At 42.6% G+C, this 72,089-nt stretch overlaps 1 protein-coding gene across 1 annotated transcript; it reads left to right on the top strand.

Annotated features, from left to right (window-relative positions):
* The first annotated feature begins 33,748 nt into the window (after positions 1 to 33,748).
* On the top strand, positions 33,749 to 66,060 carry UBE2R2 (ubiquitin conjugating enzyme E2 R2). The gene is made up of 6 exons (XM_063453821.1): positions 33,749 to 33,927; positions 34,598 to 35,726; positions 59,762 to 59,848; positions 61,423 to 61,520; positions 63,324 to 63,458; positions 64,657 to 66,060. The coding sequence occupies exons 2-6, from the start codon at positions 35,550 to 35,552 to the stop codon at positions 64,874 to 64,876; spliced, it is 717 nt and encodes a 238-aa protein (XP_063309891.1). The 5' UTR covers positions 33,749 to 33,927; positions 34,598 to 35,549; the 3' UTR covers positions 64,877 to 66,060.
* The last annotated feature ends 6,029 nt before the right edge of the window (positions 66,061 to 72,089 follow it).

Raw genomic sequence — 72,089 nt, 5'->3', positions numbered from 1 at the left:
GGTAAAGCTTATTTCAGGAGCTAAGTTACCAAGGAAACCACAATATCCATTAAAACCAGCACAGTCTGCTGCAATTTCTGTCCACATCAAGGCACTCTTGGAGAAGGGTGCCCTTGTCAAATGTAAATCTGAATGCAACACCCCGTTATTTCCTGTGAAAAAGAAAACTCCAAAGGGTGAGCCGGAAAAATACAGGATGGTCCAGGATCTCCGTGCCGTTAATGAAGCTACCGTCCTGGACACCCCTCTTGTACCAAATCCTCACACTCTGCTCTCTGGAGTCCCACCATCTGCAAAATTCTTCACAGTTATTGACCTGGCTAATGCCTTTTTCAGTGTCCCACTGGACCCATCCTGTCAATACCTGTTTGCTTTCACTCATGAGATGCAGCAGTATACCTGGACTGTCATGCCCCAAGGGGCACAAAATTCTCCAAGTCAATTTGCAAAGGCCATGGGCACCATCCTTGACCCATGGCAAGCTGAGCACCCAGAAGTTGTCCTGCTTCAGTATGTGGATGATCTACTGCTGTGTGGAGATGATATTCCCACTACTGAAAGGTGTTCAATCAGTCTTCTTTCCTATTTGGCAGAACAGGGATGCAAAGCTTCACTCATCAAGCTACAATTCTGTCAATCTTCAGTGATCTTCCTTGGACATTGCCTATCTCAAGGTACCAGACATCTTACTCGGGACCGGGTAAGAGCTGTTCTGGACATTCCACCTCCAAGGACTTCAAAGTCTCTTCATGCCTTCCTAGGCCTCATTTCCTACTGCAGAGCATGGATCCCAGAAGCCTCTCTGCTTATGCAACCTCTCTATGACGCTCTTAAGTCTGACCCGTTTTGTCTGACCAATGACGCCCTGGACAATTTCGATGCTTTAAAACGTGCCATTGCTTCAGCTCCTGCCTTGGGCCTACCTGACTACTCCAAACCTTTCAAATTATTCGTCTCTGAAAGACAAGGCCATGCTACAGGAGTCCTCACCCAAACTAATGACTCAAGAGGCCGCCAGAGGCCAATTGGATATTTCTCATGTCAACTGGACATTGTGGCCAGAGGGACTCCTTCCTGTCTCAGGGCTGTTTTTGCTGCGAGAGAACTCATAGAAAGAACCTCAGACCTGGTCCTAGGCCACCCTCTGGTTGTTTTGGCCCCTCATGACATTTCTGCCATCATCAACCAAGTCCAGCTCAAGCACGTGTCTCCAGCCAGACATCTGCGCTTACAGTGTCATCTTCTTTTGCCTGACAACATTTCCATACAAAGATGTCAAGTGCTTAATCCGTCCACTCTTCTTCCACTCCCTGAGGGGGGTATCTATTATGGATTTATCACGGATGAAACCTACATTCACCTGCTCTGTGGATGTATCAAGAAAGTCATGCATCCACATTTGACATTTTATGAAGGCGAAAAACCTCTCTGTGAGGGCCCAGATCACGCCTTCTGTACCATGTGGTACAAACCGAACATTACTCCTGAACCTTGCTATGAAGATGAGCTTTACCACCGGACCGATGTAAAGCTTACTGCACAAGACTTCTATTGTGACTCTGACGGCAATAGTATGGTCTTGATCCAGCTACCTCAACAACTTAACTACCTTTACCGTCATTGGGATACTGCTATCCCACATATTCCTGTTACCAAGTTGAAGACAAGGTCATGGAATGATCTTGGGCCCATGGCAAAACTATGGGCCACCATGAACGAAGAACAGCTACAGGAAAATGGTATTGTCAAATACCCAACAACTGACCTTCTAGAAGCATGGCCACGCCATTTCCTGGAAAAGGAATTCCAAGATCTGGTCATAAAGAATGATTATGACCCAGAAACACCTCATGACTGTTTTGAACAGATGAAAATGGAAACAGTGCACTTACCAACTGTGCATGAGAACCCATTACCAGATCCGGATTTTACCCTGTTTGTGGACGGATCGAGATATGCCGATGAAGGTGGAACATATCACACAGGATATGCCGTAACCACAACAGATGAAGTCATTAAATCATCATCCTTACCGCCAGCAATGTCTGCGCAAGAAGCTGAATTACAGGCTCTGACTTCAGCATGCAAAATTTCCGAAGGAAAACGTGCCAACATCTATACAGATTCAAGATATGCCCTGGGTGTGGCACATGACTTCGGCCTAATTTGGAAGACTAGAGGATTTCTTACCACCGCCGGTACACCAGTCAAACACAGCACTGCAATCAAGGAGCTAATGGATGCCCTCCTACTCCCCAAAGAAGTGGCCGTTTTGAAAGTTAAGGCCCATGGGAAATTGGATACAGATGAAGCAAAGGGCAACCATTTGGCTGATCAAGCTGCTAAGTTAGCGGCCAGGGATCTGCAGGAAGTGGATGAAGAAGTGTCCGGACAAGAAGAAGAAGAAGAAGAAGAAGTCCCTATTTTTGCTTTGCAAACTCTTCCTACTGATTTGCGAATTTTACAAGAACAGCAAGCTACAGTCACTCCTGAGGAAATCCAGAAATGGAAAAAGAAAGGAGCTGTCCAAAAGGACGGAATATATTACAACAACTTCAAATTTTGTCTTCCCAGAAATTTATACCCAGCAGTGGTCCAATGGGCACATGGGCCTGCACACCTGTCAAAAGAACTGATGGCCGCCCTCATACAGAAGTATTATGAAGCACCCGGAATCACAACATTGATCAATAGCTTCTGCAAAGCCTGTGTCATTTGTGCAAAATGCAATCCAGGAAGACCAATTAAGGTGCCTGCGAAACACCTGGCAAAGCCCATGTACCCCTTCCAACGAATTCAAATTGACCACATCCAAATGCCCAAGAGTGGGCCCCATGAATATGCACTAGTCATAGTGGACATGTTCTCAGGATGGCCAGAGGCATACCCAGTGGCCAATATCACTGCAAAAACAACCGCAAAGCGCCTACTTACAGATATTGTATGTAGATTCGGACTCCCAGAAGTCATTGAGAGTGATCAAGGCCCAGCCTTTACAGCAACTGTGACTAAAGAAATTTGGACTGCTCTAGGGGTGACTCTAGCCTTCCATACCCCTTACCACCCACAAAGTAGTGGTAAAGTGGAGCGCATGAATGGCACTCTAAAAACCAGAATGTTAAAAATGTCACAAGAAACAAAGATGCCCTGGCCAGAAAGCCTACCAATAGCTCTATTTAGTGTTAGACACACACCTAGAGGGAAGCATTCACTGTCCCCATATGAGGTTTTATTTGGGACAGCACCCAGACTAGGTTGTTATTATCCGCAGCAGTTGCAACTCCAATCAGATGTTTTAGTAGACTATGTAACTGAACTTGCAAATGTCCTAAACAAAATACATGCCCAAGTTTTCTCTTCAATTCCAGATCCCGAATTGGATACAGGTTCCCATAACCTACTCCCCGGAGATTGGGTCTTGGTTAAGAAGTTTGTGCGGAAAAATACCCTAGAACCGAGATTTGACGGTCCATTCCAAGTTCTCCTGATTACCGCAACCTCCGTCAAATTGGCCGGTAGGCCAAATTGGATCCACGCTTCCCACTGCAAGAAATCTCCTGCCCCAGAGGAAGCGAATATCGCACAAACATGTATCTCTGGTACATCTTCTCCTTAATTAGCCTTATGAAGGCCCAGCAAGTAGCCATTACCAAAGACATTAGTGGGTACACCTTCTGGTATAATTCATCATGCACCCAGGTGGCTACTTATACCTTTGACTACTGTGATATTGTAGAATGCCCATTTCCCACACCACAAATCCAGAGCATCTATAGAGATATCCCTCATTCGAAAGACCCATATGTTTGTGTAGTTGACAAACAATGGGGGCACAATTGTGATCACTGGGGGGCGGCGGGATGGAATGCCGGGCCTGCCTGGGGTTACAAACCAAAAAGTGCCGTAGCTAAAGTAGATGATCATGGTAGATCGCTTCTCCAGAGAATGACTTTAAGAAAGCCTGGAGGGAGTACACCAATGAAATTAATTCTTAATATTGAGCATCCAAGCCCAACAGATGCAGACCAATATGTGATGGGAATGTATTGGAAAAAGGGTTCCTATAAAAAGTTAGGGCATTTCTACCTAAAAGATATGTGCAACTCTTCTGAGTGGCAAGGGGCCACCCATATGGTCCCTAACCCATTAAAACCTCACATCCAGACCTTTCAGGACATGATGGCCATTGCTAACCCCACCTTTGAAGATACCATGGCCGCTGAAACAGGTTTTAATGATGTAAACTTATGGTTAGAATGGATGAAATATAATGCTAATAAGCATAATAGAACTGCATGTTACGTGTGTGGCGGTGCCCGGCCTCACCTGGGTACCGTACCTTTAATCCTACCCGTAGATATAGAAGAATGTGTTTTAAGCCTTTTTGCCTACCACTATAATTTTAACAGGTCTATATGTATTGCATGGACAAAGGAGTATCCTCTTCTAGCCAAAGATGTCAAACCCCCTGATGGTATTACCGTATATAAAGGTAATTACACTTGCTATGCCATGTACGATGGTATTGGTAAATTTGTAGGTAACTTTTCCAAAGGCTATTGTGCTACATACAGAACTGTCCCTGTACGCTTGCTGCAACATCACACTAGGTCACTAGGAGACATTTATTGGTTGTGTGGGGATTTACAGCTAAGATCCAGAATGGACACGGAATGGTGGGGAGAGTGTACGTTGACTAAGGCCATTATGCCTATACATATTATTTCTGACACACACCTCAACACCCATGAGTTCAGCCACACTAAGGTTAAACGTGACGTCCCAGTGAAAGGAAGTTTTGATCCTCATGTATATATTGATGCCATTGGAGTGCCCAGGGGGGTGCCCAATGAGTTTAAAGCTAGGGATGAAGTTGCTGCAGGATTTGAATCAATTTTTACCATAGTTACCGCAAACAAGAATCTAAATTGGATAAATTACATTTATTATAATCAACAGCGTTTTGTCAATTACACCAGAGACGCCCTCCAGGGGTTGGCCGAACAGTTGCAGGCCACATCCCAAATGACTTTCCAGAATAGAATGGCCCTAGATATGATCTTAGCCGAAAAAGGAGGGGTTTGTAAGATTTTGCCCGACACTATGACATGTTGTACCTACATCCCAGAAAACACAGGCCCTAATGGTAAAGTCACACTAGCTATAGAAAAATTAAATGACCTGTCTGAAGAGTTAAAAAGGAATTCTGGGATAAAGGATCCCTGGGAAAGATGGTTTGGTTGGATGACAGGATGGCAAAAGGCTTTAATGCAGATTGGTATGGCTATACTAATTTTTCTTTTTATTTTTGCTCTTCTCTTTTGTTGTGTCCTCCCATGTCTGAGAAAATCCCTCATGAAGACTGTTGACCAAGCAACACCCACTTTGACCCATCTCGAAGTTGATGACCAAGAATTCCAAGACATCAACTCACCCTGTCTGCCGCTGCAAACATTCCCTTTTGTCGATAAAGTGCAGGAATTCTAGGAAGGGACTAGCTCAGGGACAGCATCTGTCAGTGAATGGTAAAGGCCCCATGTGGAGAAGTGGTGGGTTAGCTGCCATGGGATACCCTTGGGTGTGAAGCGTTCGAGAGCCATACTGACGGATGGTTAGCCTATTAGGATCAGATCTAGGGACAGCCTTGCACTTTGCATTAACATCTAGCTAGCGGCCGCGGGGTTTCTGTGCCTTTGGGTTAACACGTCTTCTGATACTAATATAATAAAGTTTTATCTCTTAGAATCTAACATTTCATAGGGGGGACTGATGTGGAATTATTAAAAATCTTTATTGTACTTGTATTGAATTATTGTACTAACTCCATTTTAACTTTATACTGTGACTTCGTCCTCCATTTTGTCCTCCTAACCTGACTTCTTCAATCCTCCATTTTGTCCTCATGACTTAACTTGTTCATTTTAAAACTACATTACGTGACTGAACTTCTCAACCCAATTAATACAGTAGACAAAGACCGTGTTTCCTTCAAGGACAAGTACCAGGAGGTGCTGGCTACTCCTTAAGACTCGCTGGCTACTCCTTAAGAGCTTGTAAGATAGTATAGTTTGAAGGCCACAGAACACAGTAGTAATGAAATGTTCTATTCATAAGAGACCTTGCACCTGGACATAAAGCCTGATATCACTGACCGTGTAAAATGACGCTTAGGACCCCCTTGTCCCCCACCCGTGTCCAGAATAATCCCACCTCTGATGGGTGGGCACGGGACTAACCTCTTAATTTTACTAACCAATAGGTAAGACACTAACTCCGTCACTTAACAATTAATCCAATTGATGATGTTTATTTGCTGATATTCTAATAATCAATGATGACGCAAAATGCCTCTTAAAAGGGCCTGCGCGCCCGCTTTTTCTGCACTTGCCAATAAACTTTCTCGAAGTTATTTTAACCTGAACCTCGTGTGTCAGACTTAATTACTTCAGCGTATATACGCAATTTAATTTTATTGATTTGGACAGGAACAGATAGACTCTGAACATTTTGGTTTACTTTCAAAAAGTACCATAACACTAACAGACACACACAAACTAACACACTCAGTAACAGACACACACAGTAACACACACACACTCACTGACACACAAACTAACACACACACTGACACTCACTAACAGACACACAAACACACTCAGTGACACACACAGTAACACTCACAAACACACTTACTGACACTCACTAGCAGACACACTATCAGACACACACAGTAACACACTCACTGACACACACACGGTAACACACTCACACTAACACACATACACACTTTTTTTTTTTTTTTTTTTTTAATCCCCCAGCCTCCTTCCCTTTGGGAGTGCTAAGAGGATTCCCTGGGGTCCAGTGGGGCTGCCCGGCGGCCGGTCCTGCAGGCGGCTCCAGCATCAGTGCGGTGTGCGCGAGGGAGCTTGGCAGGGGAGCGCTCAGGGCAGAGTGCTCCCTCGCGCGCGCTTGCAAAGTGACACCACTGCCAGCCTTGGGGGGCCCTGGGGTGGCCAGCTCCTGGGCCCACAGGAGAAGAGGCTGTCAAAATGTGGCCACACAGGCGTACATACCGGGTTGCAGGGCGGTTTGATTAGAACGCTAAACGGTGGGAGCTGGTGGTGATAAGGGACCATTTCCTCGTTATTGGTTTAGTGACTGCTCACTGTTTCGTAGACATGCCTGTACTCGCGGCACAGCAAACCTCCCTTATTTAGTAATACTCAATATTTTTGGGTCTTTCAGATTTTTTGTAGATATCTCCCTAATACTTGTGGGGTTGCCATTATATGACAATCCCACATGGTACCACATTAGGGGGCTATATATACTAAACAGCTGCAAGATGCCGGCACGGATCGGAAATTCTTTCTAACCGGAAAATAATACCGAATTTCATCTGCACACGAATAGACAAACTGTTGACATTCTGTTTCAATGAAATCCGGCCTTTTTTCATTGGCACCCTTGTCTACAGGACAGGACGTTCGGAAATGGCGAAAGGAAGAAACGCGGAGGAGGGGTAAGTATTGAGGGAAATCTTTTGACGCAGGAAATGGAGCTTACTCCTCCTTTTGTCAAAGAAAGTCAAGCGTAGGAAAAAAAAAATACATAAGATAAAGTAGTCTTATGTTCTAAAGAAAACAAGATCAGAAATGAAGAAAAGAAGAACAGATTCTGAAAGAGGAAGAGAAAGCGATTGGAAAAGGTAAGTTTGGTGTGACAGTACCACTTGAAATGCACTCTGCAATGAGGGAAGATAAAAAATAATGTGAGCTCTTTTTCAGGAAGTGTGTAGGGAGTCTGTGTGAGTCACAGCCAGGGGAGGCGTGGGTAGGACTGCATAAACACAGTGACTTAACTCTCTGCAAAGGCAAAGAATTGAACAGTTAGACTGCAGAGGATTGATCTACATACCAAAACCACTTTATTAAGCAAAAAATAGTTTTGGTGCTTTGAGTGTCCCTTTAAAGGAATATAGTGTTAAAAATACAAATATATATTCCAAACACTGTAGCATTCCAGTAACTATTTAAATGTTCAGGCCTGCCCTTGTGTGCTTTTAAAAAAGCCGATTTACTTGCCTTACTTTTCTAACAGCATGCTGGTCTTGACACAGTCGTCCCACCTTTCCAGCTAAAATCATTAATCCTGTTGATTTTTAGCCTCCCCAATTCAATAGGGAAGCATTGGGAGTCATGCATTGGGTCATTGCATCTCCATCGGAGAACTTGGCATCTCCATGCAGATTGAACCTATGAAGTCTGTCTGGTGGCTGCCAGAGTGACATACACTAGAGGTGGCCTTAGGCAGCCATGTAAAGCATTTACACTCCGCCTGTAAGAACAGGCTCTATAGTGTCCCTTTACAAAGAGCTGGAATAATGCTTCAGTGCTGCTATTTTTCCAGTTCCGCCATCAGGGGCAATGCTAGTTCCAGAAACTCACGTGACTTGAGCCCATCGTAAAACTTGATAACTCCTACTCTACCACCACAAGTGAGAAATGAGCAGAATTCAAAATTAATTCATAATTTATTTAACATTTACGGCCAAATAAGCAGAAATGGAAACATTCTCCAAGTTATCTCTCCTTCCAGTTTGGTTATTTTGGCCTTGGATTGAAATTCACTTCAAATTCTACTAAATATTTACTAAATTTACTAGAATTTAGTAAATAACCCTGTAAAAGTCCATTGTAGGAGCCATATCCTTGTCTCTCTTTGCCAACGTTCTATCATTGACAGTTATTCAATGTAATCCTGCCCACACTAATTAAAGGAAATGTCCATGTTAAAATATAATATATTTAATGCACTTAAACAAGAGAGTTAAAATAAAAGTATACATGAATTAGTTTTTCAAAAATTATTTTCCAAAGTCTCTTTAAAAAGTCCTACCTTTTCTGCGAGTTCTGCAGCTACATTGATTCTTCGTCTTATTGCAAAGCACTAACCTTCCTTGTTAATTATGAGAAGTATCCAACTGAGAAGCATTGTTGGACACCTTGAGTACATATTGAAGCTAGACAAAACAGGAAACATGGAGTAATATTGTAAAGTGCTACGGAATCTGATGGTGCTATATAAATGGCAATAATAAAAAGAAGAAGAAGAAAATTAATTTACAGAAATGCCATCCAATTTAGACACCAGTTTACCGTTGTAATTTGTTTTACCACTTGGGGTCAGCAAATGACTTATTTACATTGTCCTATATTGTAATGCTGAAACCCCCTGGAGAATAAACAGCACTAACTCTGCCATCTCCTTCACTGTCTGTAACATCTCTGAATTTCTACCTATTTTATTGCTCTCTATCCTATCCTGCAACTCTCCCCATCTTCCCTCTCTCTTTTTCTCCATCCTACACATAACTCGCTCGCTATCCCCACACAGACACGCAGTCCCACTCAACTGATTTAATATTCTCTCAGTCCCAGTCACTGACTCAAATCCAGTCATTCTCAGACTTACTCTTTGAAAATAAAACAGATGAATATATGCCCTGTACAAAATAAAAATGTTTGCAAGTCCGTGTTTTTTCACAGTATTTGAGTTATATGCAAAAACATCTCTATCTTAACTAGTAAATATCCTGAGCAATTTGGACCCTTGGGCAAAATTAGGCCCTGGTACATACCTTATATATGTCAAGAAGAGGTGCCGGACCTAATTTGGTTAATCTAAATAACATTCACAGTTATTCCCAGTTGCTTCTCTTCAAAAAAAAAATCCCCAACTTAACCTTTTCACTTCTCCAGTTCTCCAGTTCCCCATGTGTTTCTATTTTGCACTTTACCTGCTCCCCTAACATATCCCATTTATGCCTCTTTTCCCTTTCTAATTCCTCCTCCCTAGTTCCCTACTTGTGTCTCTTAACCCCCTCCCTCTAATTACCCAGTTACACCTCTCTCCCCAATTCACCTCACCTTGTGCCCCTTGGCCAATCACTTGGGCTTTTTGTCTTGTGTTCCCTTGTCCCCAACTTGTGCTTTTACCATTGCACACTCCACTCACCCAAATTCTCTTATTTTGTGCTTCCTCAACTCATCCCCCCAGCTCACCCAAATCCCCTCTACTTATGCCCCCATCTCACTCAATTCCCTTTACACCATGTCTCTACCTCAACCTAACTCCCCTCATCATTCCCATTAGAACTTCCACACGGCCCACCAGGTGACTGGTTGGGATAGCTGATGTGTGGTAGTTTGCATGGATGGCTATTGAATTTGTGAGTTTAATGCCATGGTATAAACAGATAATGGATAATGTTACCACCTGTTTTATGTCAAAAGCCTAGTACCAGAAATAATGCATGTATGATGCTAACAACAGAAATTTGGTTATTCAGGTCAAGCCAGTTCACTTACAGTGTAAGGAATTGCTTCCTGTTGCTGAGATTGGTTTAATAAGCAGGTATTATGCTGCTCTGGGACGCTGGTATAATAATTAGAGATTACAGGCTATTACGGGGTCAACGACAGCATTTGAATTCTTTAATTGTGTAATATCCGAAAGCTTGATTTGTAATGATCGTTAACACTGGCATGTGACATACTAGTGAACATCTTCATCATGACGGAAGCAGAATATAATGTCCTTAATCAAACAGGGTTAAAAAAAAAATGTGTTGCAATTACAGGCATAAACGCTATAGCCACTTTTTAAGCATACCTTGGCAATAAGCAGAGGGTAGAAATTGTTTATAATGTACCCATCAAAATATCCTTAAGAGGATATTAAAGTACATTAGTGCTTTCTATGGTTCACAACCCATTAAAGGTCTAAAACCTTTCTGGCGGGGGGCGGGGCCGGACCGCTGAGCTGGACGGTCACGAAAATCAACAGCTCCTGCAACTTTCGAAATTATAAGCCTCTAAAAATACAAATTTCAACTTAAAAGCTGACCGACAGCAAAGATCATCGGCCCAAAGGAGGCACTGGATCCAGGGAGAGGCTGGCTCCCCGAGCTTCAGTCCCCTGGAGGAGGAATCTTTGAAGCCCCAGAGGGGTCTACTCCAGCGGTGAGTGGGGCAGACGGCCGCTGCCCCACTATCCCGCCTAACGATGCCTAACCTGGAGGCCCAGAGCAGAGTGGAACTGGCCCTGTTCCCCCCCCCCCCCCCCTCTGGACCGGGGGGGTGATCCCGGTCCTTGCCCTGGGACACCGACCGCTGCAGCACAATCAAGGCCCAGTATCGAGACCACCCGGACTGGCGCCTCGGCACCTCATCCAAAATGGTGGACGCCATGTGCATTGACGGCAGGGGAAAGGAATACTCTTCCCCCACACTCAAGCCTGACAGAACAGATCTAAGTACCGACCGACCAGAAACCAACAACAGATAGCCACCTGCAAGCATTGCAGCACCCCAGCAGGCCAGAAGCCGGCAAAGCGAAGGGAACACAACAAGCCAGCATTCACCCCGCGGAAAAGACATGCGACGCTCCACGGATAAAATCCTACCTTTTAACCAAGACGGGGAACTGGTCTCCAACATAAAGAGCCGCATACCCCTACCGCAATGCCTGACTACCTTCCCCAACCTGCCATAAAGGAGCCGTGATGCACATCTGACAGCCGGCATGCAGCAATGGCTTGAGAGGCACACGGGGGACACGTGTGGAGTGGAGACTCACGCGGACGTTTAGCCTAAGCGCCCAGCTGAACTAAAACCGCACAATATGGGGGCTACACAGGCGAGATCCAGCACCCATGATACACTGACCCCACCAACCGTACTAGAACTCGTCCGCAAGGGCCCTCGAGGTGACCAGTTCTGTCCTTAAACCCGTTACTCTTACCAGCCACCTGACAGGATAGAACTGTGGCCTGCTGTCTCTATTATTATAAAATGGTACAGCTGTACAAAGTTAGACACCTACAAAATGACGTGCCCTCAGTTTAACTCAACTCAACCAGTAAGCCTCTGTTAGCCAAATCACTTTAAATTGTTATACCTTATTTTATTGTGTGAAAGTGCCCCAACCATTTGTGCAGCGGGGCGTGGTCTCCCAGTGGTAATAACAGCCTGTACTTAATTAAGTTTTCTATAGCCTATTATTATAGCCAGTAATAATGTAAGTCCTTAGCAAGCCATGTCTCAGATCTTACCAAAGTGAAGTAACACGCTAGGCCATCTCGACATGGTATATTAAGCATGTATGTATACGCTGGCGCAGCAATTAATTCTTGTTTTACATTCTCAACCAAAACATTTGTGCAGTTCCTCTTGACATACTATGTTTATACCTGAAGCCTGTAATCATTTATAATGCAACTTAACTATGTCATTGTCACACAATATGTTACCGCTGCTCTCCAAAAATAAAGATTTAAAAAAATAAATAAAAGAAAAAAATAAATAAAAATAAAACCTTATGTGGCAACTGTTAGTCAAATAATTCTTCCATATACAGCACTACGGAATCTGATGGCACTATATAAATAATAAAATAATAATATATGATTTTTTTTTTTTTCCACCTTTTTCAGTGGTGCACCAAAATAATCCATCTTTTGGCCACTCTTTGTTCCATCTGACCATCTGATTGAATAGAGGATTTTAACTTAGTTGGGGTGAAAGTGCATCTAGTGAAGACAGGGCACAGACTAATTTCCCTTGGGGTACTAGAGAGGAATGTATTATTTTACAGTTAGGGAGAAGGGTGCCATGATATATTTATACTATTTATGTCATGTAACCTTAGTTACGCCTAAATGTGTGTAGGTACTACCGTACTTGTAATATTTGTAAGTTTGTGTATCTGTGTTTCTACCTTTTACAATCTGTCACAAATCATGCAATGTCCTTCTGAGTTTAGACTCCGGATTTGCCCCTGTCCACACGAGCTCTGTATTCTTTGAGTAATTGTAATGTCACATTTTTGGGCTGCGCACACAACATAAATCCTAGTGCACGGTATAGGCTGAGTACTAGGAAGCTATTCATAATTTTAAAAAATACAGTTATTTTACATAGGGATCATTTAAGGTGGAAACAGGAAATTTAGCATGCTAACATGGAATTAGGTTTACCGTAGCAGAATTATCCCATGTGTGCGACTTAGAAAATTCAGATCTGGTTTTATCCCTTTCATATTAATAGATTGAAATCTACAATACTAACTAGTATGCCTGACTCTGACACCTAAAAGATGCTCCACTCAGCTCTCCAGTGAAAGTTAATGTTTCATCTACATTAAGTTGGCTTCTTAAATTTCACAATAATAAGACAAATATTGATTCCATGTTTCGTGTTTGACTTTCTACATTAAATTCTGGCTGGAAAGTGGTTATCCCTGCTCAACATGCCTTTTCTTTTAGTTTTCCCTTTGAAACTGACTTGGCTCTCTGACAGATGTTGGGTACATTGTGTTCATGGTAATGCAGGCTTCGCCAGCATTTTGTCTACACGGTATTGTTTTTTAATTCATTGTGACCAAGTCCAGTTGGGTCTTTGGGTCAGTACTTTTAAGAATTGGGGCATTTTATTCTAGGGCCAAGGCAGCAACATGACTTGGGTCAGCCATAAGAGTGACCTGTAACATAGGATGAACAATGTGTAGGAGTGGGGCTGGAATAATTTTGTTTGGCATTGTGGTATAGGTACATTTACTGAATAAATGGCCTATAACAGGGGTAGGCAACCTACGGCACTAGTGCCGTGCACGGCACTCGAGGTGTCTTTCCACGGCACTCAAGGCTGCTAGAGCCAAACAGGCTCTGGCCTATAAGGAGTCTCAGTGAAACTTCAGATATCTGCTAATACGAAAAGGTGGTGAAGGAAAATCCTCAATTTATGCAATGCAGCACGTAGAGGAAGTGACCTCAGATCAGTTCCTCCCAGCACTTGTGAATGGGAATCCACACTGTAGTAGAGCAGCCTGCAGCTGCTGTTGCAGCTCCTGTCCTTGACCTGTACCTGGCCAGCCTGGTCTCCACTGGAACCCAGGGAAGCCACCCACACTGCTAGATATACACAGACCTGCAGAATAAGCCTCCCCTCATACAAATAATACAAACAGCCCACTCACAAACATACACACAATCCCCACTAACGCAACACCACTAACAATCCACATACATGCACACAATCCCACATGCAGCCTCTCACATGCAATACCCCAAACAGCCCCCACACACTACCAAAAACACAATGTGACATATCCATCTACACACAATTCCACAAGCAGCCCTCATACACAGCCCACATTCATATGTATCATACACGATACGATAAACTACTAATGCACATACAGGGCTGCCATCAGAAATTTTGGGGCCCCTGACAAAGCACAAGGTCTGCCCCCCTACCCCCCCACCTCCCGGGCCAGCTCACACCCTGCCTTGTCCGCTGACAATGATGCAGGACTGAATGTGGTGTGTATAGTGGAAGTGAATTAGAATGTGTGTAATGGATGTAGTGTTTGTGTTTGTGCAGTGAATGCAGAGTGTGTGTTTGTGTAGCGGATGAAGTGTATATAGTGAATGCAGAGTGTGTTTGAGTAGTGGGTGTAGTGTGTGTATAGTGATGTAGTGTGTGTGTAGTGGATGTAGTGTTTGTATGTACTAGATGAAATGTGTTTAGTGGATGCAGTGTCTGTAGTGTGTCTATTAGACGCAGTGTCTGTGTATAGTGAATGCAGAGTGTTTCAATGTGTGGTGGATGTAGTGTGTGTACTGTGAATACAGGATGTTTGTGTAGTGGATGCTGTGTGTATAGTTAATGCAGAGTGTATGTTAGTGTAGTGAATGCAGAGTGTGTGTCAGTATAGTGAATCCAGAGTGTGTGCATAGCTTAGTGAATGCAGAGTGTGTGTTAGTGTGTAATAAATGCAGAGTGTGTGTTAGGGTGTAGTGAATGCAGAGTGTGTCAGTGTAATGAATGTAGTGTGTGTGTAAATTTGTAGTGAATGCAGAGTGTGTGTTAATGTGTAGTGAATGCAGAGAGTGTGTTAGTGTAGTGAATGCAGAGTGTGTTAATGTGTAGTGAATGCAGAGAGTGTGTGTGTGTTGTGTCAGTGTATGTATGTGTGTGTGTCTGTGTTGTGTCAGTATATGTATGTGTGTGTGTTGTGTCAGTGTATGTAGTGTGTGTGTTGTGTCAGTGTATGTAGTGTGTGTGTGTGTGTGTGTTGTGTCAGTGTATGTATGTGTGTGTGTGTTGTGTCAGTGTATGTAGTGTGTGTGTGTTGTGTCAGTGTATGTATTGTGTGTGTGTAAATGCTCAATCTGGTGGGAGGGGGAGGGGGAGGCAGGGGCATTTTCACATACATTTTATTTATTTTTTTTAAATTTAATTAAATGTTTCTCCCCCCTCCCTGCTTACCTGGGTCCAGGGAGGGGGGAGATTCCATCCCTGGTGGTCCGGTGGGGGGACCCCGGCTCCCTGTTACCGCAGAGGGGGCCCAGGCAGCACACAGCTTCTTCTCTTCTCTCCTCTCTTCCAATAACTCTTGCGAGACCCGCGCAGCGTTGCCCTGGCAACCGGGTCTCACGAGAGTTATTAGAAGAGAAGAGGCTGTGTGCTGCCTGGGCCCCCTCTGCGGTAACAGGGAGCCGGGGGCCCGCGGCTGCACACATAGATAGCGATATTCGCTATCTATGTGTGCAGAGAAAGAAAGTGGGTTGTCACCCCCTGATGGCGGCCCTGTGCACATATACAATATAATAGCTCATATACGCACAAATACAACGATACAAAGCAATTACAGTAAAAAAAACACAAGCAGAATACAGCAGCATACACACCTCAATTTAAAAAAATAGGATCGGCACGCTACGGGACATCACAATCCTATATCGGCACAGTGCTGCTAAAAGGTTGCCTACCCCTGGCCTATAATATCTGGAAAACAAGTTAAAACATTCTGCCAAAATACTTAAATTTAAGCTACTTAATAGTTAGAGTTAATTGGGATGGTAAAAATCGTTACCACAAAAACTCATTGTAGTGGTTATGGTGCTATGATTATGTTATGGTGTATGGGTGCTATCCCCAGGTTCTCTGTGAAACCGTTTCGACCCCTAACCAGCAATTATAGCTCACCTTTTGCTGCAACTATACTGATAAAGCATAAATTACACGTCCACATTATCAAATGCAAATCTGTCAAGCTATGAATGATAGGCAAAGAGAACAGGGGTAGGGTTGGGGGATATTTATTATTCTAGGTATTCATCCAGTCACAATAATACAGATGTTGTTGAAAAAAAATGCCCTGTTGGTGTTGGTCAATTAGCCGGAGAAACAAAAAAACAACAGAATAATATAAAACCTCTATCAATCAAATAATTGAAGTTGGTTAGTGTGGTACTTGAACTTGGTTTGAACACTACACACCCCAAACTTGCCAAACAAGTTTATTATCTACGCTAGGGGTTGGAAACCTTCAACACTCCAAGTGTTGTAGACTACATCCCCACAACATCTGGAGTGGAGAAGATCACCTAGGCCCCTATACTACACATAGACAGTGTTAATTTCACAGTAGTTGTTACATCAGCCCGTCATTTTGAAGTCTATTTTGACGCAGATCGCGACTTGCCCCGTGTCATTCTGGCATCATTTTTTTTTTTTTTTTTAAATCTTTATTTTTGCAGTGCATAAAGAAACAGAGACACATGGGCCTGTAATGCCCCAAAATCAGAGACAAGCTCAACAAAATACACAGAATCTGGCATCAATTTTGATGCGAACCACTACGTCTCTCTCTATACTCACGTTGTTATGGCATAGTTTCTCTCTCTATACTCATGTTGTTATGGCATAGTTTCTCTCTCTACACTCACGTTGTTATGGCATAGTTTCTCTCTCTACACTCACGTTGTTATGGCATAGTTTGAGCACTTTACTAACTCTGGATTGACCTGGACAATTTTTGGGATGTTTTATTGTTATACAACTTTCTGTATTCCGAGACCTCAGCTACTACTGGACTCTGCTATTACCTTTTTATTCAATGTACTGCTTTTCTATATTAGCATTAAGCGTGGCTAATTCTATGAACCCATACTACGCCTTTGTCCATTTCTATTTCCCACCTTGGCTAGATATAGTTCCTGGTTTCATCATGACCTTTTTAGTCACTAAACCTGGCATTTATAAAATCAAATAAAAATCCAAAACTTCAAAACAGGCAGGGTAAAATAATCAAACGCTGACTATAGCAAAGCTGGTAGAATTTCAAGTTTAGTAAATAACACTGCTAGTTTGACTGGCTTCCCTCACCTACTCTACAAAAATAACCACTTCCCTTATTAGTGAGAGGTTTTCAGAACCTGGCACCTGATAATTATGTTTGCAGACATTTAAGCTGTGACATTATGGCTGATTGTTAAACGGAATGAGTAATGGCCCAAAAAACAATGACTTGTTGTTCACTAGAATGTTTCTTTCTCTTCTTCTTGCGCGGTTTATGTCCTCACCCAGCTTCCTGATTTAATTAAAATACAAGTTGGAAAGATTCTCATTCTGGTCATTGCTACCCATAGGATGTGACTCAAAACCTTAGCACATGGTTAATAAATGTCTTTACCAGGTTCTTCCTTTGGCATTTCTACAGATCATATAAAACGAGACAAAATATTCTGCTTAACATGTGTATGTATCATGGTACAGAGTTACTTGCCAACAAATCTCATTCCCAAGGTATATAATACACTGACAAGTCACTCAGGCATATTCTGTTAAGTGGTCAAAACAAGTATTCCCAGATCTTGTGAGAATATATAAATTATATATATAATATAGACCCTTCATGCTACCAAGCACAGTCATATTTAAAAATAACATCACTAATTTTTTTATACCTATGTTAAGGAGGCCAAGTAACTCAGTGCCATAGAAGATCTATCTCTGAACATTATTTGAGAAGCATAGTACAGCAAGGCTGGTACAATCTATGTAGATAACATAGGCTGGTAACACAAGACTCCAAGAAGATTGGGGTGCTGTGTTGATGTCACTTCTCCTATCCCCAGCTAAGTGAGGTTAAAGGGTGAGTATAAAATATCTTGGTGTTGTAGGCAGGGGCATGCCTAGAACATTTGGCACCTGCGGCAGATCCTGTGTTTGGCACACACATGTCCACACACACCCCTCCAAAAAAAAAAAAACTGCATTTTATTTATGTTTTCTTTTTCTTTTCTTTTTTTTATGTATTGTACAAATTTGTAAAACCCCTGTCAGTTCCTTCTACAAAACCTTGCACCCCATACCCACAATAAAGGCAGATATTCACACACACAGTTACAGGCATACAGTCACATACAGTTACATGCAGACAGTCACACATACAGTCACACACACAGTTACAGGCAGACAGTTACACACACAGTCAGTTACAAGCAGTCACACACAGTTGTAGCCAGACAGTCACGCACACAGTTACAGGCAGACAGTCACATCTACAGTCACACATAAACACACGGTCACAGGCAGACAGTCACACACACATAGTTACAGTCACACACACAGGCAGCATTACACAGTCACAGGCAGACAGTCACACGCACACAGTAACAGAAAGACAGCCACACACACGGTTACAGGCAAGATGACACAGTCACATGCAGACAGTCACACACAGTTACAGTCACACACACAGTTACAGGCAGCATCACACAATCACAGGCAGACAGTCACACACAGTCACAGGCAGACATAATATATAACAGCAATTATGTTGATCATCGCAATAATACAGCATGTTATGCCTTTTAAGCAGAATTATCTTATTTTAAAGTGTACCATTCTTAAATTCATAAGTCACCTAGCTCACATACTATTTTGGAATGAATTATTTTCTCCATATTTGCTTCTAAAATTCAAACCTTTACCCCTTATGAACTACAATCAGAGTTATTCATTAAACTAGGAATTGGCCAGGGAGTTGCAAATATTATTGCCAAAACGAGACCTACCAGGAAAAAAAAAAAGTTGAAATTTTTTCCAGTTTAGGTATGTCGGAAAATGTATATTATTATTAACATTATACATTATCTGGACATTTGTTAACAATTACTAATGAAATACATTTTTCTAAACATACAAAGTCAGCTTTTTTTTTTTTTTTAGTTCAATTGTTTTTTGCCTAAAATGTGCGACTCACTTTAAAATTCCCTGTGAATAACCTGTGAGAGTTAAATGAAGCACTCTAGCACCATAACCACTACATGTTGCCGTAGTGGTTATATTGCCAGCACATCTCTTGTGCTAAGCTCTGCACTTTGGAGTGTTCCATTAAAGAGGAAAGGACACTTTTCAGGAAATTACATCATATAATAAAACACTGGAAATCACCTTTTTTTATGTGAATTTTTGTTTTCTTTTAAATGTTTATTAAAGATGTGTGTCATTACAATCAGTTTCATTGTGATGACTTTAAAGGTACAGAAACATTGTTTCCCTTTCCCATCCTACGTTACTATGTGGATCGACGAAAAAAGGCAACTCTTATAATAGTGACTGGCAGGGGGCAAGATGGAGGAACTCCATTCCAGGATTTGTTTAGTTAGAAAGTGTTTAAAGGGACACTGTAGTTGTATTGTACATTGTATTGTTTATGCATCCATGGACATACTTGAAAATGAGACTATAGTCACCAAAACAACTTTTGCTTAATGAAGCAGTTTTGGTGTATATCATGCCCCTGCAGTCTCACTGCTCAATTCGCTGCCATTTATGAGTTAAATCACTTTGTTTGTGCAGCCCTAGTCACATCTTCCTGCATGTGACTTGCACAGCTTTTCTAAACACTTCCTGTAAAGAGTCATTTAATGTTTAAACTCTCTTAATTGCAGATTCTGTTTAATTTTAGAATTTCTTATCTCCTGCTCTGTTAATTGCTTGCTAGACCCTGCAGGAGTTTCTTGTATGTAATTAAGGTTCAATGCAGAGAGCAGGAGATAAAAACTTTTAAAGTAAGTTACATCTGATTGAAAATACAACAATTTTTTTTCATGCAGGTTGTGTCAGTCACGGTGAGGGGAGGTGTGGCTAAGGCTGCATAAACAGAAACAAGTGATTCAACTCCTAAATGGAAATACTGGGCCTTAGAATGACCAGACTTAAATGACCACTATAGGCACCCAGACCACTTTAGCTTAATGAAGTGGTCTGGGTGCCAGGTCCAACTAGTTTTAACCCTTTTTTCTATAAACATAGCAGTTTCAGAGAAACTGCTATGTTTATAATAGGGTTAATCCAGCCTCTAGTGGCTGTCTCATTGACAGCCGCTAGAGGCACTTCCGCGCTTCTCACTGTGATTTTCACCCTCAGGGCACTATAGTGCCAGGAAAACGAGTATGTTTTCCTGGCACTATAGTGGTCCTTTAATGTAATAGGTTTACAGAAAAGTTAGAGAATAGTAAGACAGGCCAAAGTCAAGGTTGGAGACAAAATGATGAACAGTAGTATAAAGCCAAGGGTCAAGGATACCAGAATCAAGGATAATCGAAATACAATGCCAAAGTCAGAATATCACAAAACCAACAATACAGAACGCATTCTCAGGCTGCAAAGACCATGACAGGGCAAGGAAGTGATGTCAAGGATAGGCATAAATAGGCCAAGGTGTGTGATGATAGGCTAGGAAACTAATTCGGTTAATTCGTGCAAAAAGTCTATAGGTTTTTTTCAGCGCTACTTTCGCTTTAAACATTTAGACAGATAGGCGTAGCGTCATTTGAGAAAGCGTACACCCTCCAGCGTGCATCTGCACATGTGCGTACCCGCGATGTTAGCCAAACATCAGGATGCAGCATGACAGGAGAGCCCATTTTGGCTGAAGCATGAGGATTGTAGCGGCACAGGCCGTTAGGATGTAAGTAAAGTAAAGTAAGTTAAAGGGACACTATAGTCAGCAGAACAACTACAGTTTATTGTATTTGATCTGGTGAATATAATCAGTCCCTGCAGGCCTTTTGCATTAAACACAGTTTTTTCGGAGAAAAAGGTAGTCTTTACATTACAGCCTAGAGATACCTCCCCTGGCCACTCCTCAGATGGCTGCTAGAGGTGCCTCCTGGGACAGTGCTGAATAGTGTGCAGCACTGACATTCAGTGCTGACAATAATGTGCAGCACTGACATTCACCCTTTGCATGGAGACACTAAATTGTCCTCATAGAGATGCATCGATTCAATACAATCTATGTGGAGATACTAATTGGCCAGGGCTGTGTTTGGCTTGTGCTGGCTCTGCCCCTGATCTGCCTCCTTGACAATCTAGAGCCAATGCAATGCTTTCCTATGGGAAAGCATTGTGATTGGCTCAGATCACCACTTCTGATGATGTCAGACAAACAGGCAGATCAGGACGAGAACAAGCAGATGCAGACTGGAATAAAAGTAAGATAAGATTTTACTATATTTAGGGAGGTGGGGGGGCAGGAGGGCTAGATAGTGGTTTTAATACTATATGGTTAGGAATACATGTTTGTGTTCCTGACCCTATAGTGTTCCTTTAAGATTGAAAAGGAAACCATTTTATTCATGCAGGCTGTGTGTGTCAAAGCCAGGGGAGATGTAGCTAGAGCTACATAAACAGAAACAAAAGTGTTTTAACTCCAAAATGGCAGAGAATTGAACAATGAACCTTAATGACAGGCGCACAGTCGGATTTGCCGGCATATGCGCTAACCTTACCCAAACCCCCATTAAAACACGGACACAGGTTATACTGTTGGAAATAATTAGTCCACAGCTTTATTAAATTATTAATAAAATAATTAAAGAATAACAAATGGGGTCATTGCCAACAAATCTTATTAAAGTTAATATCCCCCCATATACATAACATACCCCTAGCAATGACCCCACAATAATAACAATAGATAATCTAAATAACATGTTAATACAGAAACTGGCAGCCCAATATGACCACCAGGTTAAATTGTAGGGGTGTACCGAGACACCGCTACCCACCATATCGATTGTAGGGGTGTACCAAGACACCGCTACCCACCATATCCATTGTAGGGGTGTACCAAGACACCGCTACCCACCAGTTCCAGTGTAGGGTGTACCAAGACACCATCACACCACCAGGTTCGGAGCAACCGACGGGCTCGAACCACGTGCAACACTGCCCAATCCACACTAAACCTCAGGATGCCCACTTTCTCCTCCATCTACCCTCCGATTTAACCAGGCCATTCCCCGCCACAGCTCAGGACTTGACACCTAAAGCTCCTGAGCGACCCCCACCACACCGGAATAAGGCCTGTTGAATGCCTTCCTGAAGGCCCAATTTAAACAGATCACACCTTACATCTGAAAACGTACCCCATCCCCTCTGGAGAACCCAGGGAGCTTGCCTCCCAGTTCGTTGTGTCTCACTGTTACACCGCCCCCACATCTGATAAATACCGCCATACATTTTTTATTAATTCGTCCTCGACACCGAGCCACGGCGACCGGGCACCTAGTATGTCTCCAATGTAACCGAGGAACCATCTCGGACTGCACCACCTGTGGCCAGCTCCAATAGCCGGTCCACCTCAAGCTCCAATAGCCGGTCGGCCAGCTCCAATAGCCGGTCCACCTGTTCAATTCCTTTTCCGGGACCATGCCGATATCCTTCCCGCCCTTGCGGATTACCAGAATGTCCTGGACAGTACCCCTGGTTACCATCCGGAAAATTTTCTCCACTAATGCCTTGCCACCAAAACCCCCGAAAACCAAAACCACTCCAGCTCCACCAATTCCAAAGGAAAGTCCAGTTGCGCTTGACCCTAACTGCGGCTCCCTTCTGCGCCCCTTAGATGTAAGAGTGGCCCACCAACCATGTCACCAAACCTGAAACGAAGGTAATTAGCGACAAGGCATAGCCCCAAACACAAACCCATACGTCCATAGCCATTAAACCAAATAGACCGGCCGTAAACAGGACTTAAACCGTACTGACTACCACCTGCCTAAACGTTTCCCCAGGTGCTCACTTAAAACCAGACAGGACGCCTCTGTCGCTGCCATTATCCGGGAAGCATGGGCCCCAAAGTGCCCGGGATCCAAACCCAACATTGTCAAACGCCTCCGAACAAACCCCTGCGGGAATTGAATCGTGACAGCGCCGATCCGTCACCTTTTACCAGTAAGCCACCCAGGATGTCCGGGCGAAGCTCCAAGTAGCATGATGCGCTTGACGCCGGGCGTACCCCTGACCCCGGCTTTACCAAACCTCCTTTACCAGACACATCCGTTCTTGTATAACTCTACCGAATCGTTACCTTAACCGACTGAGGTTCGACAACCGAGTGTAGAACCCCCCAACACCCGCCTGAAAGGCACTCACCAGCTCCCCAATCCGAATTGCTCCAAGCCCCCGAGAAGGCCACCGCAAATAAACTCACCGCAAAAGTAGAGTAACACACCACCAGGCGTTGCGTTACCCAAGGAAACCAGCCGCTCGGCACCGACATATTTCATACCTCTCCGTAAGACCCGCGATGCCTGACGGACGTGACAACATTCCGTCACTTCCTCCCAATCGGTCAGTTTGAACCCTAACGCCAATGACGCGATGCTCCTGTCCATTGCCGATGGAGCTAACGCTGAAAGAACAAGCGGCTTAGGAACCATAGCAAGGTATCCTTCACCCCTCCTTTGACTGGGACCCCCCAGTGAAACCAACCGCCTCGTCCCACATATCCCAAACCTTCACATAGGCAGTCCCCGTGCCCGGTGCCATAGGATTCCGTATCGATCCTCCAAGCATTAGCGTCTCGAGCTGCCACATATCCTCCAGACCGGCCTGTCCCTCCTCCCGCGCCCCCTGGGGCCGCCATTCGCAGCTTGTCCCCTTGTGCATGAGCCAAGTAACCAGCCCCTACCTCCTGCCAACCAGGCACGTGGTGTGCCTGCACCCGATATTAAACGGCCTGCACAGTAATACGAATCGCCACCATCGGCGTACCTCCTGAACCGAGGACCCGGCTGGATGGTAAACCGCATGAACCCCGCCGTATTGTCCGTGAATTACGACTTTTCGTCCCTTAATCCTTCACCTTTTAGAGCCACGGCCACTCCCAATGGAAATAACTCAAAAGATGCCAACTTCAATTAAGAGGACTTACCTTTCATGCCTCCCGCCACCGCTCTGCACACCACCTGCCTTCCAGGTATGTTCTCAGAGGCATCCGTGAACAACTCGATACCACCCACAATGGCTCCACAAGTAGCCTTCGCCATGAAACGGCTACAGACCCATTCCTCGCGATTAACCTGACATGCGAACTTACAACTGTGATTTCTCAGCGTGACCTTCTTGGACCTGCGAACCTTCACCCTGAACTCCCGAAGTGCAGTCAACTGATCCCCAGGCAATTGACACTCTCCTACCACCGAAACAATTTCCAGCCTAAGCTAAGACGTGCGGTAGGATTCCCGCGACCGTAAGGTATGTCCACAACGGCCCGGCCCAGCCGAGCCCACACAGCAAGCTATCTTACAGATGATGTACTAAGGAACCCCTTCCTGATTCCTCTTTCACCACCCACTCCCAGACGGAACAAACTTCCCGAAGTAGGAACATGAAATGGAACTGCCCCTTGGCAAGCAGAGGTTACCAATAGGCACCTGCAAACATGCAACCCAAAAGATGGAAGGGTCGTCAATAATCGAACGTGTCCCGCTCCCCCGAACCAACTCGACGGCAAGGCCAAATGATGCCAAAGATACAGAACAGGTCCGCGTCGATGTCCTCATTTACCGATGCCCCTTTCGGGTGTGATAAGTTTTGTATCAGACGGAATTTGCCTGCCCCTTTCTAGGGGACCACCCCCCACGGAGACACCCACAGATCCGCTAATGGCGGGATGTAACGGACCCGCCTTCTCCCCAATTGGGCTTCCTCGCGTGACCACTCGACTTTTAATGGAATAGCGAAAAAAACCCAACAACAATCCCAGCCATAAAACTAGCGCCTGTAACAAGAATATACCCCAACACGCAGGATTCAGCTAAACAGAAGACAACACAGAGGGGAGATACGTCTACCGGACCTTAGAGTGGCCGGACTTGACGTATATAGGAGAAGTACAGAGTCAGGAACGATCCGAGGTCAAGGGCACAAAGAGACAGCGTAAACTAGGACTAGCCGGGGTCTGGTACACAGTAAACAGCAAGCCGGCAAACAGAACAGATAAGGATAAAGAGATAACGTAGTCAGAAAACAAAGCCAAGGTCAAGTATGAAGGAACACAACTAAACACAACAAGCGCTAAAGGGAACTGAAACAGAAACCACGATAGGGCAAGGAACCAATGGAAAAAGGTGAGTATAAATAACTAAACATCTATTTTGATTGGTCCCTGTCATCTCCACGCCCCCAAAAGGTAAGTGTATGGGGAGTGTGGCATGACAGGGACCAATGGGAGGCCTTTTCCAATTTAGGCTCCCACTGTCCCTTTAAGAGCGCGCCCGAGACCCGCAGCGCACTCTAAGAGTCAGGCGGGACACGTGACCGCTTCTCGCGGTCACTGCCCGCCTTCCTGTTCCTGCCTTTGGATGAGCCGCGCGCGGCTCGTGCAGCAGCAGGACCGTGCGCGGCTCGAATAGAGGACCCTGGCCGGCCCCTGGAAAGGGTAAGTAACGCTACAGCGCCTTCATGGGAGGCTTACTGCCTTAGCCACGGCATCAACGCACTGATCGTCACCGGTGCCGCTCCGAGCTGAAGCCCAGGCGAGTACCCCTCCTGCCTCAGGTTTTTCTTTCTTGATGCGTCAGTTGACACCGTGACTCCCACCGCCTCCGGAACACCCGTATCCAAGCCTACCTGATGGTCCCCAGTTGCATTGACCTTTCTTCTGTCCGGCCAGCACCGCACCTCCTGGGGGCGTGCCGGCAGCCCCCGGAAAAAACGCATTTCCTGGACCATCATTAGGAACTGGGCACCTTACCCCGACGGCCCCCTTTTTCCTTGATCATGACTCTAAAATGATTTTTGCAATTGAAAAAATGTGGTGTGTTTATTGACTCACCGCCCGAACCCCCGTCTGCGCTGTCCTTCCGTCCACCTTGCCAGGCTCTGGAGTATCCGGTGGACGCCGACTCCTGTCCGCGATGATCCTGCCTCAAACCCGTAGGAGTAACACTCCTCGACCTGCTGGGAGAAGATAACCTGGGTAGTCTGTTCTGATATAGCCTTACCAGCCCTTCCTCCCTGCGCTCTGTTCTGTCGTCCTAATCTCTGCTCCTTCTTGCTGCCTGACCTTCCTGGCCGCAGGCGTCACGCCTCTGCCCTAGTGAAATCCTGCCAGATGTAGCTGAAGCGCTGCACTGAGACCTCCTCCTCTCCCAGGAACTGGATCTCTTCCTACCACACTGACTTCTTTACGTGCTCCTCACCTGCTCCTCCATCCCTCATCCGACCTCCTGCTGCTGCTGTGCCTACCTCCTGGCTCTGTCAAGGCCTATTCCTCTTAGCTGCGCTGATCCATGGGCTACAGAAGCATGATCCATACAGCACAACTGCTTCCATAAACTAAAGTTGTTTTGGTGATCAGTTAACATGCATTAAACATAGAGAGCAATCAGCAATTATTACATGGTTGGGTGGAGATAGTATGAGGGAGTCCTTTTTGTACATTCTAGGCTTGTGAAGGTTTAGATGCTATTTGGGAGTTTATTTCACAGGTGCAATGCTTTGCATGATAAGACTGCACAATCATATAACTAAATATAGCATAATGGGCTTCTACGTATAATTTTGTTTTATTTTGGTTTTCAGCCCTTACATACACATATTTGTTAAATATAGAGAATACTAAAAATCCCCTTTAAGTGAACGTAATGATTGGCTGAGCCGCGTCCTGGTTTGTTGTGAGCTATGCTGACAAGAAAAAACGCATACAAATACTGATGACTGTGTTGACTGTAACTATGACATTACATTTCCAATTAGAGGCATAATAATGTTATTAGAAAAACAAATGAACTGTTTAAGGTTACTGATTTAAAAAAAATTGAGGAAAGACAGTCATATTAGGAAATACTGTAGTTTACAAATACATTTATTACACACTAAATGTTACCATGTTAAAATGAAATGTAAAGAAAAAAATGGCATTAAGATTTTTGTTTTACCTTGGCTATTCTGTGAATACATTTAGATATTTTTTTTTGTAAACTCACTTTTTAGTTTAGAGTGTGTACATTGTGTCTGCTCTTTCTCAACAGAATGCCTCCACAGAATGGCTTTGTCCTGGTTGCATGTACACAGCAGGTAAGGCAGGTTTGTGACTGATGCAGTGATTCATACTTCAGTCGACACACACACACACACACACACACATAGACACACACAAGTTGATTCATCTAATAAAAGTTGGATTTATGCTATAGGGAGGGTTTGTTTCTATTCAGTCTCTCGATCTATAATAATTGCAGTATCAGTTGGCGTGTTGTTTGGGCGGTTTGTTTATTTTTAGACTCTAAAAAGTGCTTGAAGTCTAAAGGCAGCAAACATGACTTTAACTTAATTCTGGAGCTCAGTTACTTGGCACCATCTTCCTTAAATGACCCCGGACACTGCAGCCGCAGCCTACACAAGCACACTCCTACACACATGCGCATGCACCCATTCAGATGCAGAAATACAAACACACACATGCATAGTCTCATACATACAGTGAACAAACCTAAACATCCATTTACACAGATACAGTACATGCTTACATTGAGTGCATCCACCAACATACTCTCATACACACACACACACACACACACATCTTCAGTGTATATATCTATAAACATTGAGATTTATGTAAAAACACTGAACTTCAGAGTCCTATAGTGATGCTGGATGCGGGTCGACAAAAAGCATAAAATATCCAAATGATAGCCCTCCCAGGGACTTCTTGCTGAGATAAAGTAAAACTTGCACAAAAGTATCAATGTTTCAGTTTTAACAAAAAACTTTAATCAGGACAATACACAAATGTATATAATGCATAATCGTTCAGTACTATATACAGTCTCACATATACACATACATACATATATAAATAATAATACAGTCCATGCATTCATGCAAACATATACATGCACACACAGAAACATATATACATATATAATGCACATTTGCACAACCACGCAACCTGAGTTCATCACCAAAGGATTCAACCAGCCCTCTTCCTCTTCATTTTTTTAAAGATGTAATCTACATTTGCTGTCAGTAATTTCTCACTTTATCATTGTACACCAAAACACCCCTTAACTTCCTCCTTCCAGCCATCAAACCCCACCTAACAATTTGTTCCTTTCAAGGCTACGTGCAGTCATGTGGCCTCTTACTTATAATCCTGGGGAAGATGTACTGACACATCACAATTCAGTGACACAGACTGACCTGTCGGAAAACACACACATTATATATACCATGTGCCATTTTACCTTACCCTCTCATTCCCCTCATTTTTCTACCTACTCTGACAATATTTTTTCTCTTTTATCCTGTCTTTTCCCTTTCTTCGACTTCTTTGTCCTTGAAGTGTCCAATTTCCCCTGTGTACCATATCTATGCAGCCTCTGTACGTTTCTAGACCATTTCATGGGAGCCTTATTTGTCGCAAAGTTTCTCGTTCCTCCTTCGCTTTGTGGTTTTTCTTTGACCTTTAAATCTTGTGGTCATGTTCCCCATTTTGTCTTTTCCTTGCCTGCTCTGTCATTCTTCTGACCCCATTTGCCCTCTGTCTCCTATCCTTGTACTATAGTACATACAATCTCCCTGTGATAGACTGAGTATATCAAATGACAGACACTCTTAGCCTATCCTTGGCCACTCAGCAAAACCTTTCTCATACACCAGTATCAACTTCAGGGTTAAACCGATGGAAAACAGTTTAAAGTCTGAAGGAAAGACTGCACCCATACATTTCAGGCACCATAACAACTTCAATGAACTGAAGTTATAATGGGGTGACAGTATTCTTTTAACCATATTAAAAAAAAAAAAACAACCCTATGTCCCACCCTATCCAATCCTTAACACTAATATGTTCTAGAAGTCATATTATGATATCAAACAACAGCTAGGTATAAAATCTGGAAGTAGGGTGTGTGGGCCTATGGGAGTATGACAGTAATGCCACTCACATAGTTGTCAATGGCCAGAATGTACTGTCCTGTCTAAAAGATGGTTGGGGCACCCAATAGAGGTCTTGGATAATTGCAGTGAAAGCAGAGTATCTGGGGCCAACTAGGCTGCTATACGATGAGGAGAACGTATAATGTGGCGGTGTTAGTAAGTAACTGCAGGATGAGATTAGATATTGATGTCTATGCAGTTATAGGAAGCAGAGTTTGAATGCCCCATCATGCTGTAGAGGTCATGCTGATGAAAGTTGCATGAATAAATTATATCATACCTTGCAACTCCAGCTGTATGCATCTGTCAAACTCATATATCATCGGTGTACTGTGAGTTGGATCTGTGAGATTTTTATGCAAAAAGGAGGCCACTCATTTATACTTTCCCTCAAGCCAAAAGTTGTCAGTCCTCTTCTCGGTAAGTTTAAAGGTAGAGGATTGGTTGCAAGTACACTTTAAGCACCATAACCACTGCAGGAGTGCCCTGGCGCCTCCCTCCTCCTCCTCATGTAAGTAGTCAAGCTGTTTTAGAACCGTTTGACTTCTTACTTGGGGTCCGCTTGGCAGCGCTCCCCACCACGACAACGTCCGACTGAGAGCAGAAAGCCCCAGGGGTAGCTCCTTGGCTGAGAGCATCAGCTGGGTTTAGTTTAGACAGAGAACTCTGCCAGAAATAAAGGAGGCAAAGATAAGAAGTCAAACTGTTCTAAAACATTTGACTACTTTACAATGGTGTGCTTAGACAACCCTGGTACCATAACCACTACTGCACTGTAGTGGTTTTGGTGCTTGAAGTATTCCATTGAAAGAACACTATAGCGTTAGGAATACAAGCATGTATTCCTAATGCTATAATGTCCTTCTCACTGTTTAGATTAGAGAGACCCCTAAATCAAGTTAATAAAAGGGGAGCACTGAGGATTAGAAGAGCACGCGCAGTGAGAGCTGCATTCCTCCAATTGAATGGTCCCTATGAGAAGCATTCAGAGGAGGTGATATGTGAGAACCAAGTGTGACTTGATTCTCACAATGGAAGCGTCTCTAGTGGCTGTCAGTAAGACATTCACTAGAGGTATGTTACCCCTGCAGTGTAAACATTGGCATATTTACTAAATGGCAGTGTTTCACATTGCAGGGCTAAAATGACAGGGGCACTGCAGCAAGACCACATCACTGAAGTGAAATGTTCTGGATAGCTATAGCGTCTGTTTAAGGTAAGGTTAGGGGGAGATTTGTAGCACATGGAGCAATTATTATTATCATTTCTATAGCGCCAACATATTCCACAGTGCTTTACAATTATAAAATGCGGATCTTTGACGACAAGTAATTTACATCTGGAATATAACAGAGACAAACTGTGAATTAAAGAGTTACTCCAAACAAAAACACTGCTTATTGGTATTGTTGCTGGGCTGGTCCAACCACTCCCATTTGGGAGAAAAAAGAAAGAAAATAAAGTTAAACTCACCCTAACCCACAGCCGACGTCACACTTATATGTGACTATAGATAGAATAGCACGCAGAATAAGACAATTTTATAAACCTTAGTGGCAGAATGTTCACTTCCCTGAGGGGGAGTATACAGCCTCAGGTATACACTGAATATAGCAGTGAGTGTCCACTCCCCTGAGAATGGGTATACAGCCTGAGCTATACACTGAATATAGCAGTGAGTGCTCACTCCCCTGAGGGTGGGTATACGGCCTGAGTGCTCACTCCCCTAAGGGTGGGTATACAGCCTGAGCTATACACTGAATATAGCAGTGAGTGCTCACTCCCCTGAGGGTGGGTATACGGCCTGAGTGCTCACTCCCCTAAGGGTGGGTATACAGCCTGAGCTATACACTGAATATAGCAGTGAGCGCTCACTTCCCTAAGGGTGGGTATACAGCCTGAGCTATACAATGAATATAGCAGTGAGTGCTCACTCCCCTGAGGGTGGGTATCCAGCCTGAGCTATACAGTTGATATATAGCAGTGAGTGCTCACTCCCCTGAGGGTGGGTATCCAGCCTGAGCTATACAGTTGATATATAGCAGTGAGTGCTCACTCCCCTGAGGGTGGGTATCCAGCCTGAGCTATACAGTTGATATATAGCAGTGAGTGCTCACTTCCCTAAGGGTGGGTATCCAGCCTGAGCTATACAGTTGATATATAGCAGTGAGTGCTCACTCCCCTGAGGGTGGGTATCCAGCCTGAGGCATACAGTTGATATATAGTAGTGAATGCTCACTCCCCTGAGGGTGGGTATCCAGCCTGAGCCATACAGTTGATATATAGCAGTGAGTGCTCACTCCCCTGAGGGTGGGTATCCAGCCTGAGCTATACAGTTGATATATAGCAGTGAGTGCTCACTCCCCTGAGGGTGGGTATCCAGCCTGAGCTATACAGTTGATATATAGCAGTGAGTGCTCACTCCCCTGAGGGTGGGTATCCAGCCTGAGCTATACAGTTGATATATAGCAGTGAGTGCTCACTTCCCTAAGGGTGGGTATCCAGCCTGAGCTATACAGTTGATATATAGCAGTGAGTGCTCACTCCCCTGAGGGTGGGTATCCAGCCTGAGGCATACAGTTGATATATAGTAGTGAATGCTCACTCCCCTGAGGGTGGGTATCCAGCCTGAGCCATACAGTTGATATATAGCAGTGAGTGCTCACTCCCCTGAGTGTGAGCAGAGTAGATCACAGATATAGATACCAGGTGAGTCTATAGTGACTGGCTCACACTGAGCATACTGAATATAGCAGCACAGTGTGAGCTCACTCCCCTGAGGGTGAGCAGAGTAGATCACAGATATAGATACCAGGTGAGTCTATAGTGACTGGCTCACACTGAGCATACTGAATATAGCAGCACAGTGTGAGCTCACTCCCCTGAGGGTGAGTGTAAACAGATTGAATCGCACTGAGCCTCCCCCTCCCTCCCTGACTGGGCGGGGCCGTGATGTCACCGCGCTCGTGACGTCACAAAAGGAACTGGCAGGTCCCCGCTCAGGTCCAGCTGGGAGCGAAGACACGGAGCCAGCGAGTCCCCACCGACCCCCCCACAGCCCCCCCACACAGCACTGACAGCGCCGGGCAGGAGTCCCCGGGAGCCGGGCCTGATCACTGAGTGCGTCCTGCAACACCCAGGCCATCATCCCCTCACCCACCGGGCGCAGGACCGGGACTGCTCCACCTTGTATGGGCACATAGAGGCCGCTCTCAGCGAGGGACAACAGGCTCAGCAGGGTCCCTAAATAGAGACACACAGGACCCCCAGAGACACACAGAGAGACACACACAGGGCCCCCAGAGAGAGAGAGAGACACACACACACACACACAGGGCCCCCAGAGAGAGAGAGAGAGAGAGAGAGCAGCTTCACAGGACCCCCAGAGAGAGAGAGACACACAGGGCCCCCAGAGAGACACAGAGAGACACACACAGGGCCCCCAGAGAGAGAGAGAGAGAGACACACACACACACAGGGCCCCCAGAGAGAGAGAGAGAGAGAGACACACACACACACACACACACACAGGGCCCCCAGAGAGAGAGAGAGAGAGAGAGAGAGAGAGCAGCTTCACAGGACCCCCAGAGAGAGAAAGAGAGAGAGAGAGAGAGCAGCTTCACAGGACCCCCAGAGAGAGAAAGAGAGAGAGAGACACACAGGGCACCCAGAGAGAGAGAGAGAGAGAGAGAGACACACAGGGCACCCAGAGAGAGAGAGAAAGAGAGAGAGAGACACACAGGGCACCCAGAGAGAGAGAGAGAGAGAGAGAGACACACAGGGCACCCAGAGAGAGAGAGAGAGACACACACAGGGCACCCAGAGAGAGAGACACACAGGGCACCCAGAGAGAGAGACACACAGGGCACCCAGAGAGAGAGAGACACACAGGGCCCCCAGAGAGAGAGAGACACACACACACACAGGGCCCCCACACAGAGAGAGAGAGCAGCTTCACAGGACCCCTAGAGAGAGAGAGAGAGACACACACACGACCCCCAGAGAGAGAGAGAGAGACACACGACCCCCAGAGAGAGAGAGAGAGAGAGAGACACACACACACACACACACACACACACACACACACACACACACAGGGCCCCCAGAGAGCAGTTTCACAGGGCCCCCAGAGAGCAGTTTCACAGGGCCCCGAGAGAAAGCAGTTTCACAGGGCCCCGAGAGAAAGCAGTTTCACAGGGCCCCGAGAGAAAGCAGTTTCACAGGGCCCCGAGAGAAAGCAGTTTCACAGGGCCCCGAGAGAAAGCAGTTTCACAGGGCCCCGAGAGAGAGCAGTTTCACAGGGCCCCGAGAGAGAGCAGTTTCACAGGGCCCCGAGAGAGAGAGAGCAGTTTCACAGGGCCCCCAGAGAGAGAGAGAGAGAGCAGTTTCACAGGGCCCCCAGAGAGAGAGAGAGAGCAGTTTCACAGGGCCCCCAGAGAGAGAGAGCAGTTTCACAGGGCCCCCAGAGAGAGAGAGAGAGAGAGAGCAGTTTCACAGGGCCCCCAGAGAGAGAGAGAGAGAGAGAGAGAGAGCAGTTTCACAGGGCCCCCAGAGAGAGAGAGAGAGAGAGAGAGGGAGAGCAGTTTCACAGGGCCCCCAGAGAGAGAGAGGGAGAGCAGTTTCACAGGGCCCCCAGAGAGAGAGAGAGAGAGAGAGAGAGCAGTTTCACAGGGCCCCCAGAGAGAGAGAGAGCAGTTTCACAGGGCCCCCAGAGAGAGAGAGAGAGAGAGCAGTTTCACAGGGCCCCCAGAGAGAGAGAGAGAGCAGTTTCACAGGGCCCCCAGAGAGAGAGAGAGAGAGCAGTTTCACAGGGCCCCCAGAGAGAGAGAGAGCAGTTTCACAGGGCCCCCAGAGAGAGAGAGCAGTTTCACAGGGCCCCCAGAGAGAGAGAGCAGTTTCACAGGGCCCCCAGAGAGAGAGAGAGAGCAGTTTCACAGGGCCCCCAGAGAGTGAGAGAGAGCAGTTTCACAGGGCCCCCAGAGAGTGAGAGCAGTTTCACAGGGCCCCCAGATAGTGAGAGCAGTTTCACAGGGCCCCCAGATAGTGAGAGCAGTTTCACAGGGCCCCCAGAGAGTGAGAGCAGTTTCACAGGGCCCCCAGAGAGTGAGAGCAGTTTCACAGGGCCCCCAGAGAGTGAGAGAGAGAGAGAGGGCAGTTTCACAGGGCCCCCAGAGAGAGAGAGCAGTTTCACAGGGCCCCCAGAGAGAGAGAGAGAGAGAGAGAGAGAGAGCAGTTTCACAGGGCCCCCAGAGAGAGAGAGAGAGAGAGCAGTTTCACAGGGCCCCCAGAGAGAGAGAGAGAGAGAGAGCAGTTTCACAGGGCCCCCAGAGAGAGAGAGAGAGAGAGAGAGCAGTTTCACAGGGCCCCCAGAGAGAGAGAGAGAGAGCAGTTTCACAGGGCCCCCAGAGAGAGAGAGAGAGCAGTTTCACAGGGCCCCCAGAGAGAGAGAGAGAGCAGTTTCACAGGGCCCCCAGAGAGAGAGAGAGAGAGAGAGAGAGAGAGAGAGCAGCTTCACAGGGCCCCCAGAGAGAGAGAGCAGCTTCACAGGGCCCCCAGAGAGAGAGAGAGAGAGAGAGAGAGAGCGCAGCTTCACAGGGCCCCCAGAGAGAGAGAGAGCAGCTTCACAGGGCCCCCAGAGAGAGAGAGAGAGAGAGAGAGAGAGAGAGCGGCTTCACAGGACAGGGCCCCCAGAGAGAGACCAGCCTCACCAAGGATATTCTGACCAGGGCACGAGAGAGGTAGTACATCCTAACCAGGAAGCCACCCTCACATGGGTCCCCAGGAGACACAGAACTGTAGTCAAATCCTCTCCTGAAACCTTGGGAGATAGGTCACAGCCCTAATAGTTAGAACTGAACAATACCAGAAAGTGCCACAGAGTGTGCACTCACCTGGTTCCTCCAAATAAAGGCTACTGGGAGTGGACTCCTAGGTTACAGAAAGAAAAGGAACTGAGGATTTATTTACCAGCTTCCTCTTAGAAGTGCAAGTGTCCACACACCTGGGGTCATTGAGGGTCTAGTTACTAGGGTTTCTGATTTAAAAGGTCTTTATAGGTTTTCCACCAAGCTGTAATTTGCTCACAGGGCCATCGGAGAGAAGACTTTATAAAAGACTTTATGGTCCTTTAATAATTAAAAAAGATATATCACTATGACTCTCTAAAGTGACTATCTAGATAAGTGCAGTACTGGAGAAAGAATCTTGTCGGTCCCTGATGCCCTGGAAATTACCTTGTACTCTGAACTAGTACTGATTTTATTTTATTTTTTTCCCCACACCTAATTTGTTTTGTTTACATCCCAGTTTGTAATTTGAAGACAAAAAGTCATTCCTGCTGTACGTACAGCCACTCCAAAGCAGTTCTTGATTTAGTATATTGGAACAAAATACTATCTTCCACCTACCTTTCCCCACCTGGTGTGTCTTAGCTGTTGTGCGTCTCTGTAGCCCACCATGGCCCAGAAACAGATGACAAGCTCTCAGAAGGCACTGATGTTGGAACTGAAGTCCCTACAAGAGGAGCCAGTTGAGGGTTTCCGTATCACACTGGTGGATGAGAGTGACCTTTACAACTGGGAAGTGGCTATCTTCGGACCCCCCAATACTCTTTATGAAGGGGGATATTTTAAAGTAAGTCTGTTTGCAGGTATGTACAATGGAATAGTAGAGATAGGTGTATGGTTCTAATTTTCCAGAAAGGGGGAAAAAAATAGGAATGTTATGGTTATCGCAGGCTGAACACAGGAGTTTTGAACGAATAGCTTTAAATCACACTATTTGCAGCATGTGGGATCAAGTTCTCGAGCACTTTTGGTCTAAAATAAGTCATTTTGTTTACTGCATCATTCATATAACAAGTTCTAGAACTAACCAGTAGCTGGACCATATTCAAGAACCTCATAGCCACATTCATTTATATGGATTAGTACAGCCAAGAAAGTGTGGGGTATATAAATGACAGTTCACAAATGTCATTATTTTGATTCACAAAATTTAGAAAAAACATGAACAAGTGCAGCTAGAATACTTGATGCACGACGTTGTAGTGTCGCCTATTTCATTATTTTTTTTTTTCTTTCCAAATTTTGTCTGTAAACCAAACCATTGAGGAGCTCTAGTGCTTTGAGATCAATTTGTCTGCATAGAAGTGTATTTTATTTATTTTTGGTACTGAAGTATCCTAATCTCAGCATCTTTCTACTTCAATATTTTGTCGTTTGGCATTGTTCATAATAAATCCCCTCCAGATTTTCGAAAAAATTCAATTTCTGAAGACTGGCAAATTTAAAGTGGTGGAGATAAAGAGATACAGTGAAACTGAACACTTTTCTATTGAGTGGCAAAAAGATGCCATAAATAAACTGCATCTATAAGAATTGGCTTAATTTAAACTGATGGTTAGAGCGCAAAAGAAGTAGCAGATGAACAAAACCAACAGATTTACTAAATTCAGCAAAAATTATACGGAAAAGTGTGGGCAACACATTCTTTAATCCCTTCTATCTATTGTCTGTTGGTTTTCTTACTCCTGGACATTGTGCATTCATTCTTTTAATAGCATTGTTTGGCCTCTGAAGTGATTTACAGGGTTGTTAACTAAAGAGAGAACTGGTGAAGTCCGCTTCTGTAGGGTGCACTGCAGAAACCAGTGCGTGATTCTTTGCCTGGCACTTTCCTACATCAGGCTACCATCCAGATTTAATTCCCTGATGTCCTGCATCTGGGGGCATTTGGGAAGTGTCCTGGGCAGCACAGCATCCTATGCAAGGAGCTCTTCAGCTACAATCCCTGCATGGTCCTGAGGGCAGACCAGTGGGCGCTACTGGTAGAAACTGTCTTCCTTTTTAAAGGATTACTTAAGGCACAGTGACCACTTTAGTGATTTGAAGTGCTATTGGTTCCTGGAGTTACGAAACGCTGCCCATACTAGATGGAATGCCTTGCCTGACGGAGATGTAGTCTCTGGCCGGGACATTAGCCAGCCCAGAGTAAGAATTCTGAGCTGGCTAATGTAAATTCCGTTTGATCTATGCACAAAGTTGCATTCATTGGCTGAGAGTGATCAGCTGACGCTCTTCGCCAATGGATTGCTAGAGGTATCTGGCATCTGCAGTTCTGTAAAAGCCAGGTGCACATTACCAGCCATGAAAGGCCCTCCCTACTTACCCAGGAAACAGGGCCTGGATACTCCTACAATCACAACCACAACACTGGGCTGTAGTGATTATGATACGTGTGTGTGTGTGTGTGTGTGTGTGTGTGTGTGTGTGTGTAATTCTTTAGGACAGTTGTGTATTTAATTTTGGCAGGTTCAAATTGCAATTTCAAACTTTCTGTTTACTAAAATGTATGAAGTAAACATTTTATTGTGCCTTTTAATGTTGCTGTAAAGCAGAGGCATGTAACAGTATATCTCCAACTGTTGTAGGAACACATCTCCAGTGATGCTTTGCCTTTGAGTTTGTTTGGGGCGGTCTAGTTCTACAAAATCCTGGGATCCACCTTTTGGTTAGCTGCTACTGTAAATGCTGTTTTTTTTAATCTGGAGTATCAGAAAGTAGGATTGCTACTCAAGCAATTTTTGCTGACTTTGCAAATTAAAGGCAATCTGTCGAACTCGCACGAGAGTACAGCATCGTGTACAGGTCGAAGGAGGATCCCACAAGCCCCCCCAAAAAATCTGCCAATTTATACATTTGCTAGCACAATGTGTAGATGAAATTTCAGGAACTTTCCAAAGAGACTGGGTGTTTTTTGGGGGTGCCTTTTTTTTTTTTTTTTTTTTTTTTTTTTTTTTTTTAGCCCCTTAAGGACACATGACGTGTGTGACACGTCATGATTCCCTTTTATTCCAGAAGTTTGGTCCTTAAGGGGTTAAACAATGTCCGTAATCACCAGTTGTGTGTACATTACAGCTGTCTTTGTGTGTGTGTGTGTATGTATGTATGTGTATATGTGTGTGTGTATGTGTATGTATGTGTGTATATATATATATATAATTATTTTACACACGCACATAGAAACTTTTAATCCATGCTTGGAATTTTAACCTTGTGACATTGTCCTTATTGTCACCTAATTCTTCAGCAGCTCTGATTCCCGATGTCTTTTCCTTTTCTGTAACCGAATGTTTGCCTTGGTTCCCTTATACAGACATTGGTATGCGACTGCGAGAGACCGGAGTATTCCATCTCCTGTGTGTAAATGTTCTAGGTGTGTTGACATAAAGGCTTTGGACAATTCGTACAGTTTGTAAACAGTAACAAAAGATTACCAGTCCACACAGTTTTATATACTGAGAACACCTTATAGTTCTTTAGTTGGATTGCATGTAAAACTTCTCTATTCAGTATGTTAAACATAAAAAAATTGGCACATTTTACATTAAAAATTAAACGCAAACCATAAAATTGGATTAGAAAAATTGTTGGGAAAAGGAAATCTAAATATTGGGTAATGGCAGGAGGAAAAAGAAAGAGGCCACATAGATCCACAGGAGGTTAGAGGCAAAGTGGTTACAGATGTAACAAAAGCTGGTATTTGAATAAAGAATGGTTCTAAGAAATTCACAAAATTATCTAAGGTGACTATAATACTGTTGTTTTAGGAGAAGGTTGTAAGAATGTGGAGGGGAGATAGTAGCAAGACTCATTTGGAGATATACGAAAAGACGTAGGGTGTTTTTCAGAGATAACAGAAAATTGTAAACAGAAAAGTTTATTTACTAAAATAAGAATTCAAAGTCAATTTCAAATCTAGAGGACACTGGGCAAAGCGATCAGGTGCAGGATACTGGGGTTCCTGACACCATCACAGCTTCAAGAAAGGTATTATGGTGCCCAAATTGTTCCTTAACATTTATTGTTCCTCAATAAATTTGCTTGGAATCTAGGAACCAGCTAAAAAACAAAGTTAGGTCCCTAAGTTCTGGTGTCTACAGCCTGTCCCTGCGGGCTTTTAAAATGTAAACACTGCCTCTTCGGAGAGAAAAGGCAGTGTTTACATAGTTGCCTTTTAACACCTCTAATGAAAGTCACTCAGACGACCACTAGAGATGATTCCTGCATTTAGCGTCTCCACGCTGGCACTCACTGTTCACCCTAAGAGATGCATCGATTCAAAGCCTGTCTATGAGGAGATGCTGACTCACTCATGCGCAATTGCCTCCCAGTGCTTTCATATGGGAAAGCATTGGCTTGACTGAGATCAAGATTATCTCCGCCATGGAGGTGGGTAGAGCAAGACCGACAAAGTGTGGTGGAAAAAAACACTTTTCCCATGCAATTGGAACGGGGCAGATCACCTAAACGCATTAATACTAATATACACTCACACATTGTTGGGTGTGTGTGTGGTTTCTTTAAAAACATTTTATTTATTTTAAACTTGTCTACCCAGCCTCCCTACTTTTAGGAGAGCTGGAGTGGTTCCTTTCCCTGAGGTCCAGTGTGGCAGCTGTGATCCTGCAACCTTTGAACTCTTCTTGCTCTGCTCCCTTGCGCACTGTTTAGTGATGCCGCAGTGATCTCATATCCTGGCATCACAGCAGGGCGCACGAGGGAGCAGTGCAAGAAGATCTCGAAGATAGCCGCTTCTGCCTTCACGCTCCCTCCATGCTTCCTCGGCTGAACAGGTTGACAAACATGCAGGCGCCGGGACAAAATGCTTTTAGCAACCTGGCGCCTGGGATTTTTCAGCGCCTGCCTTATGGTTGAAATGGACAAGCTGGAAATATTGTTATGCTGTCATATCGGCTACTGTGACCTTAAATTTGAAATTCACTTTGAATTCTCACTGCTCTTGGCATGTACATACGGTGTATTTGGGTAGCAGTGTTTGGATTTTGTTTATGGTAACAGTGGAGTAGTGCGGATGATCAACAAGAATAGATTTACAATAATACAGCTTGGTAAAGATAAGCGAATCAGTGGGGAGCAGCTGGATATTATGAGTTTTAAAGAAGTTGAAATTTGCAGATGGGGATAATGGAGGCTATGAGGGAAAAATCAGAGATGCACTTTGGGGGATTGTAAAAGGCACAAGTAAGTAAGAAAGTCATTCCAGTTTTGGCAGGGTTAAAGGGACACTATAGTCACCAGAACAACTACAGCTTATTGTATTTATTCTGGTGAGTAGAATCATTACCTTCAGGCTTTTTGCTGTAAACACTTGCAGACTGGCATAAAGATAAGATTTTACTATATTTGGGGGGGGGGAGCTAGAATTTTTTTTTATTTTATATACACTATAGGGCAGTGATGGCTAACCTAAAAAGCTAGCTGAGCATCATGGGAAATATAGTCCAGAAAATATTTATGGTGTCAAGGTTGGCCATCACTGCTTTAGAGATTGTATAATTTATTCTAAAATACCAGTGTACACATTTTCAATGAATAAATTATTTCAAATGATCTCCATTCTTGTGGCTGTTTAACCAGTTCAGCCTTAAACACCTGGCAGGGGATAGTTGACATGCCACCTTGTACATTAATCTGTCTTATACTGTATCTGCATGAATTCTTAGATCCTGCAAGATAAGCATTACTACATAGTAATTCCTCTGATTTCTTCCTGATAATTTGGGGGATTAATAAAATTTGTTTTTAATAAGATATATGATAAAACACAACAACCATACCGGTCAATCCCTTGTAAGGATAGATCTGAGTATTTAGTAGCCCTGTGGAAATAGGACTCTTAATGGTGCCCTGAAAAACTTAACTACCACTATAAATGCCAGTAAAGGATAAACTGCACTCCAGGCATCATTTCATACCTTACAACTCATCAGTGCAGTATTGATCGTTCGAGTTGACGCGTGAAATGTAAACACCTGGAATATTCCGTATGGTCACGTTTATTGCCTGGATGCTGGACTGGTACCAGGTTGCCAAACACAAGTTGGCAGGCCTAGAGTTCAATAATAGGCACCGATTCCAAGTTTAGTCTTTATCGAAGCCTCTGTGGGTTTTTTTTTTTTTTTTTAATACCCATGACCGCTTTTAGTGTACATTTGTATTTAGAATACATACACCTTTTGCCTTCATATTGAATAACTTGTGCACAATGAGGGGGGGGGGGGGGGGGGTGGGAGGATCACAGTTTGACCAAAAGGAATAGATTTAATTTATCAAGCTACTTAGTGGTACAGTGAAAGGGTACACGCATATGTGAAAGCCCAATGTAAACATTGAAAGGTTAAAGGGAACACTAAGGGCATCCAGACCACTTCATCTCATTGAAGTGATCTGGGTGCAGTGTCTCTATTCCCCCTTAGTCCGGCAATGTAAAACACTGCAGTTTTAGAGAAACTACTCTCTTGGAAATGTTGCACTTTTAAAAGTGCAAGAGGGAATTTCTACCAGACAGGAACTAGTGGTGCTTCCTGGAGTTCCACTGCGTTTGACTCTGAAACAACGCTGGACACCCAGCATGAAGAACCCTCTGCCCTCCCCCCTCTATCTGCTAACGTAGGGAAAGGCGGTGCTGGAATTGGGTAAGTAAAAAAAAAAAGTGGTATTTAACCCTTTTACAAAATTAATACCCATTAGTGTATTACTTTTATACAAATATGTATTTCTGACACTAAAGTGTTCATTTAAGGAGACAGAGCAGTACAGGTCACTTAATGATATAAAGTGGTTTGAGTGCCTATAGTGTCATATATTTCTCTTTTTAATATTTATTGATTTATTTTTCTACCATTTAGATAATGGTCGAAGTCTGTGATTGTACCGTTTCACTGACTCAGAGTGTCTGGGTGCAATTTGAGCCTGCGAGGTTAGGGAAAGCATGATGTGTGGGCAGAGGAGAGAAATTAAAAAAAGATTAAAAAAAAAAAAAAAAAAAAAGGAAATTGAAAACCAAATTAGGAACTGGCTGAATAAGTAAAATGAGGGTATGGAGTGTGTGTGCATAGACGGTAGATATAAAATATGCACCGAAATTACATTGGGCATCTCCGAACAGAGTTCCGGGCAGTCCGTGGCTCATGTAATGGGAGTGTAATTAACCCCTGGCACACAAGTGACTGTCTTTGTATATGAGACGTTTTCGAGTTGAAACTCTACATATACAGACTCCTACAATATGACCTTGGTGATTGGAGTAACACTTTAAAGTTGTCAATTCTTTTTGTAACTTCTCCACAATCCCCCAATTTATTTAACAAACCGAGTAATTTCACAGGGGAAAAAAATACATTTGAAAATTCTTGTTTTCAAAGCAAAAATGTTGTTGAAGTGCATGAAATGTAACCTATTTATATATTCTCCCCATTTCCTTGATCTCAGCCCTTCTTCGATATCTGACTCTTGCCCTTTTTCACTTCTATAGTTCCTGACTTCCAACTATAGCTTCACCCTTCCAGTTCCTCACATCCTGTATGAGCAAAGTAATTAAACATTTGTTTATTTTTTCTCCATTTTAGTTCTCCTTTTGTTTCTTATTCCTCCATTGCTCCCTTTTAACTTCCCTCTTTATCCAGTTTGTCAGTTACAGCTATAGCTCAGTGCTTGTTGTCTGTCACCTCCATACATCTTTGCCATTCCTACTGTCCTGCTCCTTCACTTTGCCCTCCCTCACTGATAAATGGCTCCAAGAGTCTGGTGCCTGTTTTCCCACTATTATTAACATTACCTGCTGGGGAAATGGCACATCAAGTAACTTGCAGCATGCAGCAGTTATTTAATTTAGAAGTAATGGCTAACCTGTAGGTAGACAATGTGTGCCACATCAGAGGCTTCTAAATGTGCCTCTGGCCTGCTAATACTGATATTTATCCCAATTCTCATTATGGGCAACAATATTCATAGCGGGAGAGGGGCAACTTATCTCAACCGCATGGATTTTACTTTTCCATTCATAACAAAAACAAATCCTTGCATACATGAGTAAGTAATTGCATAACACCTAATATTAAGAGAGCCCTCAACAAATGTTGTATATACATAGTCTCTCATGCCCAATATGTCTCTCACACATGCATTTAACTAGCAAATTACTCCTGTAGGATTTATACAGCCTGCTCCAATTGATGCTTACAGATAGTCTTGTTTATGGGGCAGTGGATTTTTGCAAATCACTGTGCTGGCAGAGTGCAGGGGCAGCTGATTTTATTAAAGGGACACTATAGGCACCCAGACCAATTTTTATTTCAATGAAGTGGTTTGGGGTGATACGCTCTCCTTGTTTTAACACGGTGGTTGAAAACCTTGCCATACTGCAGGAATGGCAGTGTTTACGTCACAGAGATAACCTGCTTCTAGTGACTCAGTATGACCGCCAATGGAGGTGCTCCTGTAAAAATGCAGAGTGAAACCCAAACATGAAGACATTCAAAAACCATTGGTCTTAACGAGGAAAAGCATACATGTTACATTACCAGAGAAAAGGAGTAGAATCTACCGAGGTTATTAACTATAATGAGCATTCTAAGTGAATTTCAAATTTAAGGTCAAAGTAGCTGAAGTAACTCTGTACGCACCAAAACCCACTACTTGAGCGGAATGCGGTAAGCACTATAATCACTTCAACAAATTGCTGATGCTCTCAACCAATCACTTCCCTCTGCTTTGGCTTGAGGAGGACAATAGCTTGGTCTCCGCCTTTTCATACTTGTAGGCTGAGTCACAAGCTGCTGGGAAATCTACAAATCTCTCCTAAATGTGGAGGAACCATTTAGTAGCGATGCGGGACCTGGTGCTCATGAACACCAGGCACCAAAACCATTTCAATCCATTGAAGTGGTGAAGGTGCTTACAGTGTTCCTTTACAATGTAGAGGTTATGGTGCTTGGAGTGTACCATTAAAATAAAATGAATTAAAACAGAACTGTAATTGCAGCAATATGCTCTATTTTAGCCTGCTCTCTTCTGAAACACCACTGTGTCCTTTAATTGCTGTGTTCTGTTGGTAAAATGCAGTAACTGTCCTTCATTATGTATGAGTTTACTGGCTTCCTGTAGCTACTGCTCTACAGAGTAATTTACATCCAATAGGTCATTCAATCCTAGACCAGTAAATGTAGCTGTCAGAGCTCTACATAAATTATATAAAGGGGTTTGCATAAACTTTATTTTATTTTTGCCTTTCTTAATTGGAATCTATTTTATTTCTTTGCAGGGGTATACACTTTAGTTGTTCTTGATGTTTATTTGGTGGGGGTGCGGAAATAGAGATGCAATTGAGAGAAGTGAGGTGACATTAGTGACTGATCCCAGGAACCAAAGACTAAAGGTTCTGCCTAGATTTGTGACCTCGAAGGAAAGAAGACCTTTGTAATTTGTGCCTCACTCCTATCCAGAATAGGAGAAATATTATGTTAATTCACTGTTCTAACTTAATCAAAGGTGTGGAGTACACGGCCCAGGACATATTAAGTTATTCAAATTTGAAGAAGTAGCAGAAGTCTGTGTGGTGTTTTTGGATTTTTGAAAATTGTGTTTTTATTTATTTTTCTTCTTCCCTCCATCAAACCTGGAACTAAGCAAGTTAAACCGAGAAAACCAATGATCAGGAGTATCTGGTAAATTTATAGCGTTACTTGTTACAGATTATGCCAGCACTATAGGTGATGGAAAGGAATTATGATTTGTTACTGTGAAACATTCCTGTTGACATTGTTTCAACATGGGAGTTTAAACCATGCAATCTAAAACATTGCAGTGCTGTTGAAACTGATGTTTACATTTCAGGATTAAATAAACGGCTAGTGACTGTCTTTCTGACCGAACTAGAACTGCTAGATGTCTTTCATATGAAAGGACTCTTATCTTGTTCCACCGCGCTGATTGACATGTACTGTTGAGATATTGTCAATGTTCAGCAGTGTGCAATAGTCCGACAGACTCTGAATCGCAAAAGACCCCGTAATGAGTTTCAAACAGTTGATGTGAAGGTCCGCTTCTATCTCCGACCAAAGCCCTCTGTACAATGTGTGCCCCATCGCCATAGATTGGCATGAATGTTGTCGAGATGTGATTTACCTGGAGCTTTGTGAAGCACCACAGAGCCCGAGAGGAAGGCAGGTGAATTGACACTGTTGATATTTCCAAAGAAACTGCAGAAATCAATGACTCTCCTGTGCGACCGGTACTGAATGTTAGGTGTCTTTCAGATCACGATGCGTGAACCACTCTTCTTTCTGGAGGAGTTCATGCCAGGGATGTATGCTCTCCGTTTTAAAATGTCTGTAGAGCACAAAGGCATTGAGTTGTCGTAAGTTTATGAAATGGTAGAGGTGCCTGGTAAGAAGAATGAGGCAGTCTCTTCTTTGGGCCCTGCTGGATTTGGCTGCTGCCACAACCACTCTGCTGATCAGCCCTGCCAAAAACCCTTTTGCCTAAAGTTGGGCAGAACACCTTCTTTAGGGACGTTTGGGCCTTTATTTAAAGTGAAGGTTCACGTGCTTTTGTAGCTCTTGTGTGAACGGTTCTCTGAACAGGAGCCCTTGAGCTTGGGGGACCAAATCCTTTGTTGCAAGATCAGAAAGTTTTGAATCCATGCGTAAAATCTGCGCTTTCGCATTGCCTAGCAGACATGGAATGTTGCACCCATTCTTTGATGTCATTTGGATCTAGTTGGTTACCTTGAGACAGGGCTTGATCTAAAAAGTAGAGTATCTTTACTAATGGGATGAGGATATCTCTGAGCTTATCTTGCATCATTTTAAATCTGTGTTCAATGCCTTTCCTCGGGTAACGTCCTGTTCGCGATATAAAGATGATCATGGTTGTCAAATGCAGGGGTCTGGCATATTTTGTCAGGCAAGGTTGATTGGGGGCATTCTGCCCACAGGTGGTTGCGCACCAGGTTGTCTAATAAAGATTTATAAATTTAGCCAGGTGGTTTGGTAGTGACCATTCTGAGGATCTAGGATGCTTTCTATAGATACTGTGGGCCAAACAGTGGATCACCACTGGTGTCCAAGAATATGTTATCCTCTAGTAGAGAAGGATTTTCTGTGTCTGAGCTTTGCCCACTACTGAGCCCTGGATGTATGTGGATACGCGATGTCCTATCATTCTAGTCGTCATCCTCTTTAGAGTCAGAGTTTCCTGCTTACCACTTGTCAAGGATTGAGAGTGGATAAGGATCCTCTTCATCAGAAGAGTGAGTAGGCAAGCCCGGGACATCCTGGTCTTTCACTTTTGACCAGAGCTTTGACTATCAATTTGGTGCGGAGACAGGGCCGTGCCCCTCCAGTGTTGCCAGCCAGTAACTTCAAATCCTTAGAGGCATGTGGTGCATTCTGCTAGGTAGTGTGTGAGGCACTATCTATCTCTGTCTCTCCATCGCTCTCTCAAACCAACAAGGTTATGGTGGGGGAAAAACTTGTGATTGAAAACCCCTTCCACCTGAAGTCTGTGGATAGTTAATACAACGTTGAACAAAAATCTGCACACCAGTCAAGCCATAGGACTTGCTTTTCCACAAATTTGCAGTGATGTTACTACCACAAAAGGATTCTGGGTGGGCATATGCATATTAGTTTAACAAACCTGTATATCTCAAAGCGCAACTATCATAGAATCCATAGCCCGAGATCCGTTCTTTTACCTGTGCTGTTGAGGAGGGATTTATTTATGCTATGGCTTTATATAGGCCCCAGACAGTGTTTTTTTTTTTGTTTTTGTTTTTTTTATTATTTATTTATTTATTTTTTGGTTATTATGATTGATGTCAATGTTTCAGGTTTTTGTTTTTGCTATGCCTATTTGTTGCTTAATCATATTGGTGTCTGGGTTTAAAAAAAAAATTATTATATAAAGCTTTGCATACTTAATCAACCCATGTTTAAGTGGTATCTTCATGTTTGCTTGTACCTGAATTATGAAACCTCAGCACGGTTATAAAGAGGTTAGTTCAGTTTTGTAAACTAGATTGTTTGCAATTGGTAAAATGTACAGTCACCTTGAGAAATCAGTCCACGTTGCTTGGGATTCTTGTTTTTTGTGTCTAATAATGAGCCACTCTGCTTCAGTAAATTGGTTTAATGACTGTTCAACCATTGAGGACCTGTCAACAACAACAACATTCACTTGGACTTGCATAAAACAGTCTGTTCTTGGTAGTGCAGTAAACTCAGACGGATGAAGTTATGCTTCATAGAGATTCAGTTTCTTTAGGGAGTTCAATTTCTTTCTGTATATTGATTAGTGGGCAAATCCTATAACCTGTATCAGAGTGGTTGTGGAGTGTCTGATTTTTATTTGTTTTGGATATTTCTCCTTGAATCCTTAAGATTTGGTCTTGGTTCAACTGAATCCATCTTCAACTATGAGATCCCATTCGAGATAGCAAAGATTACTTTGAGTTCAGTTACCTATCAATTGCTAGCAAATACAGTGAACCACAGAGGAATATTGGCAACTCAAAGCAGGAGGTTTGAGGGCAAATATAATCTTCCAAATTTGCTTATGGTGACCAGGAGAACTTTGAATGTCAATGGAAAAATGTGCTGACCATAGAGAGGTCCCTACAGGACATGACCTCCAAGAAAACGGAAACCGACATTAGTTTGGGAGGTGTTTGAATCTGGATGGATCTAGGTCCCACTGGGGAATAGCTTTTTAAGCATTTACCTGAAGTTAGATGCCGTCAGGCACCTATGTTGAAATAGCATCCCATTGGGATAGCGCAAGTGTGGAAGTCGGTTCACGTTTCTTTAGCAACATACAGTAAGTCTGTTTCTCAACATATGTCATGACTTAAATAATCTATAAATAGAATGTGCTTATTTTCTTGTTACAGCCGTCTTGCGAGGTATATTTAGTGTAAATTACAAAAAAAATAATTCAGCAGCGAGTGTTGGTTTAAGACAATAGAAACAAATGATTATGTGATAAATTAATCAGCAGTGTTGTCAATTCCTAGTAGTTTAACCCCTTAGTGACCAGACAGTTTTTCAATTTTCTTACCATTTGGGACCAGGGCTGTTTTTACATTTCTGCTGTGTTTGTGTTTAGCTGTAATTTTCCTCTTGCTCATTTACTGTACCCACACATTATATTATGTATAGTTTTTCTTGCAATTAAATGGTCTTTCTAAAGATACCGTTATTTTCATCATATCCTATAATTTACTATAAAAACGTTTTTATAAAATATGATGGAAAATCTTTTTTTAAACAAAAAAAACACTTTCTAACTTGAACCGCCAAAAAACACCCATGCTAAACACCATACCTATGTATAGGTGTGTCAGGTTCTCTGGGGGTTAAAATACCTTATTTGGAGGGTGTGCATTCCAGTTTTCCAACTTGGGATTTTCACAGCTGGTCAGCATGCACACATGTCCTATTTGGGAAATTTCTGAAGCCGGCCAATGTAATTTACCTCCATCAAAACATATATTTTTGAAAAGAAGACACTCTATGGTATTTTTAAATGGTGGTATTTTAACACTTTCCATGCACTAATTCTACCACCAGTATTTGTTAAACTTTTGAGTAGTCATTTCTTTGTGTTTTTCTCTCCCATTGTACTTTAGGCATGGTTTCTCAGTTCCTGTTATGTGTTACTGACCAAGAACACCCTAATATGTGTTCAGCAACATCTGCTGAGTACAGTGATACCACCTATGCATAGGCTTGTTGGGTTGTTTGGGGGGGTGCAATGCCAAACTTCTGACTTGTTTTTTTTTCAAATTTTACAAATCTTCTTTGCCTGTATTCTTTTTGGGGGCATTTTTTACACGTCCCAATTTGTTCTCTTGCCATGAACGTGCATATATTTCAAAAGTTGACACCCCAAGGTATTGTATATGGAGTGTTGTGATGCAACCGTTTTAGCCAAAAAAATTGGAAACATTTGTGAATTTTTCAATTTTCATTTTTACACTCACATTTTTGAGTGATTTTAGGGGAGTCTGTTGTTGTTTTTTGCACGAAAACACTCCAGGTTGTTTTCTGCATGGCCTCCTGAGTACACCCATGCATAGGTTGAACTTGATCATAAAAATTGTCTGGCGCAGTAAAAGTAAAAAAAAACAAAAAAAAAACCTCGAACAGTAAACTTAACCAAAACCTAACAAAAAAATAAATAAATTCCCCCCCCCCCCCCCCCCCCCCCATATGCTGGTTATAGGCCTTAATGCACACTGGCTTCCTCGTGCTCTCAGCTTTGCCACGTACAAAGACCTCCACAGTCCTCTGTGTGGATGGTGGCAAGAAGGTACACATCCTTCTTGTCGCTGTACTTAACTTCCTCTTGGCGCAGAGCTGAGGTCTACCCCCTTCTTGGCCGGGTGCGTGCATGTTGTCCTGGGAAACCTGCGCGGTTCCTTCTCAAAACAATACAGTAGCTTGAACAAAGGGACACTTGTATATAGACAATTTTATACAAGTTCTACCCTTTGTTCGTCAGGGGAAATATCAGATCCCAGACAATCTTGCCACTGGTTCCCATATGTTCTGAGCAACCTGGAGGGTCCAGGTGGCTGTCCTTTCACTCGTACACCCAGGAGGCCTGAGTATACCCAGTCTCGCTATCACAGAGCTTATACACCTTTACACCATACCTAGAGAGCTTGGAAGGAATCTACTGCTTGAATCCCAGCCTTCCCTTTTACTTCATCAGGGATTCATCCACGCATACATTCCTTCCAGGTGTATAAGCCTCTGCAAACCTGGCAGCAAGCTAGGCAATCAGGGGGTGGATTTTATACAGTCTGTCAAACTGGGGATGCTCCATAGGGGGGCATAGGCTGTTTTCGCTGAAGTGCATAAAATGTGGAATCGTTTCATACATCTTCCTCGACATACACTGGGAGTAAATGGGGGCAGAGCAGATGGGGCTACTGCTCCAGTAGGAGCAGATGGAGGGCATAGTCAATGCCCAGAATTTTTTTCAACTCTGGCACATTGCTGCTGTGCCAAAAAAAGTCATGTTTTGAAGCACGGAACTGATGGGCACATAAATTGGTTTGGGCGACAATGTTCCCCAATACATCATTGCCCAGAAACACCTCTATAACTGTTGGGGGCTAAATCCTGCGACATCCACGTTGATGCCAGGATTTGCGGTGAAGGGAAGGATATCTGGCGATGAGGCGCTACCCACTCCTGAGCAGCACGTCTCCTTTTGGCCTAGGAGCCACAGATGCATCATAACTAGCAGCAGACACTGTGTCTAGTGATGTATCTGAGCACCTGGCGTGGTGAAAATCAGGGTTGGAGTCAGACATAGACACGCGTACGCCTCCTTAGCGCTATACAACCTCTGTGACATGATCACAATTACTTTAGGTATCTGTCACAAAAAAAAGCACAAATTAAATGCACAGACGGTAAAATAAGTGCAGCTGTGCAAGAGCCAGTGATCTATATCATGATCACTAGCAGGATAGAGGTTAATAGCTCTGAAAAGAGACTTGGGTCTCACAAATTTCTTTATTTTTTTTAAATGCAGACCGCAAAAAAGTGCTGCTGTGCAAGTGCCAGAGATTAAAACATTATAATTTTTATTTTTATTGATGTTATTTAAGTCTGCTATGTCTGATGGCTCCCGATGCTCTGCTACACTGCCGGGCACGTAGGGCAATCTGGAAGTGATCCCTCCTGGGGAGCGATCACTCTGCGGCCTGGCAGTCAGAGGTATTGCATGATGCCTTGACATCAAGGCATCAATTCCAGAGTTCTTATTTGCCTCGGACGAATGAGGACCTAGTACGTCTGAAGTCATTATGGGGTATAGGACACTTACTGCACAGGATTTATTTATTTTTTCCACGATATGGTGCCTTTATATATATATATATATATATATATATATATATATATATATATATATATATATATATAATATATATATATTTTTTTTTTTTATGGAACTTCCCATTTCCTCTATTTAATGAACAAAGTAAGGGCCTCTCTGGGAACGTTCCCATGTAACCAGTGTAATTGCTAGCCTTACAGTGTTTAGTTACTGCCAAGATTTGGTTACAAGACTAGTTTATTGGCTACCTCTTCAGTTAATATTCCGCAGCTGTTATTCCCATTTACTAAGGGCATATGCACAGTATACGCTGTAGAGATTTATGGGCTTTAAAGGGACACTAGATGGTATTTAAAGTTCCTGCAAAAATCTGCTGGATTTACAGTGCCCTTTATGGACACAGCAATGCTTTCTGGGAGCAGTAGTTTAGTTGGCAGGTTTTTTTTAGTCCTTTACCAGCTGAACTACATCCATTAAAAACGGGACATCCTGTCTCAACATATTCACTTGATTGATCTATACATTTGTTTAAACTACTGCTACCCCACCTATTTTCAAGCATTGGAAGGGTGCAAAAACAATGGGAATATATTCTCAACCTACCTAGGAAGCTGATCCAATCAGCAGCTCACGTTGAACAACATTGTAAGACCCTTTACCAGTGGTATATGTTATCCAGCTGCCTACACAATTTATACCCCAGTACCTCCCCACTGTGCTGGAGATGCGAAACAGAAATGTGATCTGCGCAACATGTGTGGTGGCAGTGTAGAGTCCCCTTACCCTTTTTGGAGGGCCTTACACACCAAAATCACACGATTTAGTGGAGTGCACACTTTCTCCACTCACACATGGTCTTCTGGATTTGCTAGACATCATACCAAAATGCAAGATGAAATTGATCATGCATGTAGCGCTGACCCCGCTAAGAATAGTAAGAGCTTGGAAATCAAGTACTGCACCCTCTGTTAAAGAGGTACTGTCTGAAGTTGATAAACGCTCATTTGAATGGAACCTTCACCCCATATTCTCCCCAAATAAAACTCACCTTGACTTATGGCAACTGTGGGACACATGGAGATTGAGTACCTGATCCCACTCTGTCCAAACAAACTTGTACTGGTCTTGTGACTGTAAAGTCCCTGTACATGCACGAAAAGCTGTGTTTACTTGCTTACAGGTTAATGTTGGTGGATATTGCGAGCCAACCCATAAATGATTGTGCGTATGATCACTACTTGATACAGCATTTGTGTACGAAACTGAAATGCTGATCCCCTCTCCCCCTCCTATTATTTTGGAAAAAATTAACTTTCAAATGGGGAAAGAAATAAAACGTGGCTATCTGGACTGTCTCATTGACCTTTTTCTAGGTTTAGCAATATAACAACATCTAGATAGGAGGATGACTTATTTAATTTAGTCAGGACTTGGCAACCCCTTGTTCCAGTTTCCTGAATTGCAATTTTAACTTTAAGTATTTTTAGCAGTATATGCTGTCTGTATATGAACAATACGTTGTTGCCCATTCCTAGATATTGAACATACATGGCCTCCTATGTGTTCATGTATAAAATGTCAGTGGCACATGAGATGGCAGGAGCAGGTCAGCTGCCTAGTGCTTTGTGTCCTTTTTATGTTTGGTGACAGCCTGCTCATGATGAAAGATGTCAATGGTTGTTTACCTTCCTGTTGCCCTCTGCGTTCTCTTGGCAGCTGCTCTTTCTGGGTCATGCCTGGCATTGCATCTCCCTGTCACCTGATTCTGGACACTCCACTACCTATCTTCAAAATAACCTCACCCCATTTATTTCCACTCACTGAGTGTTGGGGGAAGGGAGTTTTTATTTAAAGGAACAGACTGAAAGTAATGTAACTAATGTTTGTTTGAGTAGTTGTTATTGTTTTGATGGACTGACCCCCAAAAAACATTCTTCCTCAGTGTTATGGTGCATTTTTATATATTTATTTAATTTTTTTTTTTGCAGAGGGAAAAAAAATACAATCTCAGAGTTAAAATTTATAACACTACCAAATGTTTTCTTACATCTGCTGGTTTCTGCCGTTGTTGTTGTTTGGCTGACGTTTGTCCTGTTCCAGTCCTCACACACTCGGCAGATGTCAAAAAGCATGTATCTGTAAAGTTACATATCTATCTGTTTTGTTGTATTTTTCAAGTGCCCATATATGTCAATGTGGTATCTGGAAACGGCACATTTTTTTTAAAATTATGGTTACAATTTTGCATAAAGTGAGATTAATACACATTAAACATATGTCTTTGACACCTTGTTAAAGTTGCAGACGAAGTTTGATTACGCTAGCGAACAGCATGGTAGGGCTTGGTCTAGATTTTGGTCCTGGCGCTTATTGGTGGTCTATGCGGGTATGTGCTGGTACTGCTCTAGTTGGGTAGGAGCTTCGCTATGGTGCGTGATGGGTTAAACTTGGTGTTGCGTTGCATATGGTTCAGTGCTCAGAGCTTGGACTGTTGTCGTAAAGCCTGCACTCGAAGATTAATAACAGAAGCCTTGCTGCTGCGGCTATCTGGTAAGTAAGCTGCCAGTGCTCCAGGTCTGCTTAGGTTTGGTTTGAGGTCTATACTGTAGTGCTCTATACTAGCTCTGTTTGGAGAGACCCTGTTACCCTGGGGGGTGGTGGTGGGGGGGCTGTACAATGTTTGGCATAGAGGTGTTGTAAGTGGTTAGTAGTTAACAGTGTGGGTACTCCACAACAAGGAGCACCTGTAAAGTTCGATAATTTTAAGAACAGGTCAAAATGCATGCAAGTTCAGTCAGTGGGAGGAATGGTTCTGCTGTGAGCCGGTGGTATTGTGGTCCTCTCCGGTATTAGCGGCTGCATTTGCCACTGTTTCGGCCCGTCTGGGGACGAACGGGACCGCTGGTGTGGTGCTGGTTTCTGCAGGGGGCTATGGAAAGTCCCAGGGTAGACAGCAAGTCTTTCGCCCCCTGTATGTCCCGGATGTTGGAAACCGTGGATCCGTGGTGGACTAGCAGTGTGCGTGAGCCTCTCCAGTTGTATTGTACCTTGTGCTGATGTAGTAGGGCTGTAAAAGGCTGGAGTGAACGTTGCCATGCCATAGTGGACCCTGACAGGTTGGCATAGAAGGAGAGCTGCATGTTCTCGAACTGGTAGGGTGAGCAATTCCTTGTGGCTTGCATCACCGCTGTCTTGTCTCCATAGTTTTGGAAACGTACCAAGAGGTCTCGCGGGGCTGTGGCTGGGGCTTTGGTTGTTTGGCAGCCGAAACATTCTCTCTATGGGCACTTGCCTGGCTTGCTTGGGAGGTAGGAGTGCCTGCATGAGTCTCCGTAGCACATGTGGTAGATCGGACTCCGGTGCCCCGAATTTTAACATTCAGGCTGCACCTCTGATCCTCTAATGCTGCAATGCGCTGCTCATGGGTAAGGTGCTGTTTCAGCTCATGCACAGTTATTGTAGACTTTGTATTTGTTGCTTGTTTTGCCGAGATTCTGTCTCCAGTGTACTCCGGCGTCCCGTCAGGCCCTGCAGGTCTTTACGCAGTTGGGCCATGTCTGCCTGTATCGTGAGCTGGAGCCTTGCTAGTAGCTCCTTCATGACAGCGGTGGTCACTGGAGAGGAGTCAGGTCATGGGGGAGTCTGAAGGGGTGCTGTCCCAGCATGTGAGTGTTCTGCTTCCACCTCCGTGGTAAAGTCGTCAGAGCAAAAGTCGCTGTAGGCGGCCATGTTTGGGCCCTGGGCGCTGAGTGCATGTTTCCAGAGGTCTCCGATACTCTGGTTTTGCCACGGGTTGTTATGTTTGGGCTTTTTAGTTTTCCGGCCCATGTTGGTGGCAGTTGCTTGTGGGTCGGTGTGGTGCCGGTTTGGTTGGGGTAGGGCTGTTTGCGGGCCCAGAGTGTTTGTTTTTTGCAGAGCTCGTGTTGTGTGCGGCCATTCAGGTCCGTTGCTTGGCTCCGCCTCCTTTATTTGTATTTTTCAAGCCTCTGGCTGAACTTTTTTTTTTTTTTTTTTTTTTTTTTTTTTTTACTATTTCTTCTGTTGAAACAAAACCAAAAGTTAAACTCAAATTTAATTTGTAATCATAAAGGGGACATCTAGGCACCATAACCCGTACATTACATTTTTGTGATTTATGGTACTGGTACTGTTTGGCTTTGGGAGCCATCCCCCAGTATGGCTAAAACTGGGGTTCCCAAAGATAATAGTTGTCCTGCTTCCATTTGCCAGAATTACTAATGCAGAAGAACATAGAATGTGACGTCAGATAAGAACCATTCGGCCCATCTAGTCTGCCCACTTCTACATTAGCGGTTATGATTTCATCCAGTGAAACGTATGCATTGGCAATCAAGGGTAACAGGGCCATGGGTGCCTTCAGGAACACTTGGTGTGGGTGAATTAAATAGTCTTCGACATCTTTGCTTTTGAACTCCTCAAACTTAACAATTACTAGTATTGTCTACATATAAAAAAGTGAGCATTTTTATTATCTGTTTGAGATAGTGATTTAGAAACACTGGAAATTTGTATTTAATTTAAAGGAACACCTCAAGCACCATAACAACTGTCGATGGCTGTTATGGTGCCAGGAATTCCCTTGCATCCATTCATTGTAAGAAGACAAGCTGTTTAAGAATAGTTTGACCATTTACCTGGGATCTGCTTGGTGCCAATTGCTCTAGATGCAGGGTGCACATAACCCCATTTATTTTGAATACACCCCTACTTGCTAATGTGCCATGTTCCCTGAAAAGTACTTTCTGTAATGAATATGGTTGTAAACCTAAAATACACATTGTGACATCCTTGGATATTAAAGGGGGTGGAATAAAAAAAAATAAAAAAAAATTGATAGCTAATTGGGTTGTCTGATAAGTAGTATGGTTTGCAGAACCTTTCATGCTCTTAGATATGTGTTGGTGACTGTGTGTGATTTGTAATTATGCATGGTGTGTGTGTGTGTGTGTGTGTGTGTGTGTGTGTGTGTGTGTAGGGGGGCAAAAAAAGGACAACAAGGTTAAGCAAGAGAAGCGATGAGGGGAAGTGGTTAAAATACACCTGGTTCTGTTTATTGATCAGTGTCTTCCAATGCCCATTCCATGCTGTTTGGCATCATACCTTGACCAAAACTAGGTATTAATGCAGTGATCCTATAAATAGTGAGACTCCCTTCCCAACCAGCATGGTTTAGTGTTTCAGCACAGTCATAATGGAGAAGAGCTCATTACTTTGTGTGTTTTATGTAGTTTTTTTTTTTTTTTTTTTTTTTTAAAGCTGCGTGATAATGAGAGGGAGGATGAGGTCTCTTTAATATATTGGACTGAGATTTGGTCTGTTTGTTTTCCTGGCCCTGGGTACCCTTATCTGTGCTTTGCTTGTCTGTTGGACTCCTGACAGTAATTCTTGTGCTATTACTAGTCCAAGCTCTGTTCTTTGTTTGAAAACACCCTTGTCAGCAAAAGGCATTTTGATATAAAGTTTCTATAAACTCTTTAAAACACGTTATTTGGGGTTTATGTTTATCATATGTGTGACATTATTATTTTGTGTAATACATTTTTAAAAAGTGTTTGCGGGTTGTTTTTTATTTGGGCACTTCCGTTAACCTGCTCAATAATAACTTCACACTTTTTTTCACAATTAATTCAGCCCTTTTGTAGAGTAACCAGCTGTGGTTAAAGCAGAAGCCTATGGCAATTTCCTCTTGGCACAAGGAAATACTGTAGCAGTCCAAGTGCCCACAGAATTGCTCTGGGCAACTTTGTATGAGCTGTGTGTATCCCCCTCTTACACTGCCCTACGGCTACCCGCAGTAACTCGATTAGAGAACGTATTCCTTTTCATTACCAAACATTAGGCTGAACTTGCCTCTTTGTAGATTTGTTGTCCTTTGTGAATGTTTGTGTTTTTTATTTTTATTTTATTTTAATGAAATTAGTGATCACATTTAAAGGGCTTTTTATTTATTTTTTAAACCTAGCATTAAAGCACATGGTGTAACTTTTTTTTCTTTTTATATTTTAATAATTTGCCAACGTACATGCTTTGTTGAAAGCAGATGACTATGATCTATTCAAACCCATTGCCTAGTTTTAGCCCAGTCCCGTGAACGGAGAAATAAATGACTTTTAAATGCATTAACCCTTAAAGGGACAGGGAGAGGAGCAGTTTTCCTTAAGGGTTAGAACTTAGTGTTTTGTAGTAATAGTGCTGGGAACCATGTCTTTCATATGGGACACTCAAATCCTATTCAAACTGCTCTGTCATGCTCTAGGTCATGGGTCCTCGAACTACAACTCCCATGATTCTCTGGCTATCTATGTAATTCAAAGAATCATGGGAGTTGTAGTTAATCAACATCTGGGGGGGCCGGAGTTTGAGGACCCATGCTCTAGGACTTGGTAATCTATGTAGTACTTACTGTCAGCGACGCTGTACGTGTGTCAGTTATGTGTCGGGCACACTGTTCCCAATTCTGATAAGGGGAAGTTCATGGTGCACATTTTTATTGCTGAAATATTTTATATAATCTATTTCTGTTTGTATCTCTTCTTGGAACAGTGTCTACTTTCACATAACCATGTATAGCTCACGCAAGCTGTTGCTTCATAAATGTTGCTTGTTGCAAAATATCAAGGACGATTGTCATCACTCCACTTTCCTTCCATGCCACGTTGTGCTGTCATTTTGGCAATTTAATTGGCATACAGGGGTGATGTCAAGGTGATTTTCTATCACTATATACTAAAAATTATATTAATTATATTTGTGTGTCTCTGAGAAGTTTATTGGGATGGCTACAGCCTCCAATCTCCTATTTGCAATCTTTCTATGACCGTGCCCTATTCCTGAAATGTGCTGTGTGGCCCTGAATTGTCTGGCGTTGGGGGTATCTGTGCTGATTCCGCTTGCTGACAAGGCCCGCAGCAATGAGCAGTCTGGCATGGAGCCCAGCTTTGGAGCAAGCCTGTTGCTGCACAAGATCAGTGTTCTGCCTCCTATGTGTTCAGCAACTTAACCTGTTCTCAACCGAAGGCATTTCCACAGTCAAGGTTCTGACGATGATTAACCCTGCAAGTAAGGTTTTCATTCTCACAGGTCAGAATTCTGAATCCTTTTAGTAATGCACCTTATCCTGAAAAAAGCCTTTAACTGGAAAAGGTAATTTGCTCATTCATTCTGGTCTTGAACAATTCTCATGGCTTTCCAGTTACTAGAGAGAATTCAGTTTGTGTGATAGTTGAACATAGATTGTATACATAATTAGTCCAATGATTTATGAATGTGCGTATTTTTATCGTAAATAGGTTTTTGTTAAAGGAGGATACAAAATGGTTATATAATTCCATATTTAGAACACTGTGAGAAAGTTGCTAGGTATCTCATCTGACAAAAATGCAACATATTGAGACCTATGTTACTGAAAATGGTGTATGGTCCAATGCAGGGATCCCAAACTCGCGCTCCCCTCCTGTCTTCCTAGATATTGATAACCTTCAACTGCCAGAATTCTTTGAATGCATCAGATGGCAGAGAATAGTGGGATTTGTAGTTTAGTAACATCAGCCAGTGTTTGAGACGCCGAGTGTAATGTCTCTCTGTCTATCCAAGTATTAAGCATTGTGAGGGCATTTGTAAGCGAAAAGGCAGCCATCATCGGTTATGGTTATTTACCTCAAAGGCTATCCAGGTACAGGGCCTGGTCTGCGGCTGCTACTGTGGTCTGTTCTCCTCCTCTGTGGATTCCACTTCATAAGTTCTGCAATGAAGTGCTCTCGCATGGCTTCCTCCCAGCATTAACACACATTAGGGTTGCTCTTTGCAGTCACGGCTAGTGCTGAATGCTACCTGAAGAATCAAAATCCGGCAAGCTCAAGAGTAGCAAAATGCTGCCCCTCCCTTCACATGGGCGACTGGCCGCCCTAGAACCCTTGTCGGACCTGCTGTTTGGGAGAACATCTAATATCCCTAGCCAACCTGTTTGGGTCTGGCAGCCTCACATGTCATGCAAAGGCGTGCTTTAGTGTGCTGACACCAGCCTTCTTACATAGACCACGTAGTTAAATTTTGTTGGCAATCCAAAATTAGATTGCATGTGGCAAAAACATAACTGACCAGTTTTACTGGAAACTGCAGAGAATATAATCTGTAGATTTGTTTAGTCTGTGTGGTGCAGTCCCAAAAATGTCATGGTCAGGGGTGCAAGGACCAACAGCAAGGCTACATAGCTGAAGCATTACAAAAAACTTGTAGTGGGACATACCCAGAAACAAAAAATAATCAGTTTTAGAGCGATATTTTTAATGCCATTTCATGATGTGTATAGAGGCTTTTTTTTACTTAATAATTCTCACAGTTCTGTAATGTCTTCTTGTGGCTATGGACACATTTTTGTATTTTCTATCCGTCTTCCAAATGCTGAAAAAGAAACATTAAACACTAAAAAGGAAATTTAAAATCAGATGGTCGAAGCCTTTATAGAAACTGCCTGTTCGGACTAGTCCATGGTTCCTGTAGGTTACCTGGGATATTGGTTACTGGTGCATATTATAAAGCCAATAAATATTGAGAGTGCTCAAACAACGCTACTTCCGACACTGTCTGGGCTATCCTGATTAAACAGGTTCCTTCCTAGGACTGGTGACCTTGGGACATGTTGCATTGGTAAGTGTTTGTTTGAGCCGGGTTTTATTTTTGTGATACAAGGAATAACGTATCCTATGCTAGCCTTCAAAATAACTAGGCCCCAACCAGAGCTTCTGCGTTTGTATACAGAAGTTCCTTTAAAACTGCCATATCTCGTGTGTGTGTGTGTATATATATATATATATATATATATATACACCTAGTAACCTTTATTCATAAAATAAGTGAAAAATCCTGTTTATTTTCCATGTATGTGCTCTAAATATTTTAATTTTTTCCCCCTCCCCCTCTTTTTTACAGGCTCATATAAAGTTTCCCATTGATTATCCATACTCTCCGCCAACCTTCCGGTTCCTGACAAAAATGTGGCATCCCAATATATATGAGGTAATACAAACCTTCTTGTATAATTATAATACTTATAATACTATAATACCAGAGAATCCTGGAGTGCCCTCACCCCATCACGTGTCGCTAAAGGGGTTAAAACCCCTTCAGCCACTTACCTGAATCCAATGCCGATGTCCCTCGGTGCTGGGTCAGGCTCTGCCCACACTCCTCCCCCCGCCGACTGAGGAGACCTAGTGCGCATGCGCGGCAATGGCAGCGAGTGCATTAGACCTCCCCATGGGAAGGCATTATTCAGTGCTTACTGATTCCGGCAACGATGGAGGTCCTCATGCATAGCGTGAGGACGTCCAGCGTCGTTTAGACGACCAAAATTTGTCCTAGAAGACGGAAGTCCCTCTAGTGGCTGTTTGGTAGACACACTAGAGGAGGACTTAACCCTGCAAGGTAATTATTGCAGTTTACAAAAACTGCAATAATTACACTTGCAGGGTTATGGATGATGGGAGTTTGCACCCAGACCCCTTCAATGAGCTGAAGTGGTTTGAGTACCTACAGTGTCCTTTTAAAGAATGACTCCAAGCATCATAACCACTACACCCCGCTGAAGTGTTTACAATGCCCTGTCCTGGTTCCCTGTAACAGAACAAACCGTTTAGTAACGGTTTGCCTCCTTACCTGGGTTCCCGCCAGGCTCCTGGTATTCTCTTCTCGCTCGTGTCTAGCTTCCGGCTTCTGAATAGATGCAGATGCTAGAAGTCGATGCAGTCTCCATTCATTGGCTTAGAGCGTCTGCTGACCACTCTCAGACAGTAATTAGCATAGCTTTCACCAAAAGGTTACACTTAATATGTGCTGCGTATTACAGCAAAATGCTGCGCACACACAGACTCCAGGCACCATGACAGGGGTCAGACGTCTGTCGGTAACGTATATCCATAACATCTAACATACCTAAATGGAGCCCTAGTGGCCTATATTGAATGGCCTGAAAACTGACTGACCGATTTGAGTTACAATTCAAAAATCACAGATGACCACGTAGATTGGAATCTAATCAGCAACATCCCAAGAACTGGTTGTGTTTTTGTTTACTCCCTTCAGTCTCTCTGCTGGAATTGATGAGGATAAGGCCTGAAATCTGGCCAGTTGGTGGACTCGTTTTGAAAGTGCTGCTATCTCTCTTTTGCTAATCTAATAGTCTGTATTTTCTGTTAACCTTTGATTTTACAACTCCCCCTCCTTTTCATGAGTTTAGACAAATCCCTGTATGTTGGGACGGCCATGGAATATACTTTTGAAGTAGTTACCAGGAAGGTTTGTGTGTGTGTGTGTGTGTGTGTGTGTGTTTTATTTATTTATTTTTTTGTTTTTTTTAGATGAGATGTTATACAATGCATTGATTTATAAATACCGCACCTACTCATTTATAATTACGTTTATCTGGTGGTCATAGTAGAATTGCCTAGGTAATTCTACTGCGTGGCTACTACAATGAATTGGTCTGTGATTGTCTATTTTCCCCCCCCTCATATTAGAGGTACCCCTCTTCTATGAATTTAATGTTCTCTGTTTTTTTTGGTTTTTTTTTATTTTACCTTTTATTTTTCTAGAATGGAGATGTTTGTATTTCAATCCTTCACCCGCCTGTAGATGACCCACAGAGTGGCGAGCTACCTTCGGAGAGGTGGAATCCCACCCAAAATGTCAGGTGAGTTAATTTTGTGAATGGCTTTTAAGAGGGTGACCTTGGCAAGTCATTTCAGGGCAATGTAACACACCTCATGAATTTGTCTGCATTGCCTCTGACAGAGGGGAAAAAGTCAGGGAAGGAGAAAATGTATAGGCAATATAACTGTGTGTGGGTGTGTAATGGTTTTATTGCACTATTTTAGGTGTGGAAGTAAAATACTTTCTTCATACATTGCACATAAACATTTGGTGGATGTGTTTATATTTCTTCACTTAATGTATATGGTCACAATGGTTGAATGTGTTAAAGAGCAAATGTTATATTGGTCATGAGCGTAAGGTGCAAATCTTATGTATATGGCCAATGTGAACGTTTTTTATGTACCCCCATCTTGTACTTTACGCACATGCTTTATGTGCTCACGTTTTGCAATTTATATAATTGGTCAGTGTTTGCAGCTTGTTCTGCGCGTATGCTGGTGGCGATTAGTTGAATTGGCATATGTGCTAACCTTGAACTAGATTGTGCTAATTGTGTTTGTAGTTTGATACTTTATTTGCACGAGGTAGGTTTTGGCTTATGTTGGATAGATATTTTTTAGTTTTGATCGGGGGCTATAGGCTATATTGGTGGCACTCTTGTGCAATGTCTACATGTATTATTAGGCTGTTAAAGTTTTGCTTTGGTTTTTGGTTTGCTTGTTTTTTTTAATTAATGATGGAGGGATCATATTTGTTAGTATTAGCTGTACTTTGGCATAAGGTAAGGACTGCTAAAGTTTAGACTGACAATTTTTTTTTTTTTTATATTAATCGCTACTGTATTTCTGATCAGAGGTCAACTGTTTCATTGTCTCAGTATGTACACTGCGCAGTGATAATATAGTTGAATCTGATGTGGGCAGCCGTATGCATGCGTGTGTTTACAATGTTAATGAACTGTTGTACAGCTCATTGAGAAGGGAAGAAGGCAGGCATTCTCTAGCTTGGATCGCCCTGCCACTCTCACTAGCTCTGTGGAGCTATTAGAAGGGAAAGATCACCCTCAATTATAAAAGTACTGATTTGATACTGGCACTCCTATAAACCGTTAATAAATTACATACTCTAAACCCGGGGTCCTCAAACTCCGGCCCTCCAGATGTTGCTGAACTACGACTCCCATGATTCTCTGGCTATCTATGTAATTCAAAGAATCATGGGAGTTGTAGTTCAGCAACATCTGGGGGGCCAGAGTTTGAGAACCCCTGTTCTAAACACTTCAGACACATACATCACTTCAGCTTGTTGAATTGCTTGTGTGTTACTTAAAGGGTGTCCTGCTGACTCCGGCATTTGACGGCTAGATATGCACATCTACTTTTGTATTTATTTATTGTGAATCGAAGAGTGATATTTGTAAGTGGGGGAAAATATCCATTGAATTACAGCACTCCTGTACTAACCACCTATAGAAATATATATTCAATGTTTCACCCTCCCAAACCACAGCACCAAGCTATCACACACATTGTAGGTGGTATAGGGAAGCCTGGTTGCACTGGAATATTAAATGGCATGAAGAATGAGTTTAAACAGCCCAGAGGATTTTATATGTATTTTTTTTATATACATGTGATATGTGGGACGATGGTGGCTAAGACAAGAGTGAGGGCCTGGAAAAATGGTCCACCTAATGGAGACCTGAATTCTTACTTTTTACTGTAACATACTTGAGTCGAAGCAGCTAGATACTTGGTTATTGCATTAAATACAATTTTAGAATTTTTTTTTTTTGCAATTTTGTATTTAATTTATTTTAATTTTTCCTCTCTTTTTCTAGGACTATTTTACTCAGTGTAATCTCACTACTGAATGAACCAAACACCTTCTCTCCAGCAAACGTAGACGCATCTGTTATGTTTAGAAAGTGGAGAGACAGCAAAGGGAAAGATAAAGAGTATGCTGAAATCATTAGGTGAGGAAAATTGTTTTTATTAAAAACCTTTAGCATTGAACCTATGACACTCAGGTCAAAGGTAGCATATGGTGCAACAGGGACAGAAAATATGCGTGATATGGGGGAGATACATAAATACACGACTATGAGAAACTCTAGCGTTTTATTGTGTTTGGTTTACATACAACATGTGGAATGGGTTTTACCGGAACATTTAAACAATTTAGGTATACCTCGAATGAAAATGTGTATGCATTTATCATGTTTCTGTTTAAAAGTTCCAATTGCAAATAGAATTCAGAACTTTTATACACTACAATTAAAAGGATATACTCCCCGCACATGGAACTGAAGTTATTTGTGTGTGGTGTGTTCCTTTTAAAAGAAAAATGTACACAGAATACACTTGCATCCATTTAATGTGATGGCTAACCTTGACCACAACCCCGAATTTGGCTAGGCATTGCTGTAAGTGCTATTCACGAACCTCTGTAGATTGTACATCATTATCATTACAGATTGGCCGTAAGTGAAAAGCTGCACTCTCTGTTTAGTAGCTTTCTGTGCAGAAGTAAAGCGGGAGTAGAGCTAAATTGTGTGCATCCCAAGTAGCGAAAAGATTGGTGCCATGATTTCTCTAAAGAAATGTCAGCAACAAATGGTATAGTAGTTATGGTACCAGGAATGCCCTAGCACTCTACCATTCTAAGTAGTCTGTTTAAGAACAGTTTGGCGACTCACCAGCGAGCATCCTTTAGCACTTCTGAGCAAAACCATGCCATACCGGAACAGATATTTAGTGGAGAGCATCATCTGAGCGTCTTCAGCCAATGAGCTAAGCCCTACACTGCCAGGCTTGACTCTGTGCAGGAAGCTTAGGCAGTGACCACTGCCTGGCAGACCCCAGGTAAGTAAATGGTTTGACTACTTACACTGGGAGGGTGCAAGGGCAATCCTGGAACGATAATAGTTGTCATTATACATGAAATGTTCCTTTAAGTACAAACTTCAGCTGAGATTGGAGAGTTGTTCGTGTTGTATCAAAGTATATAGAATGCAAACACCACTTTATCCAATGTATTACCGGTAATTATTTACTGTTCAGGATCGCATAAAAGAGAAGAGAGATGGTTATGAAGTGTATTCATATTGGTGTAGTCTTGTCTGATTTTATCACTGGCCTTAATATTCATTCATTGTGCTTTGTCTTCTACAGGAAGCAGGTTTCGGCTACAAAAGCAGAGGCAGATAAAGATGGTGTAAAGGTCCCAACTACACTGGCTGAATACTGCATCAAAACCAAAGTGCCTTCAAGTGATAACAGCTCAGACTTACTTTATGATGACTTGTATGATGATGACCTAGATGATGAGGATGAGGAGGAAGAGGATGCCGACTGCTATGATGATGATGATTCTGGCAATGAGGAATCATGACTTGGCTGGCAGCAGTCTCTTCCCTTTTCACAGCCTGATCCTTAGAACTTCCTGCGCCCTGTCCCACAGCATCATCCTGCTGCCCTACTTTCCCTTGCTGACTCAGGCCGCAAATGGAGTAGCGTTGACCTAGCAGATGTCCTGCTCACCAAAAGGTCATTTAGCTGGGATTTAAAGTAAAAAATAAAACCACAAACTTAAAACTTGTCTCCTGCAATCCTCAATTGTAACATTAAGTGTCGGACTCCATGTTTCTGGACTCTTTATGGAGAAAGGAGGTGTGGGGATTAAAGGAAAAAATAAATAAATTAAACACTGCAAACTCACAGGATCTTTGGAATTATCGTGCTGTACCCCCTTTCCTCTGGTCGATGCAGTACTATTTTACTTAGATTTCATAGAAATCACTTCTCTTGCTGTTTCTAAATTTTTTTTTTTTATTTTTTTTTTTTTGACCATTGGAAAAAAGGCCTCAAAATTTAAAATTGAACTGGAAAAGTCTTAGCTGTTGTGGTGTGCTTATGTTTTAGTTTTTTTGTTTTGTTTTTTCTTTTCCTCCGCCTTCTGTTCTGAGAAGTGATTCAGCACCACACAAGCAAGACAAACTACTGACTGAGAAGTGTTGAGATCTTGCCAAGGCTTACCGTCTATAAGTTTCTACCTTTTTACGTTTACCTCAGCCAGTCTCCCAGGGCCTCAATCAGAGGAGAAATTGTAGACGTCCTGCCCACCTCTGACACAATTAGCCACATGGGCACCTGCGTCTGTGTCGCCATGTGTGCTGATGACATTATAAAGGATATAAACCTATATAATCCTATTAAAAAAAAAGAAAAAAAAAAAAAGAATTACAACAGAGATGTGTTTTGATGTTTGCCTCATTTTGACAGCTTTTATTGCTACATCCCTTTATTTTAGAATAGGTCACCCAAATGATTGTGTTCAAACACTGTGTGCAAGAGGTCACGGCTTGGCTTTGCAAATGTTTTGTTTGTTCATTGTCTTTTCCTTTTTTCTTTTAAATTTTTTTTTTTTTCCTTTTTTAAATATTTAGTTTTGCGTTCTAGCACCGATGGCTGCAAAAGGGTATTCCAGCAGTAATAGGGCTTTGTGATATCTTTGTATGTGGGTGTCTATCACTGTTGTAAAGCAGAAGGGGACAAATAAAGATGTGAAATCCAAAATGGCTGACTTACTTTGGGGTTCCGTTTTAAATTCTCCATTATATGAAATGTTTGGCGAACTTTGCTATTGCAAACTACCAGGGGGTAAAAAGTGGACAAATAATGGGGTGTGGGGATATCTATTGTTTTTGGAAGTTGATGTGTAAATATAGGGTCTTAATTATGGGCTCTGGTCAATATGTGGTCAGGCTACCGTTTAGTTGTAAACATAACATGTTTGATAAATAACTGCCTGGAACATGTATATCCTTTCATATCTCACACTTTAAAAAAACAAAAAAAATTGTGGGGGAGGAGGGAAAATTTTAAGCACCAATTCGATTTACAGTTGTAATCAAAAGTATTCAACACTCATTGAAAATCAGGTTTATTGTCAAAATCCCATCTGAGGTGCGGTTTTTCTAAACTAAAAAGATTTAAAATGTGTTAACCTTTCTTCATAACTAAAATGTTCAATTCCTTTTTAGTAATTTTGTAACCCACCTCTTTCTAGTGCCATAATATATTTCATTGATTTTATAAAGGCAACAATTATATTTTGTCCTGAGAGTTAATGCCCCTTTTTTAATACATGACAATACCTTACTGACCGTAGAAACTTCTGATTGCCATTGCTCATTGTTGCCTAGTTTGTGGTCTTTAACAATTCCAAAAGCCTTCCCATGTGTCATCCCTAATTCGCTACCCTTTAGGGTGTGAGTTGCTTGTGCATTCTTTAACCTGTAGTGCATAACTTTGCATTTGTCTAGATTTAAATTGCATCTACCATTTCAGTACCCAGTCCCCTAATCTATCTAAATCCTTCTGCACAGAAGTGATATCCTGTTCACATTGTATTAATTTATAGAGTGTGGTGTCATCTGCAAAAACTGAATTTCAATGCCTATTTCAAGATCATTTGTAAATATGTTGACTAGAAGCCGTTGCAAAACAGATTCCGGAGGGACACCACTTTTGTCCAGCTTAAACATTTACCATTAATGACAACTCTCTGTACTCTATCTTTAAGTCACGGTTACAAGGATTTTCATCTAGACCAATTTCTTTTAGTTTGAACACTAACCTATTGTGTGAAACCATATCAAATGCCTTCATTCTTCCTAGAATGCACTCAAGTTAGTTTGACTTGACCTACGTTTCATAAAACCATGCAGATTTGTGTTAATAACAATGTTCTTCCCAATGAATTCGTGAAAATTATCCCTTTAATAGACCTTCAAGTACTTTCCCAGCCACGTATGTTAACCCATTTAGGATAGAGGCAATTGTCCAAGTTATGAACCAAAACAAAATCTAGAATTTTAGCTATCGGTCTGTTGAACCAGAATTTACCTCTTTCATATTAAGTGCACCCACACTTGTATATCATTTTGTTCAGGAGCAATAAGGATTTGATTTCACATAAAATATTTTATATATATAAACATAATTTAGTATGAATAAAATCTAAAGTGTGAGGAATTTAAAAAAAATAAAAGTTTTGCAGTGTACCTGTGAATTTCATAATATTGTTGACTTTTTACATCAATGACACACATTTGTATGCAGTGATGTCCCACGAGTATAACGATGACCCCCTATGTGCACCTTTTTATAGGGTTTTGGAAAGTTATAGGATCAAATATAAGGCTTGCATATTAAATTCTGCTGGGATGTTATAGTATTTTTTTTTTAAAAAATGTTCTTCATTCCAAGTGTATTTTTGTGTGTGTGTGTGTGTGTATATGTATGTATGTATGTATGTATGTATGTATGTATGTATATGTGTGTGTGTGTGAGATCAATATATGAGAGAGTGGGGTAAAGTGACACAAAAGGTAAGGAAGTAGAATGGTATTCAATGAAGACTTAGTGTTTTTATTTTATTTTTTTGAGCCATTAACCATTTAATTGATATGCTTTTGTGAAAAGATTAGTTTTTTATTATTGGAGACTGGAATGGTGCAGCCCTAGAGAGATCTTGAATGCGAGCATCAGGATAAATGCAGGTCTTCAGCAGATCGTAGGGGCGTAGACTGGACATACATGTGTATTAGGGAGAATAGATAGGTGGGAGTAGCATTATGTAGAGATTTGAAAGCAAGAACCAGAATTTTATATTGAGCCCTATATCTTATGGCAAGCCAATACAGGGACTGACATAGGCGTGGGAGGTGCTGGCAGACAGGAAGATGAGCCCCGTCACCGCATTTATTATAGACTGCAATAGGGCAAGTTGGGAGCACGTAAGACCAGTGAGAAGCGGATTGCAGTAATCAAGGCGAGAGAGGACAGTGGCATGGACCAGCACCTTAGCCACATCTGGCTGTTAAGTAGGGGCGGATGCACGCAATGTTTTTGAGATGGAAGCGGCAGGATTTGGCGATAGACTGGACATGAGGGGTAAAGGAGAGGTTCGGATTCAAAGAGAACCCCTAGGCAACGAGCCTGCATGGTGGAGCTGATGGTAGCACTATTAACGTAGAGGGAGACAGAAGCGGGAGTAGCAACACTTGAGGGAGGAAAGACCAGAAGTTCTGTTTTGGACAAGTTGAGCTTAAGGAAGTGGGCAGCCATCCAGTTCTTATACATGAACCTTGAGTGAGAAAGGAACTTATGTACTTCCCGATATGCTGAACTTTGTAGGTAAACTGTATGGCATAGTAACAGTCAAGTTGTATGCGTAGAAATGCGAGATTAATGGCGGGGCCTATGGTGTTCTCTAGTGACCGTTGAACACATAGTGTAGGAAACAGGGCAACCGTTTTGTTAATATTCTGTGGTGTTTTGTTTGCTTCTTCCACCATTAGGAAATCGTCGAGATAATGTATGAATACTAGGCAATTACAGATGTTTAGAAGAAGCCAACAGAGTGTTTCTGCAAAGAGGTCAAATAGATTAGGACTGCTTTTAGCCCCAAACGTAATGCGAGTGTAGAAATAGTATTGACTTTGCCATTTTATACCGTGTTGATGCCATAATGATGGGTGTATGGGGAGCAACTAGAAGGCATTAGAGATGCCTCTAACCATGCTGCTTCCCCATCCTTCAAGATTGCTTGTATGGCATTGTCGACTGTGGTAACCAATATTCCTCTGACGGTATCAATGAATTAAGGTTAGTTATGTTTAATGAATGAGGAGCCGATAGGGCGATGAACAAACGTTTTTTTTTTTTTATTAGTTTTACCTGTGCCTATGCCAATTGGTTTTGTGCACAAACAAGAAAATTGGAGATGTTAATTAGGGCCCAGCACAAACCCATTTTTTACTACTGAATGTATGAGATTGTCAACTGTGTGTGGTTCCAGAGATGCTGATTGTAAGTTGTTGCACTCTAGTGTATCTGTTGGTATGGTTATGAGTCATTTATGAAAACCTTCTGTGAGATCTTTTAAATCAACAAGGTAAGTGTGAAGGTAGAAGGTTAAGATGTCTATAATAATTTCAGACAGGCATTGCTTTGGCAATAGGCAATTTAAACACATCTTTTTAGCATGAGCCCTAAAGCAGAGGCAACAGACATGCAAGTGTTTAAAATTATTGCATTCTTGAGCCTTTCCTAGAAAAACTATTCTACCTAATTTATCTTTAAGACCTCTATTCTCTGTTCTATTTGGCCGGGTGGATCCCTGACAATGCAAGCAAGTAGCGGCAAAATAATTGTGTATCCAATTGACTCTAGTCAGATTAGATATTGAATTGAGCCAAGGTTGCTGCTGTTTTGGCTGAGAATGACCTGTGATAGCCATAACATTTTTATTGTACTTATGCCCTAATCCCACCAATTTGTGCATATAAATATCTACTTCTTCTTCTATACAATGCAGAAAGGAAGAACCAATTACACCCCTGTATATATCTGTTGTCTGGGAATGGTATGGTCCAGGATTGCAGAGAAGTGGGACTTGCAGGTTCATGGTTCTCCTCAGGTGTGTTTGGCCTAGTTGGGGATGAGGGTCTAGCGGGAGTGCTGGGGAGGGAGAAGTCCTCTCCTTGTTCTGAATCAAGAGTGAAATACCTCCACGTGAGGATGGTTGTTGGCCTTGCGGGACCATGCTTAACTTTAATTTTAACTATTGGCTAACCTGTTAGCCAGCTGATCACCTGACCTATGTATTTAGAGGGTTGGAAGGTGATGCGTAATCTATGATAAATCGTGTTGTGAAATGTACATACTCTGTACTATTAGTAATATGTCCTATGAATTGAGATACCGGAACCTAAAGATAAAATGGGTATAATGCAGTGATGTGTCCCCTGATGATTGATTGGATAAAATACATACCTGTATCGATGTACACTTTATTTCAGACTACAGATGGAAGGATTGGAGTTTGAGGAACCTTTAAGATAGGGAAATTGTTGAAGTACACTGTAGAGTAGGCATGCAATAATGAACAATAAAGTACCTGAGTAATATATGAATGTGGTATCCAGTGAGCCTTCTGCTGTCAAGATTGTCTAGAAGGCATGGCCTATGATAAGTAACAAACGTATGCATATGTCATATAACCAGTGATGTCAGATGTAATAATTATATATATATAATTCCTAATTGCTGTGTTTTAGTTGATTGCATTGACGTAATGTTTGGTAATTTGCAGGCATAAGATTATTGAAAGTTGGTTGTAGTGTAAGGTGAGAAACATAACTACATTAATTTGCTTTAGGTGGGTGTACTGGCAGCCCATTGTACATCCTGCTTCACATTTACAGTTGCAATCCATACACATTTAATTACCTCTACCAAGCAATGCAACTGGAACAATTTAATCGCGATGGAATAGTTAGCTGGTGGTTGAACGTATTAGATAAGTAAATAGGTATGTTTATTGAGAATGAAGGCCTAGTGAGATTTGACTTGGACAGAAAATGTTAGGTTGGAGTATTGGCCTATTTAGAAGATATGAATAATTGTAGGGATATGGTCATCAGCGTAGGTGAGTGCGTACATATATGTGGACCGTGAAAGGTAGTTTAATGTTGGTTAAAGGCTAATGTACTTCTGTACTATTATTCAACCCTTTAAAACATATAATTATATTCAATAGTGTCAGAACCAAGTCAATAATAAAACACACCATATATCATTGCTAATGTAGGAACCCCAGAAGATTTAGACAATTGTTCTTATATTGTTATAATGTAGACCAGAAGAGGCCGAATCCTGTAAATACATAATTGTCCGACGTATAATAAATTCAGAAACCTACACATAATATATTGCGACTTATTAACCGAGCATTTCACATAATCCACATATTGCATTAAATGTTATAAAGTAACCAAAGTGTTTCCCTGCATAATAAGAGAATAGGGTTAAATATTTGGTTTATATAGTAAATTTAACACCGTTCTAAGGTATAGTTCTATACTAGAAAAAGAATTACTTAAATGTATTCTATTGTAATGTAACGCATGCCACTAGAGGGCCGAACAGTGAAATAAGTTGGCTAGAGTTCAATTTTTGAGACCATTCGCCTCACAAACAAGGACCATGTAGTGCAGAGCCGCCATTAGCAAATGTGTGTGAATGACCTGATAAGCCCGAACGTATGCATTTCAAAGTGAACGGTATTTTACCTGAACGACAGTCGCACTATCCTAAAATATCCCAAATACAGTTTCAGGTTAAATTAAATTGGGTTGATTTAAAAATGAACAGACTTTCAGCTGGTTGCAATGAACAAATTAAACAAAAGCAATTGAATTCGCTCAACACGAGAAATCGGGAAGTGGTTTCCCTAAATTCAAATGAAAATACAACGAAGTTGAGCCCTATAAAAACAATATATCTCTATAAACACACACTATACATGGATAAGCAGGTGTGACCAGGGAGGGGCGCTGTGAAGTTTTGTAGATATACTCCAAATGAAAACATGCATGCATTTGATTACGCATTTTTTCACTGAGGTTATATCTATAAACAGCTTGCAGTAGGTGCAGATCTCTTGTTTCCAGGAATTTGCAAACCATCCCCTTCTAACCCCGCCCAGAGTATCTGTGTCAGTCCAATCACAGACTTCCCAATGCAACTCAATGAGA

This window comes from Pelobates fuscus, chromosome 5 (assembly GCF_036172605.1).
Source record: "Pelobates fuscus isolate aPelFus1 chromosome 5, aPelFus1.pri, whole genome shotgun sequence".
Lineage (NCBI taxonomy): Eukaryota > Metazoa > Chordata > Amphibia > Anura > Pelobatidae > Pelobates > Pelobates fuscus.
The sequence above is the reverse complement of the archived record's forward strand: the minus strand, read 5'-3'. Positions and strand labels throughout refer to the sequence as shown.

Bases quoted from the DNA above. Each gene is read 5' to 3' on its own strand.
- UBE2R2 (XM_063453821.1), top strand. From the start codon at position 35,550: ATGGCCCAGAAACAGATGACAAGCTCTCAGAAGGCACTGATGTTGGAA. The intron at 59,849-61,422 runs GTAATACAAACC...TTATTTTTCTAG, and splicing joins GGCATCCCAATATATATGAG to AATGGAGATGTTTGTATTTC. The intron at 61,521-63,323 runs GTGAGTTAATTT...CTCTTTTTCTAG, and splicing joins AATCCCACCCAAAATGTCAG to GACTATTTTACTCAGTGTAA.